Below are 72,089 nucleotides of genomic sequence, written 5' to 3' on the forward strand. Positions count from 1 at the left end.
TACTGATGCATAGGTGAAAGAGAAGGATCTACTTACTGACGTAAGGCATGATCCTGATCAGGTATGAAATATGGAGAAGAGGGCATGTTTGTGTTTTTTCTGCAGGATGCTGAAGGAGCATGGTGGCCGACAGAATAGCAGGTGAGACATGCTGATGCCAGGACAAAGAATGATGCTGACCTGTGAGCTTGCTGAGTGCCCTGACAATGGTGATATGTCCCCACCCACCATTGCTTACCTATACCCATGATGGGACAAGCTGCCTTGCCTCAAGTTTTTAGACATTAATGACTCTTGTATTGTTCTTAAATTCGACCAGTTATTCAGATTCAATCATGGACTGGTCTATAAGTCAATCCAATACTGGAAATAACTTCATTTGGAAATCTGGTTCTGGACATTTTCAGAGACATATTGGAAGTTAGCTGCAGTCTATGATGTTGTGTTAGCAAGAGATAAAGTTGGGGCAGGATCTGGATTTCAAACAAGTGTTAACACATGTGTTAAGGCTCTTTTAATTGTCAAGTTAAAATTACTTTTGTTTCTTCTACAGTATTTAATGTAAGTTGCACTGATTGTACACCTTCTAATTGTGTTTGTGTTTGGAAATCCCGCATGTCAGTTACAGAGGTGTATCAGCCAGCTTTTGTTTTAGTGCCCTGAGTATCACAGAACCTTGGTATTCTAAAAACAGCTTGCAAGACTGGAGAAATGAGTCAGGCTTTAAGCAGAAGCAAGAGGGTAGTGGGCTTGATTACTGTTGGTTTAACAGCTTTAATTACATTAATTGCTAACACCACCACTGCTTCTGCAACTGCTTTGACACAAGAAGTTAAGACAGCTACTTTTGTTAATCACTTAGCAAAAAATGCTACTAATGTGTTGAATATACAAGAGGATTTAGATAGGCATTTAGAACATCAGATTGATGCTATTCAAATTATTGGAAAGAAGTTCAAAATTTAAGAGTAAGGAGCCATCTCGAGTGTCATCCAAAATACCATTGGATTCATGTTAGTTCTAAGATTTACAGTGGTAGTCACTATAATTAGGAAGTTTAAAGACACTTGCAGTGTATTTGGCATACATCTAACACCTCTCTGAATGTTCTAACTTTAGATAGTGAGCTTATGAATTTCAAGAATGCTGCTCTGCTGCATTCTTTTATCAGATACTGCTGATAAAATTACCCATGGCCTGAGCTCAGTATTTCTATTTTGGTCAAGCTTCAACAATGGCATATATAGCTTGATCTTGCTAACCCTTATTGTCCTGGGAATACTTTTATTCCTGCCCATCATGTTAAAGCTTGTCTTTAACAACATCAGCATGTTAGCAGCCAAAGTACATGGCTTGAATCTGAAAATGGACCCCCAGACAGAGTTATTAAATTAACAGGCTGGCAAGCCAAGGATGGGTAAGATTCTGCACAGAGCCTTACCAACCTAAGACAGAAATGCATTGCTTTTGATAATGCATATTCCATGACAGTAAGGAAAACATTCTTGTAAGACAGGCTCAGTCTTGTTAATGAAATAAAAAGGGGGGAGAGGTGGAGAGTCTTTGTTGGCTGTTTGACAGGAATATGACATTGGCCAAGAAAAAAGAAATGGGCTTTAGGCAGGAATCTGACATTAGGCTAGAACAAAGAAGTAATTTCAGGTAGGAATCTAAATTTTAGGGTAGAACAAGAAAGTAGGCTTCAGACATGAAAATGACTTTGGGCTAGGACAGGGAAGTTGGCTTGAATATTTTGGTCATCCAAAATAAGCCTGATAAGCCCTTAGAAACAGTGATCACAAAAGTGTTCAAGGAATTTTGCTTATTGCCTTGCTTTTTCTTTGATTACTTGTGTTTATTGTATTGCTTGTTCCTTGACTATTTGCATCTATTGTATTGCTAGTCCCTCAACCTAGAACTGACATGAATACTTGCATGTAATTCAAATGGTATAAAAGCAAGATGGGGGATGGGATAGGAGTTTCTAGGGAGGGGAAATGGGGAAAGGGGGTGACATCTGAAATGTTAATCAATAAAATAACCAAAGAAAAAAAAAAAAAAAAAAAAAAAAAGAGTGGGTGCAGTGGCACACACCTTCAATCCCAGCACTTGGGAAGCAGAGGCAAGCAGATTTCTGTGAGTTCTAGGCCAGCCTGGTTTATAAAGCAATTTCCAGGCCAGTCAGAGCTATGTAGTGAGATCCTGTCTTAAAAACCAACAACAAAACCCTTCAACAAATCTGTAATAAAAAGACAAATGAGTCAATAGATAGAACACACAAATGTGAGTTATGACATAAATGAGGAGATGTGCATTCTTACCCAGTGTGAGGAGATAAAACAGCCTTCATTCTATTAATACAAGTGATAAAGACATGATACCAAATACTGCTCACACTATGAGATACTGTTTGCTGAGAACCATAAAAAAAAAAAAAAAAGCCCTAAAGTGGAAGTATCTCTGTAATTAAAAATTTTAATTGTTACATTTTATTTTCTGTGGCTATGTACAAGAATTGAAAACTGTTGTCAAAACCAAATCTGGTATTTTTATAAAATGTAGTCATATATGACTTTAAAAATCATGTGCTTTAAAATTCAAAAGTAAACTATGCAGAGACTGGTAACATTTTAAGAAAAATATGACAACAGGATCAACTTTGCACTTTTACTTGAAAAGAAAACTCAATTTATGATTACAGAAAAATAAGAAAAAATAGGAGTTGACAGCTCCTATCATTTTGCTTTAATTTTATAGTATTTATAAGTAGGAGATTATATCCACTCAGGTTTAAGCTACTGTCTATGAAAGTCAGAACTTAAGTCATTACTAACATGTGAGTCACTGTTATTGATAAATTAATATACAGTCAAATACAAAGTCAACAGAAAGGTAGGTTTCACTGCTTCTGTCATAACTGACAAATTCTATCTCACACTAGAAAATTAAAAATCACTTCCATAAATTTCTCATTGGTTCTTCTTTGTAAGTTTGCTTCTACATTTGAGTGTATGTATGTGTATATATAGGTATGTATAGGTTAGAGACAACTTAAAAGACTTAGTTCACTTTCCACCACATGGGTCCTGGGAATTGAACTCTGGACTCTAGGCTTAGTGGCAAGCTCCTTTAACCACTGGGCTACCTCACCAACCCTTTTTGTATGGACTGTTCTTTTCTGGAAAGAATCTGTAAAATTCTCTGAGCAAGAACACCTAGATACACTCAGGGAGTAGTTTTTAGAGCATGGAGCCCTAACAATTGCTTATTTTTTTCATTATTTTTATTAGACCCAGTCTCAGGCTAGCCTCTAGCTACAATTTTCAGCGTCTTTTTTGTCTTCTAGCCTTTACCTCTAGAGTACTGAACTTGCAGGTGTTATACCACCAAGCCTGGTTTATATGGGATTTGTGCTCTCTCCAGCTCAACATGTTTATTTTTCATTGCTGTGTTGCTAAAGCACTGGCCATTAAGAAAGATGACGACAAGTATAGCCAGCAGTTTCTTCCCAAATAAACCATCATCAGAAAAGGACAGCCCTAGCTGGAGCCTGGAATCTCCCTGTGCAGACACCTGCTTCACTTTTTCCTGCAGCTCCAGCCTAGAGCAAGTACCTCTCACATTTCCATCTAATGAAACCTTGACTAGAAAGGAGGCAACTGAGAAAGCTCTAGGCTCTGTGTTATAAAGCCAGGCACGCCACAAATCCCAGCCAACCTTTCTTTGACTCCTCTGTAACACAGGGGGCTGTATCAAAGGCACCCGACACAAAATACAGCTTCAAGAATCAACAATCTATTTCATCAAAAACCATCCAGAAAAAAAAAAAAAACCTCATTTTTCTAATACCATAAAAGCATATGATAGATCTGTTTAACACTGTCAATTTAATTCAATAAAACACACTAAATAGCACTGTCGTTTATACATAACATGAAAAAATACAAAATGACAGTAGTTAAAAAAGCCCTATGTATGTGACTCGTGTGACGAACTCAGGTGGTTTTACGTTCTCTTGGTGTGCAGAGCAGAAGGAAGGTACAATTTCACATCTACAAAGGCTTTTGCACTTAAAATACACTAGCTGGTCACTCCCACGCTGAAATGGGAGTGAAGACAAGTTAAACAGCACACTTCACACTTAGCTTTGATTTCTGTAATCACTTCAAGTTTATTTTTTACAACAAAGCACTTTTGATAAAATTTAAGACACACATGCTTTGATTGAAGAGTGACTGTAAGTGAGTCCAATCTTTTTCTACCTGTGACGACAGCTTCACCAGCTCCTTTAAAAGCACTGGCTCCGACGGAAGCATTCTGAGGTGTAACTGAGAAGGAGAGATGATGGTTAAGCTGGACATTTTACTTAAGAATACTAAAGTTTGATTTTTATTTCCTACCAAGGAACTTAAGAAGAGAGTATCTAAATATTTCTTTCTTCAGTGGTGGTTTATTGTTATCCGATTTCCCAGTGTCCCAAACCATTTCATATCAAGTTTTCTTTAAACTATGAGCTGAACCAGAACCGATGTAATCTTCATTCCTCCACACCACAGACCAGGCAGCACTGCTACCGTGCCTGCCTCCAGGTTCCCTTCTTCTCTAACCCACTGATGATGAACTGCAGTCATTTATTTTCTAAAGATTTATGTAAATTTGTTTGTAGGGACTAACATTTGGTAAACACATGAAAACCTATACAAACAATTTAGCATTTCTTAAAAAAAAAAAAAAAAGGAAAAGGAAAGAAAAAACCCCCAGCTTTTTAGAACTGCTTAAATACCCAGTTTTTAAGTAAGTTTAAAGACTACTTTAGACACCCGGGCTAGATGGAGAGCAGGCACTACTGAGACGAGCACTGTCTACTTCATCATGTCACACCATGCAGGGGACCTACAGAGAACATCTCCATTTGTTACTCAAAAGAGCAAGTTGTGCCAAGTTACTTGAAACTTGTTGAGGTGAACATTTTGATTTCAGCAGCAGACAAAAATGAACAAACAAAAGAACCCAACTTTCCCTTATGATTATAGAAAACTTAAAAAAAGAAAATGTAAGTCTAAAAAGTTAAGGTTCAGCACAGGTAACAAAGAGATGGCAAAAGGGATAAAGTCAAAACTATGCCACTGTGTGATAACAAAAATAAAGACTACAAAGCCTAAAAGGCCCAGCCATGTCAGGGTGGTAGACACCAGGCCAGGCTACTGCTCAGTTACAGTAAGCTGTATTTCAAGTATTCATCAGCCCATTCAATACTGTGGATACAGAACATGCCCATCTTTGCAGACTACTGTTTGATAACACTGCCATATAGAAAGAGAAGTATCGTATCTCACTCACCTTCAGAAACAATGCAAGGTAAGCCTGGGCTAACTCGAAATCTCGCTTTCTTTCCAACATCACCCTAATCATGTTCAAAAAGCTCCGCATGACGTCGACTGAGCCACCGTCATCGGGAGACAGGCTTCGCAGCTCTGTTTCAATCCCAGATGGGCCTAATTCTTTCAGAAGGTTAAGAGCAGCTTCATCTGCATTATTATAAAATGACTTTAGTTATTTCATACACATTATTTAAGAAGCTATGATCTTCCTTTATAGCCAAGCAGTATTTATGTAAATGGCATTAGATTTCCTTTACATGCATTATTTTTTCACATTACAGTGCAATGAATGCCAAAATAAATTAAGCAGTAAAAACTTCAATACCAGTAAAAGTACTGAATGTTCTTAAAGTTTTGCATTGTCAGGAATTTAAACTTCAATTAGAACAAAGAGATTGTACCATTAGGTCATCAAGGAACACACTGCACAATATATTGAATAAGATTACCAGGAATAAATAGGATGAGGTGGGGAATTAGCTTTCATTTTCCATTTTTATTGTTACAAAAAATAAAACTGTTGTGGTTAAGACACATCAACAATGTGTCCCCTACAGACGCATAGGGGAGCCTTCAGCCCCTCGTCTACCAATCCCAACTCTCCCCGAGAGCTCTGCAGCCCATGGAGACACACTAAACAAACCACACAGCTAATCAGTCCCTTGCCATTGCAGCGGCAATGGCTATGACTTTAGCTTTTGAGGCACTGACAAGACGCTCATCACTCTCATTTTCTGTCCTTTAGTATATTTTAAACTATGTGTTTACACTCCTTAATAAACAAAAAGTAAGCAGCACTGTCGTCTGACTTTGCCCCTGTGGACCAAGTGACACTGATAAGCACATTTCAATCATAAAACAAGGGCAGTCTAACTTCTCAACAGAGTAACAGTTTTTAAAAAATGCATGTATTTAGTATTTGCTCTACAGTAACCTGAAAAGTCTAAATGAAACTAAATTAAAAACTAATTTTTCTTTTCTTTTAAAATTACATTTCTACAAGATGATTTGGAAATATAAAAATTACCTAAATGTCTTTGATGTATTAAGAATCGTATAACTAACCAGATTTTCAAATGAAAACAAGAAGCTTGAGGCTCCCGGTGGACAAAGCTCTCACAATGAAGCAACTGACAAACCACATGGGACATGTTGTCATAAGTCCTCCATCTCCAAATATAATCCGAGTTTCCATCAGAAGACTGGGAAGTGTCTCAAGAGGTTTACCATTAACATATCTGAATGCACTGCTACTCAGTCAACGTAATTTATAAATGGAATTGGTGTATTTTTCGTTTTTATTATAGTCTTTTTCTCTACTATTGACTCTGCAATTTTTCTTTCAATAAACTAAACCAAAAATGAAGATACTTGTTCAAATATTTTATAATTTAACTTACACTGATTATTTAGCAATCCTTCTTCAAGTTTCAGGTAGAAATTTGATTTCTGAGCCAAAATCCCAAGATTTACCACCTTAGACTTAAATAGAAACAAATGAATATTACTTAATGAACATAAGTATCACCTAAAATATAGCATATAGCTTAAAACGAGCATTAATTTACTCAGTAACACTGGGAGAGACAAAAATGCCAGAACACAAGAGTCCCATAAACTTAAAAGAGCAATCTGGTTCTTACCTGCTGGGGGTCACTGCTGGGCTCAGGGACAGCAAACCTGGGGACAAGCCCAGGAACCGTTGGGATGAAAAATGGAGCTGACTGGGGAACTTTGGGTGGTTCTTTTGGTTTATTCTTTTTCTGATTGAGAGAGAACAAGGGGAAATGAGTGGTGAGTACTCACCCTATCAACACTTTCCAGATTTCATTACACATGAAACTGAAAACACCACCAAAACAGACTGTAGGAACAAATCCTTTCCCTATAGAATGCTGAGATAAAATGCACGTGAGCAATGCTGTAGCTGTCCTTCACCCAGGCTTCCCAATGTGACAGGCAGAGGAACAGCCTTAAGACAGGTTCATCTTGACAAAACGAGCCATTACGCTCAGTGTCTCGTAAACAAAACAAGATAAACAACTTAAAGTGGCTTGTCTCCAGAAGAAAGTTCAGATCTAGAAGTGCAGACTCCCCCATTAGAAATAATTTAATAGTTTGGAGAAGTATGACCCTACTTCTTTTTGTTTTTTTTTGGAATTTTAATTTTTCTTTAGTAATTAAAAAAAAAATACTTTTGCCAATTTATAAAATATTTCATGTCAGTAAAATTCCACTGGAATTTCTCCCCCCACCCCCCACAAGGTTTCTCTGTACAGCCCCCTGGCTGTCCTGGAACTCACTCTGTAGACCAGGCTGTCCTCGAACTCAGAAATCTGCCTGCCTCTGCCTCCCAAGTGCTGGGATTAAAGGCGTACACCACCACTGCCTGGCTCTTTTAAGTATTTTATACAAAATTTTATTTTCATTTTTCAAATTGTGTGTCTGTGGCTTTGTCCACTTGAGTATAGTGACCACAGAGGCCACAAGAGGCTGTGAGATCCCCTGGAGCTACTGGTGGTTTGAGTCACCCAACATTGGTGTTGAGGACCTAACTCAGGTCCTCTGCAAAGCAGTACCAGCTCTTAACCATGGAGCTATCTCTCCAGCTGGAACACTATTCTCAAAATTGTACTATCCCCAGGGAAAAATGGGCTCACTTTGTTTTCAACACTATAGCCTCATAATACATTACCTCAACCCTACATAGTGAACTCATTTGTTGACCCTGATATAGCAAGCTCTGAAAGTCTACTTAGCAACAGAAAAAAATGCAATAATAAAAGATTAATTGTGGCATTAAAAAAACTAGTAAAATGTTCTTAAACATAGAATCAAGACACAAATAGTTAAGATAGCAACTTTTCTTCCTTTTGCTTTGAAAGTAAGAGATACAACTTATTAGACTGGACACTGAAACAGCCCAGTCTGAAAGCTCTATAGTTACAGCGTTTCTGCCAAATCCAAACACCTGCAGTGTTCTTACAGTGGGTATAGAACTGGACCTCTGTGATAGTGCCACATCAAACACCACTCAATCAAACAGCAGCGTCTTGACTATCATTTTCCGAATACTCTCAAAGCAAGACATGCTTGTGGAGCACAGGCTAGGACGCAGCGTCAAGAACACTTAGAATGTTACCTTGATAACATCAAGATTCAGAAGGTTTTTCCAGCGTGACTCAGGGAGAAGTGAGAGAGTCACCAGTTGCTCACTCAACTGTTCTGGTGACTCATACTCTATCATTTCATCACTTGGCTCTTCCAATTTCATCTGTTCTTCCAATACTTGCATACCTTAAAACAGATGTTCAGGTATGACAGATGCAGGCAACAGAAGCTCTGTCATAGAAAGAAGCGGTCCCACCCCACATTCATCTGCCTCCCAGAATTCAGTCGGCACAGCTTTGGGACTCTTCTCACCCCTTTCCTTTGCCTTCCCCTTTCTCTTATTTCCTTATAATTCCCATCAGTATACTTCAAATACTTTCACACAGACTATTATTTTATGTATTAAAGATACTTATGGTATGTTCTATAAATTGAAGCAACTAAACATATTTTAAATCAGTTAAAAAATCTTTGACTTCATTTAACTCTAATTTTTTTCAGCAATAATCTAATAGATTTGTAATACACCATAAACCTTTTTTGTTATTTTGTAATTACCTTGGGTTTGACAAGTACCAGGAAGCATCACTACTGAAGGGACATAATCTGAAGGAAGTGGTCGCAGGGAGACAACTGAATAGAGGGAAATGTTCGACCTGTGCAAGCAAAAACCAAGTATTTTATAATGATACATTACTGAAGAAACAGCATTGGAGAAACTTTAATAGCGGGTAGTGGTCCTTATCTTGAATTTGGCCAGAGGCTACAATCATTAACTAGATGAGACTTCAAAGAGAGATTTTGGAAAATGCTAAAATAAAAAAGGCTATAAAAAAACATGGATGGGGGCTGGCACAGCAGTCAAGAGTACTGACTGTTCTTCAAGAGGACTAGGATCAATTCCTAGCACCAATATGGTTGTTTCACAACTGTCTCTAAATCTAGTTCCAGCAGATCCAATGCTTTTTGGCCTCTGCAGGCACTGCATACATGCAGGCCAAACACAAAGGCATAAAATAAATGAAGTTTCCAATTTTTTGGGACAGGGTATCACCATGCATCCTTGGCTAACTTGGAACCCATTATGTATAGAGCAGGCTGGTCTTGAACTTATTAAGATCCACCTGCCTCTATGGCTTCTACAAGCACGCAAGGCCTGAAATTGTTTTTAACATAGTACAAAAACTTGAAGAGAAACTAGTAGTAGATAATACTTTTATAAAATAATTTTCATAAAATGTTTGACAAATACCAATCTTTAATAAAGAAAATTTAAAAAAAGGAAAAGGTTGAGAAAGCAAGTTAAAGTGGACATCCTAATTATATTCTTGGGGGCAATAAGTAGTCAATCAATTGGCCTTTTCTGAAATGGGTAAGTAACCGGGCTTCTGCTACACATCTGCAAAGCAGCCATGGGTGATATTCAGGATATAAAGACCTGTTCAACGTAAGGACTGATTTTCCCTATATTCCTAATATGAATTTCCATGGAAAAGAACAGTTGGAAACTCAGGTCCCAAGTCATATGAACAGCAGCTCCCTACAGAGAAGCACCCCACTGCTCTACACAGGCCTACTAACGACTTACTTACTTACTGGCTAGTCATCCATTAAGGGCTAAAGCTTCACTGATTTCAGATGACAACACAGTTTGCTTTTCAAGATGGCCACAATCATAAATCAAATTTACTTTTTTCCCTTGAAATAAATTAGAAGATACTTTTTAATTAGATTAGAAAAGATGGGCTGGAGAGATGGCTCAGCGGTTCAGAGCACTGACTGCTCTGAAAGAGGTCCTGAGTTCAATTCCTAGCACCCACATGGTGGCTCACAACCATCTGTAATGAGATCTGATGCCCTCTTCTGGTGTGTGTCTGAAGACAGCAACATTGCACTCATATAGATAAAAAATAAATAAATAAATAAATCTTTTTTAAAAAAAGAATTAGAAATGGCTGGTGAGAAAGAACATCCATGTAGTCCCACCACTCATCAAACTAAGACAGGATGATTACAGGCTTAAGCCCAGCATTCAATAAACACAAAGATTTCAAGGCAGCTCAAAGAACTGGATGTACAAACTCAGGAAAGAGATATAATTTTTCTAGGCACAGGTTGTTCACCATTAACTACAGGGTCTCACGGGTTCAACCTGGCAGAGGTTGAAGAGCCACATGTTTTTAAATGGTTATGAAAGTCATGCAACTAGGATGCATCTTACCAAACATTTTCCTCAGGTGTGCCTTACTTATAACGAACACTGAAGTTCAGACGTGATGAGCAACAACCATACAGTTCTAGCTATAGAATATATACCTAGATATATAACTATGTTAAATAGCAGACAAAAATTATGTAATTTAGAACACGCACTTGAACAAAGCTATCTAAATGATCAAGTTATCAGTCCTAGATTCATGGTAGATGAATTAGGCTGTGTGATAGTTCCACTGTATAAAAACAAACTATGGTAATTTTAGCCATCACCAATCTTGGCCATTGTCATCGTTCTCCTCCTGCTCCAAATGCAAGAGATGTATGGAAGAACTCACCACAGATAAATTCCAAGGTGATCCACATGGGAAGTTGCTAGAAAGTCTCCAGTTGGGGACATAGTAACATTTAGAGGAGCTGAGTCCAACAAAAAGCAGTCGATAAGGCTACAAAAAGAAGTATAAATACTTAATCTTTATTCATCATAAAGGCACACTTTAAAAGGGGGGGGAGGGATACACATATCTTTTACTAAAAGGAATAAGCAATAAAAGGTTTTTACAAATTACAACCAGTTACCATTAACCACTGCTTTGTCAACTAAGCACTTGTGTGAAAACAATTACCTTAATGGGAAAGCCCAAAACATTAAACAGACTAATTAATTAGCTGGATTCAACAGTAAGGAGAGGAAACAATGTTTTTCTCACCCCAGTTTGGTATACTTATTGAGAACAATTTTAAAGACAGCACACACTTAGAGGAATAAGGGACCACTGCACAAAGTACACCAACAAAACCCACGCACATCTTGATGGTGAGCCACTGAATAGATAAAGGTAGAATCTTCTATTTAATAAAGAAATTTACCAACAGAATGCAGACTGTATTTGAACAGGGAGACCAATGGGATTATGGCAGTAATCGTTTAGCAGCAAAGAATCTCAATAGGGTAATTAGTAGCTGCAGGCAGTGAAAGCAGGCTAGGGGGCAAGAGAATGATGGGAGCACAGTTCCTCAGGCTGACAGGAGGAGGAACACCTTCAGAAAAAGTAGACTTGTTTGTTTTTGTTGTTGTTGTATTTTTATTTTACTTTATGCATATAAATGTTTACAAGCATGCATATGTGTACATCACATGTGTGCCTGCTAGATTCTTGGAACTGAGGTTATGGATGGTTGTGAGCTACTACTATGTGTGCTGGGAATCCAACCCTGGTCTTCTGCAAGAGCAACAAGTGCTCTGAACAGCTGAGCAACCTCTCCAGAGTAGACTAGTTAGTTTTAAACTCAGCTGTTAAAGTCACTATGTCAAAGACAATGCATTTTTTATGGGAACATATAACAAATATCTAAGTTCAGGCTCTATTCTCATACGAGTGACTTAATAAAGAAATAATAGCAGTTTTTAACTTGCCTCTGCTTCTGTATTTTAAGCTTAAGGTGTCTTGATCCAAGCACCTGAAATGACTAATGTAATTTTTATAAACCGTGACACAATCATCTTTATCATATAGATCAGAAAGACAAGTTTCAGTAAGACTTAAAAACTTGTTTAAGATAGAAATCAACTGAACCAGTCATCGCACCCAAGAAGACTATCTGTTTAACCATAACTGGAATTAAGGAGAGAGCAGGCAGTGTGTGGGACACACTATAAGCAATGTAACTGTCTCTGGCAGCTCTTCTTCTGGCAGACATTAAGTGACATGTTTACTAAAAGACCCGTTAACAACTTAAACAAACCTGAAGTGAAAAACCCAAAATGAGATAAAAATGATTACAATGAGGAGTTCTGGAAACTAACAAATGCCAGAGAGTGTTCAGGATAACCGCTGCTGGCCAGTTCTCAAATGTAAGAAAAGAGGAACAATAAGCAGTATTGTTTCTGCTTGTCTGTCTGCATAGGAAGCTCACAGGAAACACTGTGTTAGGGGACAGAGGAAAAGGAAGCAAAGTGCTCAACCACTCAAAAGCCAGTGACGATTAAACTGGTAAATTGTTTAATTTCCTTCGTCTAAACAACCCAGAGCAGACAGTATATTCCCAGTATATAAAACACAAATTTCCTCATTTTACTTCTTTGTCTTGATACAAAGCAGAGGTTTAAGAATGTAGGGTCAAACTTCCTACCATGTTCTGACCCATCTGTTCAGAGAATTAACTGCTTGAGCAAACTTGTTCTACTCAAGAATTCAATCTTGTCAATTTCATTGTGCAACTTCTTCTACACAGCTGTGCTGTGTGGGTAGGTGGACTTCCACTGCGTGAAAGCACCAAATTGAGGAAGGCAGTTTCCACATATACAGCGTATTTTCCACTGTCACCTAAACTCATACGGCTTCAATGTGCAAGCTTAATCCAGAGTGAAGCCAGGATAATCCTATAAGATTAAGAGTCCCTGGTATATTCTTCATTGCCAAGGTGATGGGATCACTTTCCACAGGAATCTTCACTAAGGAGAGCCAATGAAAGGTTCTAACTTATGAGAAATGTTAAGTGTTGTCTTTTCCAATTTTTCTCATGTTAAAGTTCCATAGACTGTAAAGCTGAGGAAGTAAGGAGATAAAACAAAACGCAAACTTCTGCTCTAAAACCATTTAATTTTGTGTATTTCTCACCCCCTATGAAGTTCAGCCTGAATTTCCAGTTAATTGGAAGCCAAAATAAAACAAGGTAGTCTGTATTAGCCGGCTGACACGACTTCAGGGATTATGAATTCTACTTACACTTGCAATTGGTAAGCCTGCAATGTGCTTTATAGAGGAACAATTTCAGATGGGTACAGCTGTGTGGAACTACATTCACACGCTTACTCACACATCTCCTCACTGTTAAGTTTACATAATAGACCTACTCATTTTAATTTTTAATTGAGGATACTTTACGTGTACAGATGTTTTGTCTGCTGAGGCCCCTGAAACTGGAGTTATGGACAAGTATAAATCACCACGTGGGTGCTAGAAATTGAAGCAAGATCCTCTACAAGAACAGAGGGTGCTTTTAACTGTTCTGATCCATCTCTCCAGCCTGAGGATATTCATTCTTCAAATACTGAGCATACTAAATAAATGATGAAAATGCTTAATGAAGGAACAGCAAGGGACCTCCAAAAGGTTGCTGTCATGGTACGATTTTTCAAAGGGGTAATCTAAATAATATAACAGTTCCTAAAGTTCTACAATGAAATACTTCCCCGTTACCTGTCTTCTAGAGTAGACACTGGCTCTGCCCTGACACAGCCCAGCATTAACTGAACAGGACTGACATGGAAGGTTCTTCCTCCTGTGCTTATGCTCAGTGTTTACATACAATCCATCTTGATTAAATTACTGAAATCTCCGTAGGGCTCGTTTTCCTAGCCTGTGCAACAAAACCACTAACAGAAGCATGGCTATTAGGATACCAAGGAAACACACAGTGAAACGTGTCCAGTAACAGTGCGGGCTGGAGGACAGCATCAGCTGCTTGATACTGCTTTTCAAGTTATTTATTCCACTCCAAATTTAAACAAAAGAATTACTTGTTTTTTTTTTCTTTAATAAAAATACTTTGTTCAACAGGTGATTTCACTTTCTTGTAACAACTTGACGTCTTAGTATGTCTTGCTTTCGCATTAACCTTAGTGTTTATTTAAAAAATACATACTTAAAAAAAGTTGAAAACCTACCACATTTAAATCTACTCAACTAGTTACTGAAATGAAAAGTTCAGCAAAAATGCTACTGCTGAATCAAAATTTCAAAGCTTTAAATGCTACTTTCAGATCCTGGTTTTCCATTCCAAAGATAAACTTGCTACCAAAAACGTCACTATTCTTATTTTAATTCCAATTCTACAAGTTTTTAGAAAACTGCAATAACAAAAGTCCAGGAGGTAATAAACTGCCAATATTTCTTTCTAAGTATCTTCAAACATCTGATTTTCAATTTTGAAACTGACTGCATTTTACTTCACTCATGTAAATGAAAGGTGACACACCTGTGACAAAAGTCCCTAGTGACTAGGGCTGGGCTCACTCCTGAGTTCTTCAGCCATGCTTACTCTACATCAGCTGCACATGTTGGAAGGTGGGTGTCTATCTATCTCTAGCAAAGTTACTGGGAAATGAGAAGTACGGGTTTTTCCTTTTTAAAGAAAAACTATACGTGCTTGTACACGTATAGTGAACCAATTCCTGAGAATATGCTGGATTAAGAGTGACTTTTACTCTTGAAAGACATACTTAGACGTCACATTTATGACACTGTCCTATTATTAAAGAAGAGAGAAAAGCAGTATTGAGGAAAGGCATGGCTTTTGACCTTATAATTAAATTCAACTATGTGAGTTATGAACTATAGCAAAAATCCTTAAAATAAAATGTGTCTGGGCTCTACTTAGAGTGTCAAGACCACATAATGGGTTTTCTTAAGATTTACACAAACCACCTCTGGGTCTCTATTTTGCAGGAATGAGTAAGAGAGATTTGCATTTTCCTGGCTAATGTTTGTCATGTTAGTGCCTGGTACTTAAGAAATCAACAACACTCCACAAACAAAACAGTGCCAACTTCATACCTATAAATAACAGGCGCAAGTCACATGTTCAGACAATGACTAAGAAATCACCTGTGGGACTTAAAAGTGAACTCACCACCCAGAAGGAAGGTCCCAAGTCCTAACAGAGCAATCCATGGCAGCACTTATCAACCAACGGCCATCAGGACTGAACGTCTTTAAAACAAAACAAAATATATTTAACATGTAATACACACACACACACACATACATGAACAAATAAAGCATACAAAACTTGAAAAGAATCTAGGCTTCATGAAATGATAAATGTGACTATGCAAAATATAGATATTATATAAATAAAAATATGTTTTCTGTATCACTTCTCTGGGACTTACATAAGTATTAGATTTTTATGTCAATTATAAGTTCATGAAATTAAGAACATTATGCCAACTTTTGCAGCACTGTATATTTACTTAAAGAAGAGGCTGTGACTACACATCATTATTAAAAGTAAATTTTAAAAAATATTCATATATACTAAGAATGTGTAGTTAAAGCTATCCTGCAGTCTAATTTAGCTGTAATTGACATAGATGAAGCTAACACCGTGTCTCTGAAAACCGTCTCTTCTACTACACTCACATTCTGGGAAATTATCTAAATCACTACAATCTAAAGATGGGGAATGAAAATTCTGTTTAAAAATGTTAATAAGGATATACTAATTTTACTTGTTGCTTTATTTAAAAGTAACCCTTTCTCCCTTAATGAAAATTTTATTTCCAAAATAGTTAAAAGCAACAATGATCAAAAATATTTTCAAACAATGAGGTAAGGGATTCCTGATGCTACTTTAAGTATCTGTTTCCAGCTATAAAAGGTTGGACAAGGGCCCCTCTTCCATGTAGTGCTGAGAACCTTAGCTTACATAAGACCCAAAACTGTAAGGCTATGGCGGCAGATAATCAGAGATTTATATATACCACGAAGATTATTTCTTATTAGCAAATGTTACTGCAGTAAATTCAATGCTAATTTTTCACAGGCTGCAGCAAGACTACTAAAATTCAAACTTCAGGGTCTAGACAGCTCAACTGGGGAGGTGGGACTGCAGACAGCACAGGATGGAAGAGACTGACTCTCAGAGACAGGCTTTGTATTACAAACACTACGCATTTGTTTTGCAATGTTAAACACAAGTGAACACCTCTGAGAGGAACACAGTGAAGACACCAGTGGAGAAGTAAAAGCTACAAAAGGAAGAAATGGGAAGAGCAAGCTGACTAGGACAGATGTTTTTAAAAATGCTACTTCAACGTAATATCCCACCCCCACCCTGGTTCCTCCAGATACCATCAAAACAAAATCTATCTAAGGCTAATTTTGCCAATCTCCAAGTTATACCCTGACCAATTTCTCCTACTTGTAAAGGAAGAAGTAAGGGACCGTCAATTTTGACATCTACATTTCCTTTGATAAGGGTCATGGTTGTCAACTACTGGCATCATCCAGTAGTTTTCTTATTTTTTTTTTTCTCTTTCCAAATAGTGGACTTGCAATTAATACTAAATGATACCATATACTTAACACAGTCCTCAGTTAACAATTTTAAGGTGTTTAGATTTATTTAAATAAAATATACTTTAGAACCAGCTTATGTGTTCGCTATTACACATCACATTCCAGAGAGACAGAATACAAACGTCATCACATTTCTATTAAACCTTTTGAGGTTTAGTTATATAAATTCTAGAGTAACAGTACCTGAACAAATATGGTGTCTCAGACTGTCATAAATTCATTACAAATAGAAAATCTTTCAGCTTAGTTTAAAAACCAAATGAAACATTCACTCTACAAAGTATATTTAATTTGATTTAAAGACAAAAAAATAAATTCTGGCATTTATACTTCAATCTGATAGTATCAGTTTCTTGAAAAGTAATAAACTATTTCCAAAATTTTTCTTAAAATCTGTGAAAATTAGCCTGCAAATAATCATTCATTCTGAAGACCTTCTTATGACGAGAATAAGAACATTAAAAATAACGGATTCAATTATTTAAACATCTTTATCCTAAAGAGGAGAGGAATGAGGTTATTTGAAAAGTGTTTCGTTTTACCATGTCATTTATTTGGCCTTGGTGTCCAGAAAACTCTCTGACAATCTTCCTAGTTTCTATGTCAAGGACAGTGATGGAGAAGTCATCCAAGGCAAGCCCCAGGATGCCACTGGGAAGACAAATGTACAAGTTTTAATAAACAAAGACAAAAAAACCCACCTTAATATATCTTTGAAGAAATTAAACTACACAGTTATTTACTAAAATGCTCTTGATTTCTTCCCACCTGGTAATGTGCTTTAGTTAGGATTCTCACTAAAACCATCACAATGGAAATCTGTTAGTACAAGAAGCAGTTTACCTGTCTCTATGTAGCAGCATCATACTTGGAGATGAATCAAGGCTCAGAGAGTGGATCAACACCTTGCTTTTAAAGTTCCAGAATTTGAGTAACCGCTCACTTCCAGCTGTAACTGCCAGTTGGTTCAATCCATCTACTACAACACCTCTAACAGAGCCAGTATGAGCTTTTTAAATACATGTTGAAAGAAAAAGAGAAGTCAGCATTGGCGGTATCCGGCCAAACAATATAGCAAGAAAGATTCTTTTATCTGAATACCTGATATCCCATTATTAATAAAACCTAAAATCTTGAAATTAAACTGAATTACAAAGCAGAAGACATCTCTGGTTATTAGGATGTTAAGGCAAAAGCAGTTGATGCCATGACAGAGAATTTAATAAAATAGTAAATATTTACCTAAAGCAAAGAAAAAAAAAATTTGTATCTACTTCCCCCTAATCTCTTTATGACTTTCCCCCCTTGAATATTTTAATAGTGTTTATATCATACGTAACTGTATGAGTCAGACAGAGAGTAGACAAACCCATCTAAACCTTATATTTAAAATAACAAAAAATTGAATACCTTTATCATCCCCAAAACTTCCTCGATGTATACCAGACTGCATGTTATACACATCTACAGCTCCTGAGGAGAGGCCAATTATTGCAAAGTTTCCACAGGAAGTTATATCTACTGCCTTTAGTCAAAAAAAAAAAAAAAAAAAAAAAAAAAGGGGGGGGGGAAGGGGATTAAGTTTAAAACCACACAGAAGATAATATTACTTTTATTATACATCATGGTTTCCAAAGCTTTTTCAATTTATTATTTGTCTCATCTTGATTTATTAGTTTTCTTAAATGTAATGTATTATATTACAGTATACAATTCTATTTCCATTTTAAGTAAGTATGAAAAAATTATCTAAGGAGGGCTGGGTGGTGGTGGCAGCACATGCCTTTATCCCAGCACTCAGAAGGCAGAAGGCAGGCAGATCTCTGAGTCTGAGGCCAGCCTGGTCTATAGAGTGAGTTCCAGGACAGCCAGGACTACACAGACAAACACTGTTACAAAAACCCGAAAAAAAAAAGAGAGAGAGAGAGAGAGAGAGAGAGAGAGAGAAAGGAGAAAAAATATCTGAAAGAAGCTAGAACATTTTTACTACTTATATGAGAATAGTTATTTAAAATTATACAGGTAAACTTCCTAAAGAAGCTCAAGATTTCTAAGGCTTAGAAATCTATAAAAAGCTTAAGATTTGCTTTTCATACAAGAAAATACTATATACATACTTATAAAGCAATTTGCACAAAATAGGGTGAAATGCTAAATTATACTGTAACAAGCATCTTCAAAAGCAGAGACATCCACTAGGGATCACTGAAAGGATTTATCAAGGTTGGAAGATGCAAGATGGATATGCAAATGTAAATTCTATCTTGATATATTAGTAATCAATACAATTTAAAAGCAATTCACTTATAATAGCACTAATTTTAAAAACAAAATCCCAGCTGTTGCTTCTGTAAAATTCCTAAGAACAAAAGAGCCAAACTAGTCTTCAGAGAAGAACAGACCTGGAGGAATCATACTTCCTAAAGAAAGTAGCTGGGGAAGACAAGGCAGGGCAGTAGCTGTTATGAATAAACATACAAATAGCTCAAGATCACATTAAAACATGACTGAGAACACCAGTCCTACAGCAAATGCAAACCAAAGCCATAGGGAGCCAGTACTTTATATCAACTCCCAAATTAAATAAAATCTCTACAAGTTAGAAAAGTTGATACTGTTAAGCTATTATATCTCCAAAGAATTAAACCCCGTTTTTTTCCATTAGTAGTATTAGTAAACTTAAAACAAAACTAGCTTAGGGTGTTTTTAAAGGAGAAAATACCATAATCAACAAGGTCACTTACTGTTGCAGTGATGTTGTTTGTCTTTAATCCTTTTGGCTTGAGAAAATAAGCGCCTATTGTCGATTTTTGGTAATTCCAGGTTGAACAGGATAGCCGACCTTGATGGCAAGCAATGATGCCATCCCAGTCACTTTGACGAGCTTCCTCTTAAACACAGTAAAATCAAAAATCAAAATGCTTGTTTGGGAGAAATGCTATGAGCTATGGTACCAAGACACAATAGTAAAACAAACAGGCTACCTAACAATAATCAGCTTCCCAATCTAATGAATTACCAACAAATAAAAATCATATCAGTTTATACTGCTTGATATAAGCAACATAAAATGGCTAAGTAAAGCTAATACACCTTACCATAAATTTTGGTGAGAAAAAATTAAAGTATGATGGCATGACAGTGTTTTCTAAGGGGACTCAAAAAGAGCTTTCAGAAAGCTTTGAATAAAAATAATAGCTCACTCAGAGTGGTAGTAAAACAGAAATTAGCAGGCAACATAGAGGCCCTAAGGTAGGGCCCAGGAGTGACTAAATAGGGGTTGGAACGATGGGGCAGTAGTGAAGAGGCCTGGCTGCCTTTCTAGAGGACCCAGGTTTGACTCCCAGCACCCACATGGTGATTCACAACCACCTGTAACTCTAGTTTCAAGGGATCCAAGGCCTTTTTCTGGCCTCCATGGGCCATTTGTGGTACACGTATACACATGCAGGTAAAATAACCATACCCATTAAATTAATTAAAATTTTAAACATTAAAAAAAAAGACTAAGAAAAACTGAGGAGAGCAAGTAGGTAAAGTATTTTCTTGAAAGAGGTGGAAGAAGAAAAATGAACTAGGGAAAATACAAGGATCTTGATAGTCATGTTTAGAAGATGTGGTGGTCTAAATAGGAATGGCCCTCATAGGCCCACGTGTTTGAATGCTTGGCACATAGGGACTGGCACTATTAGAAGGTGTGGCCTTGTTGGAGGAAGTGTGTCACTTTAGAGGTGGCTCTGAGGTGTCATATACTCAAGCTACACTCATCGCGTCTCCTGCTGCCTGTGGATCAAGGTGTAGAACTCTTAGCTCCTTCTCCAGCACCATGTGTGCCTGGATGTTGCCAGACTTCCCACCATGATAACAATGGACTGAAGTGTAAGCCAGCCCCAGTTAAATGTTTGCTTTTATAAGAGTTGCCGTGGTCATGGTGTCTCTTCACAGCAATAAAACCCCTAACTAAGACAGGGACTATGACACCAAATGTTACTAAAAAAGGAGATTAACACAAAACAATTCTTGCTAAAGGTAACTTTTGCAGTGTTCACACAAGACCAGCATTCACTTAAAGTCACCTTCTGAGCATTTAATATACAGAAAAGTTTATTAAAATAGAGGCTAGGAAGACATAAAAGCAAAGAGCGTGTAGGCACTCACCAGCAGCGAACTGTGTGATGGGTGGGAGCCGCACGGACATGGCGTTCTGAAGTCCCTTCCGCTTCACTGTCTTTCTGTTTACTAATCCTAGGGATGGGTGAAATGGACAACAGCAAAGTTCCTTAATAAAAAAGTAGGTTAAGAAACTTTTCTTGTTACAGTAAGTATATACAAGATATACAAGATATATACAAGATATTCCCAATTAAGTTAGAGGCAAGGCATAGCTGTTATTACCACTATCAGTAAATAATTTCTGAAGTCAGTCATGAAAATAAATTCTATAAAATAGCAGAATAAGATAAAACACTATTACTTTTCAAAGATACTACGGTCAGAGTCAAATGAACCAAAAGAACCAAATAGTGCCAGTATAGCTTCACTGGGATATTACAGAACCAATACAAGGGGAACCAACCAAGATCAGTGGCCAACACTAAAGCAGCAATCAGATAAAATACAGTTTAAAAAATATTTCATGCATATTAGCAAAAAAGCCCGTGACGTGCCTGAGAAACACTGAGTGTGGCAGCGCCACGAGAACTCACATCCTCTGCAGACTACACCTTCCTAGGTGAGAAGAGCCGAAAGAAGCCCTCCAACCTCACTTCAGGAATCCCCTTAGAGATGTGGCTACGAACACAGGCATGCGGGGCACTGTCTAAGAACGCCTCCTCTGTCCGCTTTCCACAGTATTATCCAAGAGAAGAGATGAACTAGTAGCACTTCCTTCAGAATCTTGAACTTAGTTTTCTCTTCAGTCTTTCTGTTTTCTGACTGGCAGCTTGTTTTCTATCTTGCAAATGACTTACCGTGCCCCAAGCTCTTGTTGAATTTTTCATGAACTGTAGAAAATGACTGTAGAGTCCCATCCTGACCTATTAATATAAACAGAAAACCTACAGTCAGATCATCAAAACAGCAAAGCATGCCTGTCTGAAAACAGGCCAAGACAAAGCCATGTGAGAATTGGGTGCTCCTGAGAAAACTCTATGAAAACAAGAGTCTTGTGAACTCAGTTTTTTCAAAACACAGAACTACTCTTGACATGTGTTTTCCTGTTCCTCCCAGGTGTAGCGGATAGGAATGAGTTTAGTTCAGCTGATGCTACTCATGGGCTTCTAGGGAAAATGTTTTTGTATGTATGTCTTGTTCTTGTGATTAAATACCTCACTCATGTGACTCTTTTTAACCCTCAGAGTATAAGTTGCATGATGGTCTGAGTGAATTTGTTGGTCTCATTTCAGGTTCATGCCACCAACCAGAGGGGTGAACAATGGCAAATCCAGGAAGTTGGAAAGCTAGGTCCTATGAAAAGCTACAATTTGAAACACTTCAAAGAGCCATTTCAAAAGAAGAAAAAGTTTGTAAATACCAAACCAACTGAATACTGAGTTCCTAGATCTTAATGTTGATGCAAAATAAATGGAAGAAAGCAGAAACTCACTTGCACTTAAAATCTGCTGTCCATTTTGTCCATAATATTTAATCCTGGTAAGAGACGCACTATGCCCCATTCTGAATCTCAACAGTCGTCCTTCACCTGTAGGGCCATCAAATATCCATATCTACAAGAAAATAGAGTGGTGAATTGTCTCAACCATGTGCCATCTGCAGGGACTTAAGTCACCCTTCTGAACACATCAGCCAACACTGGGCAGTGCTTGCACTGAGACTAGGCTGTAACTCTCACCCACTTCGCTGCAGTCATGTACCCTGCTATACTTTTGTACCCTCTATATCAATCTCATCCCACACCCCGTCAGTCATAAATCCAAGGCTGAGATAATACAACAAACTAGAATAACGCCGGGCACTTAGAAGAGGACAACAATAATCTTCATACCCGAAGAGCATTATCAGCGCCATTTGTAACAAGCAACGGCTCTCTATGGAGGAATGTCAGCCCAGATATTGCTGTAGAGTGTGCATTTCTCATTTGGTTAATTAATTTTTTGTCTTCCAGATCCCAGAGTCCAATATGGCCACACGGGCTTCCAGCTGCCATTATTGGATGACCATCTGTTAATAAAACAAAAACATTAACAAAACATCTCAAGACACTGCCCACATTTCTATGTCTTTTTCTTTAGTATTATAATTTCTATTAAAGTACAAAAAATGTTTTTAAAAAATACCCTTATCTTTCTAATGACTAATTAAGTATTGTTAACTCTAATGATTAAGTAAGTTAAATGTTACCTGTGCGAAATGAAATGGAAGTAATGGGTCCCCAGTCCTGATGGAACTTCATTAATGTTTCATCAAACTTAATGTTGTGAATGACAACTTGACCAGACACAAGACCAATGGCAACAACATCCACAGCTGGTGCCTGAAAATTAAATGACTCAGCCTCTTATTTTCCTAAACAATGTAACTTCTTAATGATGCATACTAGTATATGCTATCAAAAGAAATGAAATACCTTCTAAAAGAGAGAAGAAAAAACCCACTAATATTATCATTCTGGCATTACCAGTTATTAACATTCAAGTATTTAACAGTGTGTTTTCCAAATTACTTCCCAGCTAATTTCTGGGAATTCTGCTAATCAGCCTCTTCCCACCCCTTAAATAAAACTGCTTGGTTTAGAAAACAATTACACGGCCGGGCGGTGGTGGCGCACACCTTTAATCCCAGCACTTGGGAGGCAGAGGCAGGCGGATTTCTGAGTTCAAGGCCAGCCTGGTCTACAGAGTGAGTTCCAGGCCAGCCAGGGCTACACAGAGAAACCCTGTCTCAAAAACAAAACAAAACAAAACAAAACAAAACAACAACCCCCCCCCCCAAAAAAAAACCAAAGGGGGGGGAAAAAAAAAACCAAACAATTACACAGTAAAGAGGACTGTATGTGAATTCACTATAATTTCTGACTAGAAGAAATGGGGAGAAAGGCCAAATCTTAAAAACATGGAAAGCCTTGCCACAAACATGGAAACCTAAGTAGCCAGCTTTATCAAGACAATAGGAAGAGCCTAGAAAACATGCTAACATTTCATAATCAGTCTGTTCCAACATGAGTAGTCAATGATTATAATGGTCTTTGGTCTCAACAGAGATGAATATCCAGTATCATTATGCAGTAAGTCAGGCTATACATTTCATTAACAGGCTATTAGTACCTACTACATGCTAGACTCTAGAAGCTAAGGATAGCAAAACAATCAGGATCCTTGCCCTCCAGATCAATACTTACTGGAATCTTCAGGAATATCATCAAAACAGAACAAAGTGAATGCAAATAAACTGAGCTGGGACAAGCAGTGCATATTTAAAAAACGAAGGCTATACCAGCAGATATTCTGCAGATGCACACCATGCACACACACACTTGGCTGACTAAACATAAAAACAAAAGCACTTGTTTATGGACATCTACCATCTAATAAGCATCAGAATTTGGGTCCCAATTATTTCAAATAGAAAAGTTCAATATCCTGATGAACTCCTTTGTATGGCCCACAGTCTCACTTCTACCATAGTTACCTCATTTCTGTTCTTCATAAGGCACTAAATGACATGTTCATCAATAAAGTCACTAGGAAACTCCAAGTACCTAAGATTACACAAACCTTTATAGCAAAAGTATTTCTTTTTTTCAATTAAGTTTTTAGAACACTATTTCCTCATGGCAACAGTTTAAAGAGAAAGCTAAATATTAGTTTATTTAAGTCTAAAACCATGGTTATTCTAGGAAAGTAAGAGTGCCTCCTTCTATCATTAAGAAAACACTAACCTGCTGAAGAGCTGTCACTCCAACCTTCCACCCTGGAAATGTATATAAAAGTTTACTACAAGAAGAAAGAAAGAAAACATTATTTTTTAAAAAGGAAAACAAAATCATTTAATAAAAGCAACAGGTTTTGATCAAGGGATACTATCCTTTTTTTAAAGATTACTTTTCTTTTATGTATATAGGTGTTTTGCCTGCATGTTATATATGTATATATGTATACCCCGTGTTTGCAGTACCCTTATAGTCCAGAAGAGCACATTGTAGCTGGAGTTAGACTGTGAGCTGCCATGTGGGTGCTGGGAACCAAACCAACCCAGGTCCTCTGGAAAAGCAGCCAATGGTCTTAACCCCGGGGCCATCTCTCCAGCACCCAGCTGCTCTTCACTGAATTCTTGCTCAGAACATATGCTAATGTACTTAGTATTTAAAATGTAATTACATAAAGTAAATGCTATCAGCATTCACTATTTTCCAGAAAACAAAAGCAAAGTGAAATACTGAAGCTACGCTAACATAGCTAGTAACGGAGTCCAGAGGGCTCTCAGCCCCACAAGCTGTATAGCTTACTACTCTTAGAAACATAACACTAGGAGCAAGAGCCACTGTACAGCACAATAACAAAGACAGGAATTTCATTTTCATTATAATTTAATTATTTCTAGAAACAGTGTCACTGATGGGAGTAGTATTTATATATTACACGATTATAAAGGATAATTCTAATGCTGCCCTAGGTTTCAAAATCTAACCAACAATAACAATAAAATAAGGTTATGAAATAAAGATATCTGAAAACATAACGATCACCGAAGTATTAAATCATACATTCCAAAGTACAAATGGGCAGAGTTTAGATTATTCAATAATTATGCAATAGATACTTAAAAGTATAGCAAATAATGCAAAAGAAAAATCTAAGAAAATAACTTTATGGATGGAAGCAGATCTTGGTCAATAATCCTGAACCTAGCAGTCAATAATATTAAGCTGAACTGAATACTGATTAAAAACTATGAACTAGGAAAAAAATGTCAAACCTTCCCTTTGCAAATTTATAAAGGCTTCAGAAAGGACAACCGGGAAGGACTCAAGTATTTTATGTGTGCATGTGAGTGCCCCATGTATGTATGTGCACCACATTCACACTTGGTACCTGAGAAGAGAGTGTCGCATCCCCTGGAACTGTAGTTACAGGCAGCTGTGAGCCACCTGATGTGGGAGCTGGGAACCAGACCCAGGTTCTCTGCAAGAGCAGAAAACGCTCTTAACTACTGAGCCATCTCTCCAGTTCTTTGTTTGCTTTTTAAAAATACTACATAAGGTTGAGCTGCCTTCCCTCCACTTTGGATAAGTTTTCAAGTAACAGGTAAATATACACTTAAAATCATTTAGGCAGTCTTCCATCTCTACTAATAACAGGTAGTCATCAGAGTGGTAGTAAGTAATTTGTTTAAAAAGCATTTCTACTAGTCACTGTCCAATTACTTTATGAATACCTTCATATAACTATTGAGCCATTAGTAAATACTGTTCAATGGCCATTATGATGTCACCCATCATGTGCCAAGACAATATGTCAGCTCTCACACATGCTGTCAGGGGCCATATTTCAAAGGTAGGAGAAAGTTAACGGAATGAGCAGAGGCTTCGTAGCCTTTGAGGAAGTATTAGGTAAAAGACAACATGAGAATTAAGAGCATTTAGTAGAAGTGCTTACTTGGACTTTATATTCCATAACTGTAGGCTTCCCTGCTCACTGCCCAGTAGGATTTTATTCAAGTAGGTGCTTGGATGCAAAATTGTAGAGATTTTAAAAACTGACTTATCGAAAGTCAACTGAAGGTATTCTTCTACAAAAGTAAAAGTTATTAACAACATTATTTATGAAATAGTGTTATACATTTTCATATACTCACATCTACTACATGCAAGTAAATATAACACACCAGAGATTCAATATACATAAATCAAGGACTTACATATTAACCTATAAACACTTATTTTTAAAAACCATTTTGTGTATGTGATGGGCACACATGTACACAGTGTGCATGTGGAAGTCAGAAGACAGTCCACAGGAGTTGGTTCTCTCAATCCACCATGAAGGACTAATGCAGAACACTGGGTTTGGCAGCAAATGTCTTTATCTGTTGAGCCATCTCACCTGCTCTTTATCCAGTAAATATTTGTTTTTCTATTTATCCAAGAGATATTTCTAAAAATTGTGATAGGGCAACTTGAAAATGTCATTTAGAGTATCAAAAATGATCAACAAGTTCTAGTGTAAATACTACTACTCAAAATTACTGCCAAATCAATTTATAGAAAGGATTAAAAATGACCGTGGGGGTTGGGCACTGGGATTTCTGTAACCCCATAATGAAGCAGGAGAGAATTTTCCAAATGAAACAAAGTATCTGCTTTCTGAGCAGCTCTACCAGTCACTGGGACAAAATGCAAAGAGGCACACCTCATCAAGACCAACAGTAATGAGCACACACTTCCTCAGAGGCTTCCCATACAGAAGGCGGCAAGCTAACCCTGTGCAGCGGGGAGTGGCACATAGTCACTTGCTGTACAATAAAAGCCTCTTAGAAACTGTATGCTTACGAAACTTAAAATTCCTCTTTATTTTGGTTTTTATTTTAGTTTGTGATTAAAACAATGTTTCAACAAACTTCACAAAAATGTAGTATCAAAGAAGGCACAATAGAAGAGGAGAAATATAGGGATGTCTGTCCAAACTTTGGAGCGCTACTTTAAGAGATCCTTGCTTTTTTCCGTACCAGCAGGTTTACTTAGTCACTAAAAATAGCACCATGAAGAATCTATTTCACTGTGCTGTCATAATAGCAACATAAAATCTGGGCATCAGCATCCAGAAAAAGCCAGATTCTGAAACCTTAAGAGAACCTGTCTTAATAGGAAATACTTTCTCTTACATGAACAAGAGAAAAAAAAGGATTACTAACTCAGTGAGGACATAGTACACCTCTAAGGGGACTCTCTAAAGAAAGTTACTAAAAAAACACTCACTGTTCAATGGATCACAGAGAGGGAATAGTAACTTAGAAGGCAAACGGGTAACTCGACAGACCCAATTCAGGACGGAGCCACCATACCTTATTGAAGAAAGCTAGAGATATCCTGGTGGTATGGCAGGGAAGCTCCTAACCACTGAAAATCCCACACACTTTCACACACAGTGCTACTGCACAGGACTATCAGGTAAATGGCAGAGTCACATCCTTTAAAAAGGATGAATATTTTCTCTCAGATTACAGTATCTTCAAGCTTACAACCATAATTTCCTTTACTTAAAGATGAAGATATTACCCAAGAATGACTCAAGTGTGAATGTGTATTCAAAACACTTCAGAGAAAACCACATTATAACACATCACCAAGCTTGGAAAGTACAATGGAGAATGTATTAGCCGAGATAAGCACATTTAATGCATTGAAAGTAGTTCACAATCTAAGTAAAATTGCTTATTTAGAACCTTTTCCTTAAGTGCTAAATATTCTCAGTACACGTGAAAACTCTGGCATAGAGCTTATGGTTTTCATAAGATTTTTAGCTACATACGTAAGTACATATAATATCCCAAGGTAAAGAAATAAAGTCTTACCTTCTGAATAAATGTGCCAAATGATAAGAATGCTGTCAGTATCCACTGAGATAACGTGATCCCCAAAGGGTTGCAAAAGATGTATTTCTGCCTTATGGCCCTTAAAAGTATGTACTATCTACAATGTCAAAGTGTAAAAGAGACCCATGTTACTCAGTCCATCATATAATGCTATCAACGATCCAGAAAGCATGTAACAATTAAAATACTAATTGTTAAGAAATGTACTCCAACTCTTGACTGAGATGAAAATGATGAGATAATAAGGAACCAGGCCTGTTCAGCTGCTCACTCAGTCCACTCAATGTGGGAGTGTGGAGCAGGAAGACATCAGAAATGAGAGCTAGAGCCCTCCACTGCAGCACACAGGCCTCTTCCCCAGTGCCACCAGAGCAACACCATACACCCTAGAGAAACGGTATGCTGAGAAGGCTGGCCTCCACACTCCTCCATTAGGGACTTCCAGTTGATATGGGCAAAATAGGGTTAGACTATTTTGGGTCATACCTTTCTGCTTTGACAAAGAAATTCTTTACAGTAGCTGTCCTTCCACAACTAAATTCCTTTCTTCTTCAGGGCTGTAGTCCCCACTAGGATCCAATAACTCTAATTTTTGGCTTGGTCCTTTGGCTCAAGAGGCAGTTAGTTTCCCCACAGCTGACAACCCTCATGTCCCCTGACTCTGATTTGTTCTCCTAACCCCTGAACATACAGGGACTACAGTTATTTTATTAGGTTTTCTTCATCATCTGCAGACACACTGTCTCTCTCACATGAAGCCTGTCTTCCTCTAGAAACTGCCATGATAGGAAAGATAAAGAAAGTTAAGTAGTTCATAATACAAACCTCTTTATTACGGGCAAATGCAGAGAAAACGTTCCCATATGCAGCGAAGACTAGCCTTCCATCGGCTGCCATGCAGCAGATATCCTGTGGGACAGAGTTACCTAGAGAAAGATAGAAAAGAAATGTTGGTTGTTATGACTAGAAATCTTAAATATACATAAAATACTTTCATAACTATAACTCAAAAGTATATATTTAAGTAAAAATGAGAATCAGTATAAAATTTTGACTTCAATATTGTAAATATGTATCTTGTACAGACATAATAGAATTTGAAAGAAAGAAAAAGCTTTTTGAGAAATTGGGAAAAAAATCAGCACTTAATATATAAATTGGCATTTGGACATCTAGTAGATATCACTGTGAACATCTTACACAATGTAAAGTTTATTACTACAAGAAAAAATTTAAAAGCAAACTGTAACTTGGACTAGCCCTGAGACACTCCATACAGTATTCTATATGCTCGCCCCTACAATAATTACTTACAATACTGTTTCTACTCAAGTCTTTCCCAAAGTAAATATGCCTATTACCTCTAGCCACTCTCACGTGATCCAATTTCCTACCTAAGTCCTCTTTCACATATATGATCACACAGCCCTTTCTTTCTCATTCCTCTCGTAGGGCTAAAGAGTGTTCCGTTTTGGAATTTACATTCCACAACAGCAGTTTCGTAGAACTATCAATTCACTTTCTTACTCAACTTAGTTTACTCTCGTCTGCTTATTTACTTAAAACAAAACAAAACACACAGGATCTTTCAGACATACAGAGTGAATTCCTTAAGTCTTGCCTCTCACAAGGACTGCATTTGAACGCAAAGCCAGTCTCTCTGAGCTGCCAAGCCCTTTGGTCTATTAAACAGCTTTCAGAAAAGTAAATATACTTCTCACTGAAAACAACAAACTAAACAGACTCCTTTTCTTTTTCTATAGTAAAAGGAATAAACACAGTAGCTGGTCCTTCAACAACTAAATTCCTTTCTCTTCCAGGTCTTCGGTCCCCAACAGGATCCAACATCACTACTCTTTGCCTTGGTCCTCTGGCCCAAGGGGTGGTCAGTTTCCCCACAGCTCATATACCCTCAGGTCTCCTGACTCTAATTTGTTCCCCCTATCCTGATCATACAATGACTACCGTTCTTTAATTTTCTTTATTTGTGCAGGCACACTTAAATTACCATGCTATTAACCCATTTAGGCAAGTACCATGTAAATGCTAAAAGAGACATTCTGAAGGATAAAGGGACAATCAGTCTCTAAGTGCACATTACCACAGAATAGTAGCAACAAAGGGAAAGGTCATTTTAAGTGCTCCCACACAGCACTGAGAAGTCAGCATATGCCATTCACTGTTATTCCTGACAAAGTGCCTGAGTCCAGAACACTCAAACAAGCAAAAATAAATAAATAACTAAACTCATCATAAGCAGTGAAGATGAATTTTAGTTGTACAATATCTGCTTAGTATGTGCAAGGCCCAAGGGGCTTAATTCCCAGCAGAGAAAAAAAGAACCAGCCATTTAAAAAGTCATGTAGACCATAAAAACAAGTTCTGCTGGACTGCACCTGAGTGACATGACATCGGACAGAAAGCAGGACCTATCCTGCCCTTATCCTTATTTATGACAAAATAAAAACTATCAAATAGAGCAAACATGGACAAATTCACAAGAAAGTACACTTACTTACTGCAACCAGACTAAGTTTCTGAACCTGTTTTTATAAAAGAAAAAGAATAATTAAACACATTTTCATTAACAAAAACAATTACAATACCTAAGACCCCCAAATTAAGTCATTACCTCCTATATAAATTTGCTGCACCATCCTTTCCAAAGGAAGACACTCACTGGCCCTAACTCTTTTTATTATTCAAAATGCTTGGGAGTCAGCCCTAAGTAATAAATGTGCCTGGGTGGACTCCAATATTATGTGGGCATTAAAGTTTAATCTTTACATAGTCTTCATATCATAAAATATTTTGATCTTCCTCCAACTTTTATAAAAACATGACAACCACTTGAGATTCCTGGATCGTACAAAAACAGTGGGTGTGACTAGTTTGCACACTGTCACTCACAAATCTTAGTATATGGGTAGTAATCCATCCCTGTGACATCCAGAATTTACTTAACTACTGTATGGCCTCGAATTCGACCCTTCCAGGGGGGAAAAGGGGGTTGGGGACTAGAATGCATATGCACATTATAGGGTCACTCAAAGAGATTTTGAATAGACACATGTAAAACAGAATGGAGCCAATTATACAGTAAATGTTCAATAAATATTAGCCATCCAAAACATGTCCTATCCAAAAATCTGTCTTAAGTTTTTTATATAATAAGCTAATCTGGAGGAAGTCTGAGGGCATAGTAAAAGCTGGAGGAGACAGAAATGGTAGACCAAGTTAGCTTACAAATGTCCTAAGCATATCAGTGACGTGAACACAAAAGATTCATATTTTTACTCTTTAGCTATTTCCAGTTTCAGACAATGCACCAATTGGTTTGACCAGCACAGGGTCTTCAAATATGTAATGCTGTTGTGGTAAGAGTAAATATAAAAGTGCACCATAAGTTAGAACAAAAAGAGATCTTAACTGATTCTTTAAAAAAAAAAAAAAAAAAAGCAACCTCGAAACTTCAATACATAGACAAGCAAAAGGGTGTGTTACTTTTCTAACCACAGGGTGCATCTGGAAGCAGAGCAGGGGGAAATGTGTTTACGTGTAACAGAGTAGCAAGAGAGCACTTGACTAGAGACAATTTCAAGAACGTTTAACTGAGAAAAAGAAAAGTTGGACTTCAGGTAGAGAACTTCAACAAAGCCCAAAGTTTGCAAGCAAGAAGAAGCATCAAGACATGCTTCTACAGGGTGGAGAAGCTCATTATAACCCACTCTTCTCAACATTACTAAACCAGGCTTTCAGAAAGCCACACCTGACATTAATGCTTCTGCCTCCCAGCCTCCAGCTGTACTTCTTAAGGATTGCAAGGGCTGATAGGCTATTAAAAGCTACACACCATCTCTAAGAGGAAAGGCCTTGGCAAGTAACCTAATTCTTCTAAGATTCACTTCCTAGTTTACTCAAGGTTGTTACCAGATAATGAACTCAACCTTGAGTGTCTACAGTTCTACTTAAGACCGGTGCTATAATGCTCCAACACGTAGGAGAATTGGATAGCTATTAAATATGAAGGGGGTCCCTCATTTTTATCTCACCGTCTTCACTCCTTTTACTGTTTTAGTTTGAATCTCCAACCATTCTTTGTGGCCAATTATACAATAATAATATCTAAGAAGTAGTCTTCTTGTGGAAAAAAATTATGAATGAGGGATAGGGTCTTGCTTTACTTGTTCACATGCTTAGGGATATGTAAACAGATATACTGCCCCCAAACTGACATGTTCTCCAGTAGTTTTCTCCTGGGTCAGAAGATTCCTCCGAAACCCGCCCCCAGGTGAACTGCAAGGGCAGATGGATGCCATGAGGACAGCACAACAAGGACGGATTATGCAAGACAGGGCGGCAAAAAGGGAAAAGCTAGGTTGGTGGGAGGCGAAAGTGGGACTATACCGGGGCAGTTCTGGTTCCTGGGAAGCGGGTGGAGGAAATCACTTACGTCATATGTGTGGAAGCTCTTGCCCACGCAAGTCGTCACGTAGAAGCGGCGCTTGAGTGCGCTGTACCGCACCACGTGTGGAACTTCGTTGCTGAACAGTCCCAAGGCCCGGAACCCTGCGAACAGCACGCTGGCCGTGCGGCCTTCCACAGCGCTCTCCATCTCCGCGGTAGACCGGATTCCGCTCAGCTCGCGGCCGGGTGGAAAGCGCTCACCAAGCGCTCACGCATGCCTCACGAGGAGCCTGTGCGGGAGCAGGAGATTGAGGAGCGCTTCCGGGATCTGGTGCGGATCGTACAAGAACGGACCGCCTATGGTGTAACACAAAAGTAGCTCCGCTCGGAGCCCGCGGGCGAGTGGAACTTTGGTTCCGCAAGTGGCTTGTTTCTCAGTGCCGGAGGTTGGTAGTGTCATTGCAGTAGCGCTGCAAGTGAAGTAAAATACCCAACAGCGTGGAAAGGACTTTAATGACTTAAGTGGACGAGACAATATCTGGAATTATAAAGGGAGTAAAACCAAGAGATCACAGGATATTTGTTAAGAAATTGAAGTTAATGTCAGTTGTGGTAGTGAACGCCTTTAATCTCTAGGGAGGCAGTGGCAGGCAGATCTCCAAACTGCCTAGTCTACATAGTTCCAACACAGCCAAGGTTACATACACAGACCCCGTCTATAAACAAGCAAACAAATAATGGAAATTAATTTTAATTGATAGTAATATCGTGTTTTCCAAATTCTTTATGGGTTGAGCATACACACTGACGTATGTACACGCGAGTAATGTAGCAGCTGTGGTAACACAGTCCTGTAATCTCAGAAGCAGCAGGTAGGAGGAGGAGAAGGCTGGTATATTGAAGGCCAGCCTGGGCTGTAGAGTAGGTTCTACATCAGCTTGAACTAAATAGAGAGGCCTGGAAAAAAACATATGATGTGTAAGAATTTATTCTAGGGTAACTGGGAATGGAACTATGTTTGGTTGAAATAAGATCAGTAATTGTTGAAGCTATAAAATAATGTGAGAATTCATCATATTGACTGTTGTGGTGGCCCATACCTTTAATCGTAGCACTCAAGAGGCAGGGGCAGGCAAATCTCTGTGATTTCATGGCTAGCCTGCCCTACATAGTGTGTCCTAGGACAGCCAGGGCTACAAAGTGTGAGGTGTCTGTCTGTGTGGTCTCTCTCTCCAGTTCTCTGTCTTTATCCCTTTCTCCCCAGCCCCCATTTTCCTATATATCCATATGTGCTTTGGTATAAGACTGAAAATTTCCAAAAAATGTATTTTCTGGCAGGGCCAGATGACTCAGCATGTAGAGGCTTTAAGGGAAAGCCTGAATTTGATCCCTAGAATGCACATGGTGGAACGAGAGAACCCACTCCAGAAAACTGTTTTCTACCCGCCCCCCCACCCTCCCACTGAGGATATGTGCCTGCACTCAAATGTATATAATAATTCTTAAACTTTGAACTATTTAAACAAATATTTTCTGGGGCTGGAGAGGTGGTTCACTTGGTTAAAATGCCTGCATTCAAGCAGGAGTAACTGAATTCATTTGCCCTAAACCCATGTAAATCCAAGGATGACTGCATTCTCATGTAGCTCCAGCACTGAGTTTGGTGGAGGGAACACAGGGATACCTGAAGTTCATTGGCCAGGCAATCTAGCTGGATTCGTGAGCTTAAGATTCAGTAAGAGACCCTGACTCAAAGCAAAAACAAAAACAAAAACAAAAAACACCACCACACTTATATGGCCAATATGTTTCTATTTATTTTTACTGAGTTTGTTTATACTAGAAAGATCAGAATACAGATGCCTTACTTTTTAAATTTTCGCATTAACACTGAGAAAATTGAGGAGCCCCTCAAGGTTTTTAGTTTATTCAATCAAAGAAATTAAGAATGAATTCAGAAAGAAACTTGGTGACAATTTGAACAGAATTTATAAAGAAAACAAGGCAGATAAAGCTGTAATTGCTAGAACTGCTCTGAGGGAAAATATGGATGAGAGAGAACCATGCATTTATAAGCAGACACAAGGCAAGAGTAAGGGCTTCTGAGAAAGCATCAGGAGCAGTGTCCGGAAAGGCATGCCTAAGCTTTGGGGAGTATCTGGAGGAAAAGATAAAAAGAAAGGAAAGTTATACTTTTTCTGAGTAATTCTGCAGAGCTGCACCTCAGGCTCTATAAGTGACTGCAGAGAGGGCAGGAATTCCATCAAGGAAAAGTATATTATCTCATTAAGGGAAAAAAATCAACCCTACCATCTGTTTTGCAGAGCTTTTTGTGAATCAGCCTTCCTAAAGGGTGGTCTCTTGGTCAGATGATAGACAGGCCAAGATGGATTAACACTAATGTTTTTCAAAGCTTAGAATGTTAGGTCTCCACCCAAGGCCAGAGGTAGATCAGGAAGAAATAGTTTCCTTTAATGAGCCCCACATAATTCTAATCAAGGCTAGTGTAAGATTGTTCTTCTTACCACCACAAGAAAACCTACAGAATCAACTAACCTTGGCCCATAGGGGCTCACAGAGACCGAACCACCAACCACGGGGCTGACCTAGGCCCTCCACACTGTAATCATTGTGTAGCTTGGTCTTCTTGTGGGACTCCTAGCAGTGGGAGGGGGCTGTTTCTAAGTCTGTTCCCTGCTTTGGGGACCCTTTCCTCCTACTGGGATGCCTTGACAAGCCTCGGTAGGAAAGTATGTGCCTGGTCTAACTGTATCTTGATATGCCAGGGCTTGTTGATTTCCATGGGTGGTCTCCCCTTTTCTGAAGAGAAATGGAGGAGAAGGGTTGGGGTGTTGAGGGGGGGGACTGGGAGGAGAGAAGGGAGGGGAAACTGCTGTAGGGATGTAAATTAATATATTATTATTATTATTATCATCATCATCTCCCCTAAAGAGATAATTGAGTTAAAGATATAACCCATTTCCATCATGAAAATACAGAGATTTAGTTCCAAAGCTGTTCACTAGGAGGGTTTAGTATTTGGACTAGCGTTTAACTCATATGTAACCTCCAGACAATGCACTCACTTAGGAGATGATAAAGAACCTGAGTTCTCTTGTGGCATTCTAGCTGGAGAATCAAGGACATTCTTAGAACTGCTGTTTTGAGAGTCCCTGCCTAAGTTGTCTTTCTAGTTTATATCCTTGTTCTCCTCAGAGTTATGGAAATATGTGCAAATTACTTCACTTGTGACACATAATCTTTTATTATTAGAGAATGTCTCAGGTATAAAATGACATCATATCCACTCCCTCATATCCCTCCAAATCCTCTCCCAGTGTCTCTCTAACATGTCCCCCTCCTAACATCATTCTTTGGGTTCTTTAATAACACAGTAACAGCAGTTAGCTCTGCCGTGGTTAGGGGGTTGTGTACTAGCGTATGGGGGACCGACTAGTGGTCTCATCTTCAGAACACAGTGATTCTCCCTCCCACCTCTAACCATGATCCATTACCATAGCAACCCAGGAAGAACTGGGCCTGGAAGTTATCTAAACCCTCTGTGCCGGGCAGTGGTGGCACACGCCTTTAATCCCAGCACTTATGAGGAGGCAGGGGCAGGCGGATTTCTGAGTTCGAGGCCAGCCTGGTCTACAGAGTGAGCTCCAGGACAGCCTGGGCTATACAGAGAAATCCTGTCTCAAAAAACCAACCAACCAACCAACCAAACAAACAAACAAACAAAAAAACCCCAAACAAAACCACCATCGGTGTTGGGATTCTGGCTGGCTTGATCCTGTGCAGGTGACCATGGCTGCTGTGAGTCCATACGTCTAATATCTTGCTGTGTACAAAAAGACGGCATCCCACATCAACCGATCCCATTCTCTGCCTCTTACATCCTCCCCACATCCTCTATAAAGGTCCCTGAGCCATGGTGAGCCATAATTAGGGCTGAGTATTCAGTCTGTTATTCTTAGCAACTGCATTGTCTACTGCCGGCCAACAAAGCAAACAAACACTTCTCTGACCAAGGTTTAAAAGTGCACGTGCATAACCAGAAATATATGTGTATATTTTGTTTTTCTTTTTCTGTAATTCACTCTGTGTTTGTAGACCAGGCTGACCTAGAATTCAGAGATGCGCATGCCTCTGCCTCCCGAGAGCTGGGATTAAAGGTGTGCACCACCACTGCCTGGCAATATATATATATATATATATATATATATATATATATATATATATATATATATATATGTTTTAAAACATTTTCTGTTCAGATCTTGAATGGCTTTAGACAAAAATCCCAGCACTAAGAAGGAAACATGGGAACAAAGTCCCACCCATAACCAAGAAGCCTTTTGCAATTGATATCTGCTGGAAAAAAGAAAATCAATCAGGTTTGTACAGTGGAATGTTACTGTGTATATCAACCAGGCCCTGGTTGATTGATTACCCAGGAGTAATCAATCAATCAAAGTGGACTCCATGTTTTTTTAATGCATTTTGTTTTGTCTTGGTGTATATATTTTTTGTCTTATTGGTTTTTTGTTGTTGTTGTTTTACTTTGGTGTGTCTTTTGATTTTCATTTTTTTTTTGAGAGAAAGAACAAACATCCAAAAGCAAAACAAATGAAAAAAGTTTTGTAATCAGGTGTAAAAAAAAGATATTATTTTTTATTATCAGAAGCAAAACCGTTTTAATGCTTGACTAATCTTGTGGAAAGGTTTGAAATTTTTCTTATCCAGGACTGCATACTGCACAAAACCATTTGGCACCCGCTTTTTTTTTTTTTTTTTTTTGAGACAGGGTTTCTCTGTATAGTCTTGGCTGTCCTGTAACTCACTCCATAGACCAGACTGGCCTCGAACTCAGAAATCCACCTGCCTCTGCCTCCCAAGTGCTGGGATCAAAGGTGTGCACCACCACTGCCCGGCATGGCACCCGATTTTTAATGTCATCAAACCATGTCAGGAGGTGCTTAGACCAAAACTTGGATGGCTGTTTCATAAGGGAGAAAACTTGTTTAACGTGCTTAAGTGACTTGCTCAAATTTGCAAAATGGTTTCGTGCCAAAATCCAGACCAGCACAAAACTCCAGAAAGAGGAAGGAGAGGAGGCCGTGGAGGAAAGCCGGAGGCTGGAGATCAGCAATCAGCAATTATATTTTTGAGACCATGCACTTGGGTCATATGATGGGTTTAGATTCTTTAGATAAAGAACTCAAGATTCCCAGATGTTACCTAACTTCACCAGGATTATTTAAGTAATGCTGTTTTGTTTTTTTTGTTTGTTTGTTGTTTTTTGTTTTGTTTTTATATTATAATACTTTCCTCGGAGAAATAGGAACAGATGCCTAGTCTTCCTAGACAGAAAGACCAAACATTTCCACACGAATCCTCCTTGGTGAACCTGTACATATTTGGAGATTACTACATGGCTATCCATGGAAGCATGGGTAACTCACAGGCAACCGTATCACCAAAAGGCCTGCCCTAGCAACGGTGACAGCTCACAAAATGTGCATCTCCACTGCTTCTAAATTGTAGTAGCCACCATCACTGTATCCACTCCTCAGTGGTTATTACTGTTTAAAACTCTGTGAGAGAGAGAGTTACTGTGAAACTTATAATTTTCTAATCTTCCTGAGCCTGGTAATTTTCCTGATCGCTGACTAATGAAATACAGTTTAAAAATCAAAACGACTGTGAAAAATCTAGCGGTGTGGTTGCAGTAGATACGTGTGTTAACTGCTGTGCTATGACATTTGAAAGGAGTATTATGGACTGGATGGGAGTTGCATAGTTAGCCAGAGTTCACTTTGTCCTGGATCACTTGCTATTCAGGAGCCAGTATGATTTGTGACTATGTGATTAGAGGAAGGAAACTAGGTTCAACCTTTATTCCTTAGAGATACCATAAAGACAGTAGAATGAAGCTCAAACTACAAAGTAGAGTGTGAGATAATCCAAGTAGTACATTGCTGTGAAATGATAAATTTCAATTTGAGTCAATGAATTCAGGCTTCATAATATCCAGGAAAATATATGGCTATGTCACAGTGTGGACTAATAGTTTTCTTCTTGAGACAGAAGCCTTGTGACTCTTACATATGCCCCTCAATCTACCTTAGAGTTGGGATTGTAAGTACAGTCGCCACTCCAGCATGAACATTTTAAAGATTAAACATTACTTTTTCTTAGTACTTTATGCAATAAGACTATTTTTTTTTTTTTGTTTTTTACTTTGTCTATCATGGCATCAAGATCCCAAGATATTCTTTAACATTCCTGCTTCCTGGTATTTATCCCTCTCACATGTGTTTCCTGAAAAAATGTAAAGAAATGTCTGCTGATCCTATATAAGGAAGCAATGATGGGACCAAGTAATGACTCTAGTATATTCCAACTTTCACAGCCAATGCTTTTAATGGAGTTTAAAAAAATATGGCTAAGAAGTTGCTTAAGGGAACAAGGAAGATTTAAAGGTATCTACATTACCAAAATTTTAGCCTCACCCATTTCAAAAGCTATATAACACTACATCCTTGGAGGTCCCTTCTGGTTGGAGAGTTTTTACTGCTTCCCTAACTGTGGAGAGGAGCTGGTCAATCTGATAAGTTTCGGGAGCTTCCTGAGACTTTCCAGTTGTTTACTTTTTAACTCTTACCAGGCCTCCCCTCCCAGGTGGAATGTATTCAATTCAGAGGAAATTACTGCCCAAGTCTCTGTCTCACCCTCAAAGGTTGGCTCTGTGTTACATGGCTGGATCACATAAAATATTCCTGAATCATTAGTTCCTAGGTGAGTCAACTGCCATGTCATTTGATTCTCAGGCAGACCTACAGAGCACTCTACATAGCAAAGAACTGAAGGCCTCTTGTCAAGTAGCTGTTAGATTTGTGAGTTAACCACCTTAGAAGAAGCTGATCCATCAATCCCAGTTAAGATTGCTAATGACTGAAGTGACATCATTTGTTTGTTTGTTTGTTTGTATGTTTGTTTGTTTTATGAGACAAGGTTTTTCTGTGTAGCCCTAACTATCGTGGAAATCACTTTGTAGAGTAGGCTGGCTTTGAACTTACAGAGATCTGCCTGCTGAGGGCTGGCATTAAAGGCATGCACTGCCAGTGTTTGACTGTTATCTTAACTGAAGATATCTGAATCAGCACTGGGGGTCATGCCATTCCTAAGATTGAATCTGAAACTGGACAGTCTAATAAATACTTGTTGCTATTGTGGGCCACAGAATTTTAGGGAAGCTTGCTGTTCACTGGGTTACCTAATTTGTATGTGCTTGCTTCTTTTTGAGTGTACTAACTGAACAGGGTAGAAATGTAAAGTTTCTGGGTCCTTTTTATTTACTTCCTTATTTACTTCATGAGTGAACTACTGTGGACTGTGAATATGTAATTGAATAATTAGAAAGTAGGTATTACATATCAGTTCCTTTTATTTCTAGTCTAAGACTTTCTCTACCATGGGAATTTGTTCTTTCTTGTTGTCCCACTGTTTCTCTAGTGATGGAGGATGTGTGAGATCATGTATCTGTCATTAACTAAGTGGTACCACTATGAGAAAACATTATATTGGGGGAATTGTCAACTGGGGTGAAAGTAAGAGATTTTTCTAAGAAGTCAAGTCTCTATTTCCAACCCACGAGTGGTGCAAGAGCTAGTTTTCTGTAAGTAGTAAGAGGAAGGAGCTGATGGTGAAAGATGCACATTCTTCACATGTGTTGCAATGAGAACAGAGGCAGTGGTTGGAAGGAAGGCCAGTGGTTAAAATGGCACAGTCTGATACACCAAGAAAGATGTAAAATTAAAGCTTCTCGCTAGGTGTAAGATAACCAAGTTAATAAACAGGAATAGGGCAGGACTCAGGGCCATTGCTAAGAGCATGGCCATCTCCCTGAAAAGCTTTAGAAGAACAGAGGTCAGGTACCATTGCTCGTTTATATATCCCTGTTTCTCATGCAGCTTCTTGCAAATTATTGGTTACTTCATGTAACCAATCCATAGCTCAAGGTTTCCTTGTCTATAGGATGGTCTAGAATAGTCCCCTAGATGGAAGCTTCTTGCTAGAACCCATCCTTATTTGCAATTTAGTGGCTCATGGACAGATAGGCAAGGTCAGTACTTAACAGAAAAGTTAGAGGTGGATAAAAGACATTTAGACCATCCCAGTTAGGAAGATACACAGCACCTTGTCCTATCCTGCCTGGGAACATGTATGTAGTGTGCGGGTTCTTCCTGACATGCCTTAATACTACAGAGAACTAACCAATCTCAAAGAAATGATCTCAGCTGTTGTTCAGTCTCTGTTGTAACACTGCAAATACTCTAGTGATAAGGCCAGAAACAGTATATGCACAGTCAACAAAAGCAGACTCCACAAGTTTGTATTTATACATCTGTGCATATTTATAATAATCTAAGTAAAAGAGGCCATTAATGTGAGCATGGGGGAGACGTGAAAGAATTTGGGAAAAGGATTTGGCAGGATCTCAAGGGAGAAAGGGAACAAGAAAAGTAATAATGCAATTATACTTTAATCAAAAGTATTTTACAAAACTCTAGGCAAGGAAGTTCAGTATTTTCCTTCTCATGAGAACCACTCCTACTCTTGGGAGTTCCTCTCATTTTTCTCTAATTTTTCACTTTTCCTCAATCTCTCCTTTTTCTATAACCATCTATCGATAAAGTTTGCTTTCATTTTGCATAGCCCTACCATTGTCCATGTTTGCAGTCTTCACTGATGTGCCACTAGTAAAGTCAAATCCACTGGCCCAAGTCAGTCTTTAGTGACTAGAAATGTCAGGAACCCTAGGTTGTTGGGTTGCACACAAGTAAACCCTGAGAGGTCCTGTTACTCTCAAAAAAACAAAAAAAAACAAAAAAAAAACAAAAACAAAAACAAAAAAACCCTGTATCAGGAGCATGTATGTTTTAATAAAGTGTAAGAGCAATTTTCTGAAGTCAGGGAGCTATAGGACATGCTTCTTTTTTAGCAAATTTCCATGAGAAGCATCATTGTTATTGGATTTTAATCACAGACATTTTATTTCAACTCACATTTTTATAAGCTGTATGATGTATGTGTGTGAAAGATGAAATTCATCCCAGGCAAAGGCTGGACCATTTATATATGTCTTGGCTCTTGAGTTTGTTTTTGTTTGTTTGTTTTTTAAATCCATACTACAGTGAGTTGCTCTCCATCGTAGGGTCGCCTTCTCCAGTGTCTCATGGAAGAGTTAGTTTGCTTAGCTCTGCTACATAAACTTTTGCTTAAATCGTCTGTGTCCCTTTACTTGGTGCTTTCAAGAAGACAAGAACCAAGAGAGTTTCCAAACTCCATGTAAAATTATTCTTATTCAACCTTAATTTGATTTTTCTTGTTATTCATATAACATACCTACAAGCAACACTAAATGAACTAAGAAAGTTGCACTTACATATTTATGTGTGTCTTCACACACACATATTGGGCTCAATATTAACAAAAGAGAAGAGTTCACTAATTTAAAAGCGACAGGGGACAGCTATAAGAGGAGCTTGAGGGGGGACAGTGAAAGGGAAAATAATGGAAGTATATTTTAATTAAAAATTAAGGTAAAGATAAAGGCAATAGAATTGAAGATTAATTCTTTTAAGTGGCAGAATCAATGCAAGGATGATTCCAACTGCTCTCTATAACAGATGGAAGCCAGTAATTACTGTTACTCAGTGCTCACTTGTGCTTATGACGTACTGCCATGGAATGGATGGTGAGGAAAGCAGACTGCAGGGGGAAGATCAAAGAAGTAGAATTCAAGACTTTGAGAAAGAGTTTCAAGAAGGATAGTCTGAAGATATTTATAAATTTACTCACTGCTGTTAGTGTTTTCTAGGTTTAAGCAATTTGATGGTGTTGATCATCATAGTGGTTTGGCTTCCTGGACTCTGGTGAACTTCTTGGAATTGAAGAGTTTGAGACTCGTCGAGCTGGGAAATAGAACCAATGCCATCTGCTACAAGTTTTCCTGGACCTCTCCCTGAACTCATTGAGACATTCCTACTACGCTAGATTAAGCACTTCTGATGGTTCCATGGCTCACGGATGGTATTTTTGTATTTATCTTTATTTTCCATATGTGTCTTACTTAAAATAGTTTTCTTAACATGTCTAATTAATTCTAATGTTTTTATTTAAATTATTTATTTACATTCCAGTTTTTGCCCCCCCCCCCCAGTCTCCTGTCCCACAGTTTCTCATACCTTTCCTCCTTCCCTTTCCTCCAAGAGGTTGCTTCCACACACCACCAGGCCTCCCCCTTCCCTGAGGCCTCAAGGCTCTTGAAGATTAAGTGCATCGTCTCCCACTGAGACCAGACCAGGTAGACCAGGCTCATTCTCTGGGAGCTCCCTGGGGTCCTGGTTAGTTGAGACTGCTGGTCTTCCTATGGGGTCACTCTTTGTTTCAACTTCTTCAATCCTTCCCCTAATTAAATCATAGGGTACCCCAACTTCAGTCCAATGGTTGGGTGTAAGCATCTGCTTCTGTCTCAGTCAGACATGCTAGACTCCTGTCTGCAAACACATGATAGCATAGTAGTGTCAGGCCTTGAAGCCTCCCCATGAGGTGGATCCCAAGTTGGGTCAGTCTTTGGACCACCTTTTCTTTAGTGTCTTCTCCATTTTTGTCCCTGTAGTTCTTTTACACAGGAACAATTCTGGGTCAGGAATTTTGACTGTGGGTTAGTAACTCTGTCCTTCCACTTGAGGCCCTGTCTATGTACTAGAGGTAGACTCCTCGAGTTCCATTTCCCCAAAGTTGGGCATCTTGGCTAAGGTCACCCCCAATGAGTCCTGGGAGTGTCTCACCTCCCCAGGTCTCTGGTATTTTCTAGAGGGTCACACCACCTCCCACTCCCTGAGGCTGCTTATTTCCATTCCTTCTCTTGGCCCTCTGGGCTGCTCTCCTGTCACCTTTGCCCCATATTTTATCCTGTACCCCTTTTCTCCTTCCCCTCTCTTCACCCACTCAGGTCCCTCCCTCCATTTACCTCCCCTGATTATTTCCTTCCTCCTTCTAAGTGGGATTGAAGCCTCCTCACTTGAGCATTTCTGCTTTCCACACTTCTTATGGTCTGTAGGTTGTATCCTAGGTATTCTGTACTTTTTGGCTAATATCCACTAATCAGTGAGTTCATCCCATGCATGTCCTTTTGGTTAGGAGTTACCTCACTCAAGATAATATTTTCTAGTTCCAACCATTTGCCTGCAAAATTTATGATGTCTCATTTTTAATAGCTGAATAGTATTCTATTGTGTAAATGAACCACATTCTTTGGTTGAGGGACATCTGGTTGTTTCCAACTTCTGGCTATTACAAATAAGGCTGCTATGAACATGGTAGAGTATGTGTGCTTGTGGTATGGTGGGACATCTTTTGGATGTATGCCCGAGAGTGATATAGCTGAGTCTTCAGGTAGAACTATTTCCAGTTTTCTGAGTAGCCACCAGATTGATTTCCAGAGTGTCTGTACCGGTTTGCAATCCCTAGCAATGGAGGAGTGTTGCTTTTTCTCTACATCCTTGCCAGCATCTGCTGTCACTTAAGTTTTTGATGTTAGCCATTCTTGAGGTGGAATTTTAGGGCCATTTTGATTTGCACTTTTCTGATGACTAAGGACTTCGAACATTTCTTTAAGTGCTTCTTGGCCATTGGAGATTCTTCTGTTGTGAATTCTCTGTTTAGCTCTGTACCCCATTTTAAATTGCGTTATTAGGGTATTTGGAGGGTAACTTCTTGAGTTCTTTATATATTTTGGATATTAGCCATCTGTCAGATGTAAGGTTGGTGAAGATTTTTCTCCCCCAATCTGTAGGTTTCAGATTTGTCCTACTGACAGTGTCTTTTGCCTTACAGAAGCTTTTCAGTTTCATGAGGTCCCATTTATCAATTCTTGATCTTAGAACCTGAGCCATTGGTGTTCTGTTCAGGAAGTTTCCCTCTGTGCCAATGAATTTGAGGCTCTTTCCCACTTTCTCTTCTATGAGGTTCAGCCAATCTGGTTTTATGTTGAGGTCCTTAATCCACTTGGACCTGAGCTATGTGCAAGGTGACAAATATGAATCTCTTTTCATTCTCCTACATACAGACTGACAGTTAGACTAGCATCATTTATTGAAAATGCTTTGTTCTTTTCCACTGAATGGTTTTGGCTTTTTCGTCAAAGATCAAGTGTTCATAAGTGTATAGGTTTACTTCTGGGTATTCAATTCTATTCCATTGATCAACCCATCTGTCTCTGTGCCAATACCATGCTGGTTTTTGTGGTTTTGTTTTTGTTTTAAATCACTACTGCTTTCTAGTACAGCTTGAGGTCAGGGATGGTGATTCCCCCTAGAAGTTCTTTTATTGTTGAGAATTGTTTACACTATCTTGGGTTTTTGTTTTTCCATATGAAGTTGAGAGTTGCACTTTCCATATCTATGAAGAATTGTGTTGGAATTTTGATGGAGATTGCATTGAATCTGTAGATTGCTTTCTGTAAGATGGCCATTTTTACTATATTAATCCTACCAATCCATGAGTGTGTGAGATATTTCCATCTTCTGAGGTCTTCCTCCATGTCTTTTTTTCAGGGATTTGAAGTTCTTGTCATACAGACCTTTAACTTGCTTGGTAACAGTTGCACCCAGATATTTTATACTATTTGTAGCTATTTGTAATGGGTGTTGTTTTCCTGATTTCTTTCTCAGCCTTTGTATCACATATATAAAGGAAGGCTACTGATTTGCTAGAGTTAATTTTATAGCCTACCACTTTTCTGAAGTTGTTTATCAGCTGTAGTAGTTCTCTGGTGGAATTTTAGGGGTCACTTATATATTATATCATCTGCAAATAGTAATACTTTTACTTTTTCCTTTTCAATATGTATCCCCTTGATCTCCTTTTGTTGTCTAATTTCTTAAGCTAGAACTTTGAATACTACATTGAATAGATAGGGAGAGAGTGGACAGCCTTGTCCTCCCCAGATTGGATACTATCCCTGTGTCCTTCAGTTAGTTTGACTAAGGGTTTATCTATCTTGATTTTCTTAAAGAATAACCTCTTGGTTTTGTTGACTCTTTGTGTTGTTCTCCATGTTTCTAACTGGTTGATTTCATCTCTGAGTTTGTCTATTTCCCACCACCTTCTCCTCTTGGGTGTGTTTATTTCTTTCTGTTCTTGAGCTTTCCAGTGTGCTCTTAAGTTGCTTGTAATGGATCTCTCTAATTTTTTTATGGAGGCACTCAGTGCTATGAATTTTCCTCTTAGCACTGCTTTCACTGTGTCCCATAAGTTTGGGTATGATGTTTCTTCATTTTCATTGAATTATATAAAGTCATTCATTCATTCATTCATTTATTTTTTTCCCTGACCAAATTATCATTGAGCAGAGAGTTGTTCAGTTTCCATGAATATGTAGGCTTTCTGTTGTTTTTGCTGTTATTGGAGTCTAGCCTTCATCTGTGGTGATCTGATAGAATGTATGGGATTATTCCAATTTTCTTGCATCTGTTGAGGCTTGTTTTATGTCCAATTATATGGTCAATTTTAAAGAAGGTTCCATTAGATGCTGAGAAGAAGGTATATTCTGTAAATTGTTTGGGAGTGAAATGTTCCGTATATATCTGTTAAATACATTTGGTTCATAACTTCTTTTAGTTTCACTGTGTCTCTGTTTAGTTTCTGTTTCCATGATCTGTCCTTTGGTGAATGTGGGGTGTTGAAGTCTCCCTTTATTATTGTGTGAGGTTCAATGTGTGTTTTGAGCTTTATTAAAGTTTCTTTTATGAATGTGTATACTAGTCAGGGTTTCCTAGAGTCATGGAACTTATGGGTAGTCTCTATATAATAAGGGAATTTATTATGATGATTTATAGTCTGTAATCCAACTCCCCAACAATGATCAGCTGTGAACAGAAGTCCAAGGATCCAGTAGTTGTTCAGTCCCACAAGGCAAGCAGGTGAAAAAGAGCAACTCTTCCTTTTTCTAGTGACCTTATGTAGGCCTTCAGCAGAAGGTGAGGCTTAGATTAAAAGTGTGTATCACCACACCTGGATCTGGGACTTGCTTTGTCCCAGATGACCTTGAACTCAGAGATCTCCTTGCCTTAGTGTCCTGGGATTCATAGCCATTATGCCTCAAGATCTCCATGCCAAGATCCAAGTCAGAAACTTGTATCTCCCAGCCTCAAGATCTGGATCACAGGTGAACCCTCCAATTCTGGACTTCAGTCTATTCCAGATATGGACAAGTTGACAACCAGGAATATCCTTTACAATGTGGTACTATTGCATTTGGGGCATAGATGTTCAGGATTGAGACTTCCTCTTGGTGAATTTTTCCTTTGATGAATATGAAGTGTTTTTTCCCATCTTGTTTGATAACTTTTGGTTGAAAGTATATTTTATTGGATATTAGAATGGCAACTCCAGCTCATTTCTTGGAACCATTTGATTGAAAAACTTTTTTCCAGCCCTTTACTCTGAGGTAGTGTCTGTTTTATCACCAAGGTGTGTTTCTTATGTACATCAAAATGCTAGATCCTGTTTATGTATTCAGTCTGTTAGCCTGTGTCTTTTTATTGGGCAATTGAGTCCATTGATGTTGAGAGATATTAAAGGCAGATGATTGTTAGTTACTGTTATTTTTTGTTTCTGGAGGTGGTATTATGTGTGTCTGAATCTCTTCTTTTATGTTTGTTGAGAACTGTTTAGTTTCTTCTGTTTTCTAGGGTCTAGTTACCCTCCTTGTGTTGGAGGTTTCCTTCTAGTATCCTCAATAGGGCTGGATTTGTAAAAAGATATTGTTTAAATTTTATTTTGTCATGGAATATCTTGGTTTCTCCACCTATGATGATTGATAGTTTTGCTGGGTATAGTATCCTGGGCTGGCATTTGTGTTCTCTTAGGGTCTAGATGACATCTGTCCAGAATCTTCTGTTTTTTAGAGTCTTTGTTGAGAAATCTTGTGTAATTCTGATAGAGTTGCCTTTATATGTTACTTGGCTATTCTCCCTTACAGCTTTTAATATTCTTTCTTTTCTCTGCATTTAGTGTTTTGCTTACTGTGTGACTGGAGGATTTCCTTTTCTGGTCCAATCTATTGGTTGTGCTGTAGGCTTATTCTACATTTATGGTCTTTCTTTAGATCATGGAAGTTTTCTTCTATAATTTTGTTGAAGATGTTTTCTGACACTCTGAGCTGGGATTCTTCACCTTCTTCTATTCCTGTTATTCTTAGGTTTGATATTTTCATTGTGTCCTGAATTTTCTGGATGTTTTGGGTTAAGAACTTTTTACACTTTGTATTTTCTTTGACTGATTTGTCAATATTTTCTATGGTATCTTCTACTTTTGAGATTCTCTCTTCTATCTCTTTTATTCTGTTGCTGATTCTTGCATCTGTAGCTCTTGATCTCTTTCCTAAGTTGTCCATCTCCAGGGTTGCTTCCCTTTGTGTTTTTTTTTATTGTTTCTATTTTCATTTTTAGACTGTTTTGTTCATTTCTTTCACTTGCTTGATTGTATTTTTCTGTATTTCTTTAAGGGATTTATTTGTTTCTTCTTTAAGGGCTTCTACCTGTTTTCCTGTATATCTTTAATCCCTTAAGTATCCCTTTATATCCCCCTTATCCTCCTTAAAGGCCTCTATCATCTTCATGAGATGGGATTTTAGGTCATTATTTTGCTTTTCACATGTTTTAGGGTAGCTAGGGCTTGCTGTGGTAGCAGAACTGGGTTCTCATGTTGCCAAATTGTATTGGGTTCTGTCATTTATGATCTTGCACTTACCTCTGGCTATATGATTTTCTCTGGCATTAACTGGCTGGGTGTCTCTGACTGGAACTGGCCTCCTTGGAGGCAGGTAGAGCTCTGTGACCTGAGTTAGAGCTGGTCTCCTTGGAGGCAGGCAGTGTTATCTCTGGTTAGTGTAGGCCTCCTGTGTCCCTGGTTAGAGCAGCCCTCCTGTGTCTCTGGTTAGAGCAGGCCTCCTGTGTCTCTGGCTACTGCAGACCCCCTGTGCCCAGTTACTGTGGACCTCCTGGGAGGCTCTCAGGCTGCAGCGTTTGGGCAAGTATCAGCTAGGCCACTGATCTGGCCTGTGTGAGGAAGTGAGCTGGAAGGAAGGTGGAGCTCGGAGGGGTGGGGTGGGCAAGGTGGGTGGGATATAGGGGAGGGGGGTTAGAATATAGGTCCTGTGTCAGCTGGGCTGTGTAGGTGTTTCAGCTGGCATGGGTATTTGGGTGAAATTTTTCCCTGTGTCTTTGGTCACTAAGGACCTCCTGGGAAGCATGCAGGTTGCAGCATTTGGGTGAGTATCAGCCTAATTCTAATATTTTAATGCCCAGCCTCCAGTTAAAACTATTCACTGTGTATTTATTTTACACATTGTAATTTTCATATGTAGAATCTGAGCTTGGATCTTCTCTGTTTCTTAAATATCTTGAGTTATTGTTTTGGGGTCTGCTTAAATTCAACATAACTCAAACACCGTGCAGATGACAAAAATTTATTGTAATCAAGCATCTACTAGTTAGGGCCAAAGAACAGGCTTGGGACCAGAGCTGCAACTCTGAAGGGACACTGCAGCATATTTAAAGGATGAAATGAAACCGTGAGGCGAGGAGAAGTGGGGTGAACTATAGCATGGTCCAATCACATTTTGACAGAAGGAGTTGAGCAAGGGTGTTTCCATCAATCAGGATAGGAGTAGGCTCCTGGGCCTGGAAACCTGAGCTTGGTTTGATCCTACCAGCAAGATGGAGAAGCTGTCCCTGAGATGTCTGGACTTGGACAACTGTTTCCTTATAATAGAAACTGTTCAGCTTTTAGGAATTTCCCAGCTCCCCTAGGGCCTGGGATTTTGCATTTAGTTTCTCACTAAGATTAAATCGAGTCTGTGAAGGAAATGACAGTACTTAGAATAAGTTTCCTTTGCTTGTTCTCAATATCATAATAATTAATTTAATGTTCCACTTATTAATTCTACCTTCTATGTTAGTTTTGAGTTAGTGGTACTTTTTATTTTACAGGACCATATTTTCCTCCTTATTTTTGAGACATGCTCTTATTGTATAGCTTGGCTGGCCTGGAGCTCACTGTGTAGATGAAACTGGTCTTCATAAAGATTTGCCTGCCTTCCGTCTCCAGATAATGGGTGTGCCACCTTCCCTAACAGGACACACAATACTTCTTACAGGTCTTCTGTCCTCAAGATCCTCTCTTACTCTTCTCTCTCTCTCTCTCTCTCTCTCTCTCTCTCTCTCTCCCCCTCCCTCCCTCCCTCCCTCTCTCTCTCCTCTCTCTCTCCTTTTGTTTTCTTTTTCTTTCATCTTCTAAAGATTTATTTTAATGATGAATGTGTATCTTTGTGTATATTTATATACCTTTGAGCAGATACATTTGCGTGTGTATGAGCCATTCTTAATAAGCACCCTTGTGGTTTGGTGTAGAATACAGCTAAGTTACTTAGGAACAGATTCTTTTAAGAATTATTTTTTAATTCATTAGGTTAGATTGTTACAGCCATTAGTCTTGGGATAAATATACTTCCATGCAAAGGTAAGATGTTTTAAAGCACCTATCTTGGGGTTTCTATGGCTGGGATGAAACACCATGACCAAAAAGCAAGTTGGGGGTGAAAGGGTTTATTTGATTTACATTTTCACATCATTGTTCATCATCAAAGAAAGTAAGGACAGAAACTCAAGCAGAGCAGGAGCCTGAAGGTGGGAGCTAATATGAGGCCATGATGGGGTGCTGCTTGCTTCCCATGGCTTGCTCAGCCTGCTTTCTCAATCAGCCCAGGGATGGCTCCACCCACAGTGGGTTGACCCTTCCCATATTGATCACTAATTAAGAAGATGCCATATAGCTGAATATTATAGAGGTATTTTCTCAGCTGAGGTTCCCTCCTCTCTGATGACTCTAGCTTGTGTCAAGCTGACATCAAACTAGCCAGCACACTACCCTACCTATAACCTAATGGGTTACAAAATTTTCCATTCTGCCTGGTGAGGACAGGTCATTTCCCTGGCTTGCAGTGAGCAACTGTTCCCTCTCGTTACCCGGATGTTTCCTCCTCTCTGCAGGGTAGTTTTCTGAAGGCATGTGTTTGGCCGTGCTGTCCTCAGCAACGGGGAGTTATCTTCTAATGTTCTCCTCCCAGAGCGTCCCATCCTTTGGTACTCCGTCCTATGTACTCTACCAACTTAGTAGAAGTCACTTTGAGGGCAACTGGGTCTAAAGGGATTAAGAAATATGTTATAATACCTTTTATCGTGATTTAGTAAAAGGTAGAATGAATTTGTAGTAAGATAGAGTTAATGTATTTAAAATACCAGGCCTCCACAATTTCTATTCAGAGAATTAATGAACATTGCCTTTTCTAGACCCAGTGGAGTTTTCTTAGGGTGGCACTTAAAAGCTCTGGTTAAGGAATTTAGAGGAAGATTTTTGAAAGTGTGCTTGCCTTGATTTTTTACTCCAGCAAAAGAAAACTCACTGGCTCGCACCGGTCAGTTTGTTAAGAACTATTGACAACTGCTTATTCAGTACCACTCTGAGCTTCTCTGGCTATGAGCTCCATCTTACTTACTTTTGTAACTAAGTATTCAGCACAAACATCACCTCAGAAAACTTGGCCCACAGTATGCACTTTTAAAATATTTACTAGGTGCTTATTGTTAGCTCCTTGTTGACAAGTAAGAGAGGTTTGGGGACATTCGGCTTTTCTTTTCATTAATGGGTTAGTTCTAACCTTCAAAGAACAGTATTCAGGTGAACATCTCTTCTCAGGGTGTGTGTGAGTTGGGGTTAAGCTGTGTACACATACCGTACTTGGCCTCAGCTCTGCAGCGGAGGTGCCTTTGCTAGTACTGCTCAGAAGACTCTGAGGGATGCTGAGGGTGACAGGGAGGGCATTTTACAAGAGGTGTGCAGGAATGAATTTAACACCCATTGTTCACTTTTGCCTGTTTTATCTATTCTGAGACAAAAAAGATTCACAGGGGAAGGAGTGACTGGTGCAAATATTTGAAAAGAATATGCACTCTAGTCATTTGTCCAAGGGGCATGAAGACCTTTTCTCCTGCAGGGGGTGTTGGTACCAGATAAAAGGAATGGGATGCTGGCCTGAGTGGCAGTAAAGATGTAGACAACTGTGATTCATTTCCTTTAGAAAAGTACACAGGAGAATTGCTTAGCCAAATTTAAAACGCCATTCATAAGAAATGAACTTGGGAATTACTTTATTCAGAAATGTACTCGCTACAAAGCAGCATGTATATTTTCAAAAGTGCTCACAATATAAATTAGAAATTCATTATGTACAACTTTAAATACATATTTCGTAGCTGCACAAGGCCCTTGCAGATCTGCTCATGCATCCTGCTGTTGTGGGTCTGATCCCTTTTATAGCTGGATTTACAAGCTTCTTTCAGACCGCTTCATCATGGCAGTGACAGTCACTTTCCTTCACCATCATTTTCTTCTTTAGTAAAAATCTTAGCATAGCAATGTTAAAAGAATCATTACAGGTAGAAAAATTCTTGCCTTTTAAATGGATTTTAGAAGCTGTCATTGGTTTCAACATTTTTTCTACTTTCAATTCCCTTCCACAGGGGAGGTGAGAAAGACTGCTCCGAAGCCGGTCATTAACAGTACAGATATTTCCATTAAAGGGGTAATGCTCCTTTCCCATTTTAAAGCACCTACACTAAACAACAGCGATATGCCAAAAAAATAAGTTAAGAATCTCTTCTGTAATTAAAGAATAAACATTAGTGTTCTTTTTAGTGTCACACCCTTAGTATTATATGTACTAAAAACAAGATATATAGTTTCATAGTATAAACCGAAAGCTAATTTTGTCATGGAGATTGAATGAAGGAAAGCCACAATCCTAGAATTTGTGAGGTGTGATTCCGGCAGACGATTTTGACTTCTTGTGTCAGTTCCTGAGTATTGTTTCTCTGTGGAATAGGAGGAAATCGTCAACATTAGGGTTTTTTTTTTTTTTTTTCTATCTTTAACAACTGGCTGAGTGGCAGCTTATGTTTCTGCTCATTTCCATTTCCCAAGAAATTCCCCAAATACTTGGTCACTGTTTGATTGCATGTGCTTCTCCAGAGGAAAGCCCTGTCTCTCGAGCACCTCCTCCTTAAAGCCTCTGTTAAGGCTCAGTCAGACAGTTCCTTCTGAATCTCTGCAAGGACTTCGAGGTAGGTGTCATTTCACTTGGCTCTCACTGCTATTGCATCATGGGTATTTCCCCACAACACTGAGTACAGCGTTTTCTACATCAGAAACATTGGATGTCTATTGCATAATTAAATAAAAGAATAAAATTACAGTTTTATGATCTCGTTGACAAGATAAGTTCCCAGAGGCATAAGCTGTCTTTCTCACCTCAGTACGTATGTATCATATGTATCATTCAACAAACTCAGTCTGTTCTTTGAAACTAAAGTTTTCTGGCTCACACATTCACCCTACTACTCTGAAGAAGATTCTGGCACAGGTTTTCAAATGAACTGTCCTAGAGTCCTGACAGACTGAACCTCCCAGGGATAGAATTTCCCAAGTTAAACAGTAATCTTCCCGTCTCCTCCAACTTCATCTTTGGGCTGGGAAAGTGTAAGATAAATTCCTCCAGGTTCTCTGCTTTTCACACAAAGTCTACAAGTTAAATCAAGTCTGGCTCCTGGGCCCTGGTTATACTGATACGTTATAACGTGCCTATCTGCAGATTTGTTAGGGTCTCCATGAAAAGAAGGCAGAGAGTCCAGCCGGTTTCTCATATGGCTGCCTACTACTGCTTTTCTCCTGCAAGCTCAGCCCAAGTGACTTCCATTTACAGCCTGACTGAACTCTAGGAAGCCCCAAAACATGACAGCCGTATCTACATTTACATAGAAATCAGACAAAGTTAACTAAGTTAACACGTTTACACGTGTATCTACATATACTCATATGCATGCACACACAAACATATGTCTGTTTTCTTAAGCATGCCACAAGGAAGACAAATATTCTACTTCACTTGCCAAGTGAAATAAATGTTCAGGAAGTATTGGGTGCCAGGCACTGCTCCAAGTGCTTTCGTGTGTGGTGACTCATTTGACTCCCACAATAGCCCTGCATAGGATGCAACACTGTCGTTCTTATTTTTTTTACCCAAGCACTAAGTACTTTATCTAAATCTCTGCAGTTATAGGATTGATGCACAAAGCCAGGCACTCTGGAGTTAGTACTTTCAATTCTTCACTTATTCATGTCTGACTGTGTACACAGATGCCTTATGAAAAGAGATGGCAATTCCATCCACAAAAGCAATGAGGTGGAATAGGGGCGAGATGCAGGTGGAAGTGAAGGAAAAGCACCCTACTACAAAGTGACGTATACATAACCAATGAACAGCGAGCCTTTAAGGGGCATCAAACCCAGGAATTTTGGAGGTCTGGTTTATGTGCCTTGGAATTTAGTCTTTTGAACTGCCGTGTTTCAGGAGCTAGGAGGACAATCTGCTAACATAGGAGGCTCACTGATCGCACTTTGAAACATTGACTCAGATTTACAATCAAAACTCAGACCAAAGAAAAACAAAAGTGTAGAACTCTGAAGGTAGATTGTGTTTGGCCGTCATAGGCAAGTTTAGCTCGGCTGACAACCACAGCCTGGCTCATTTGCTCTTAAATGGATAAGATCAAAACAAAACAAAAACAACACTGCACTTAAAGCCCCAGTTTTATTCAGGGCTTCTTTCTCCGCACTCATTCATTGCAAAGGCAGGCATTTGATGCTTTGGGCTTACCTCAGTTTCAGAGTAGCCTGGGCAGTGGTTAATGAGGGCCTCTTTCGTTTTCAAGGCGAATGCTTTCTCGGAGAGTGATGAGCAGCCGGGGATAGGATTGAGAGTATGGTACTCGATTTTCAAAAGACAATCTGGCTGCTCACAAGCGGCAGAGTTCAGGGAGAAAAGAAAAAGAAAAAAACAAAAAACAAAAAAACAAAAAAACGCCAGAAATTAAAAATTGAATGAAACGGGCAGGGAGGGGATGGGGATAGGAGGGAAGGACGCCAGGAAGGTGTCTGAAGGAATCCAGAGTCTGGTTGAGAAGAGGAATCAACCCACAGGAGGGAGGTGTCTGGCAAGAGTAGCCGAGAGCGAGAGCGCCTACTGGAAGGGCTTCCACCCATGCTAGCTCCGCCCATCCTTTGAGGTGGTTGTAAAGAACCAGTGCTGACAGCAGATGCCCGGGACCCAGGGAGGTGGTGTTTCGACTTCTTTCCTCCAGGTTTCTCATTGGCCTTTCTTCCCCGGGCAGAAGGGGATGCCTACTGCAAGTTGCTCAGCAGAGACTTTCTCCTAAACTGTAGAAGTGGCCGTCCTAGACTGAACAGCCCAGATGTCTCCTATCAGCTTCGCAGCCAGCATCTTTTGGAGTTTAGCTGTTGCCTGGGGCTCTTCCCCAGCTCCCTTCCTGGACGCGGACCACCCCGGGGAAAACTAGCGCTGCTGCTGAGCTTTTTACTCACCCTGGAGTCACAGTCCTCGATTTGGTCAAACGTGGTCACGATCTGGAAGAAAGCAAATTAGGATAAAGATTTGAGTCCGAGGGAAAATGATCCCCCAGCCCTTTGCTTCCAGGGTTTTCTGAGTAGTTTAGGTTCCGCTGAGTGATGTGATCCTATATGATGGACAAGGTGGTGAAACATTCAGTTTTCTGCTTTTTCTAGGTTCTCAGAGAGCAGCCTAGCCCCACTCAAGCAGGGATCCTTGCGCCTGGAACTTAAAACCCACTTGCAGCAAAGAACTATTCTTTGAATGTCTATATCTGCTCTGGAGTCATTCATACCTGCCGCTCTCACACTGTACCTAAGAATGTGCATTTTCAAAGAAATAGTTACTATTATATATGTTTTAAAATTAAAGTCTGCCATGTCTCATAACAGTATTCTAAAATATCTAGAACACTAGAAAGCTATGAAACACAGCTCTATGCCTTAACTGCCCTGCTCCTGAGTTCTTATTTTACAAGGTTTCCCATTCTGTAGCAAGGAGCAGACTAATATTCATATCCATTACCACTCTCCTTTTGCTTTATAAAAAGCCACGTGGATACACATTTTACATGCCAAGGTATTTAAAATGCCACTTCTAAGAAAGTTTAGGAATAGTTTTTTTCCAAATTATTTTCCTTTCTTACAGAGTTGAATTGGGGTTTGTATAATATTTGTCCCTACTTTTTTTCACGAGAATATATATATATATATATATATATATATATATATATATGTCAAACTGTCTTTTCACTTACCCCATTCAAATCTCCAAGCAGGTCAGGAAAAATCGTTGCACGATATATTTCCAAAATCTTCTCGAAGTTACAGTTAGAAAAGTTGTAAGTTAGCACCAGTTGCACCAGTTGCAAGATGAAGAGGTTCCTGAAAAGAACTGGAAAGACACACAGTAAGAAAATGTTCACTGAAATACAATCCCCACTCTGTTTTGTGTAGAACGGTCCCTCCAAGCATGGAGAGCCTCCAGACCTGCAAGGACTGTGCTCAGGTATCAGCCCTCAGCTCCCTTCCCAGTCCCTCCCTGCACAGCCCATATTCACCCATGCTGTTGCCTGAACTTGGAGTCTCCCTGATGCTCCAGTGTTCTCTGCCTCCATATATATAACACCTAAACGCCTACGGGCTCTTTTCTTCTAGGCCAATGATTTTCTTTGATGTCATTCTTTCTTTATAGAAATCTAAATTGATGATATAAAAGAAAAGAAATAAGGCTAGCCAAATCTATGGAATTTTAACATTAGCAATATCATCAGGAATTTCCCTCACACCTTTCTCTCTCTCTCTCTCTCTCTCTCTCTCTCTCTCTCTCTCTCTCTCTCTCTCACTACATGTTTAGATATGCTTTTAGAGATAGATATCCTGTCATCATTTTGACATCTTTCTCCTACTGGCCAGTTTCTATGACTGATCTTTTCTGCTTGGGAAAAACACCTTCTAACACCTGCGGTTGCTCTAGGGGTTTGTTACTGATGCTGACCATCTCCTTTGTCCAGTTTGAACTGGCACTTTTCCTCTTCATGGCTACTGAGAAACTCAGTGTTTCTGTATGACAGATTTTGGAGAATGAGTGCAGCCGTGAGATAAAGTAACTTTTATTGAAGGCATTGCACTGGGATGGGGCAGTTGTAGCCAGGATATTGGGAACAGGAACAATGAAAAATTGAAATATATGAGACAAGGTCCAATTAGTCTCATCTTCAAAAACTCAGAATCAGAATGAGTGCCTAAGTTTGATAAAGAAAAGTGGTGGTGGTGGTGATGGTGGTGGAGGTGGTGATGGTGGAGGTGGTAGTGGAGGTGGTGGTGGAGGTGGTGATCGTGGTGGTGATGGTGGTGGTGATGATGGTAGTGGTGATGGTAGTGGTGATGGTGATGGTGGTGGTGGGTGTATGGAGGGGCACTTCATGGACTCAAGACTCTATCCAATTCTAAACGTTATTAAGATTTTTAAAACCATGAAGTCAAGCATCCAGCCTCCCTCAAAACTCATTATCTAGGTCTTGGTGGAGTGAAGATGCCCTACCAGGAGTAGTGGGGGCTGGTAAGGTGCATGGTGCGATAGTGCTGTTGCAGGTTTAAGCTACTGGAGACCTGTCCAGCATGCTCTCCTCCTGGAGGAGGAACAGCTTCTGACCTGTTGAGCTGCGTCAGCTCAGACTCTCAGCCAGGAAAACTTTGGGTGGCCCCAGGTGTGCGTCCCAGCCACACCAATGTCAGAGATGGAGGAAGGAGCTAGATGACGGGTCCAGATTTGTACTTCAAACCCTTGTAGATCCAGGAAAGGGAGTACAGACAAGAGCAGCCAAGTGAGTCGGGGAGAGTGCCTGAGAGGATGTCTCACAGCTTTCTGACTGGAGCAGCGCCAGTCAGAGAGCAGGGAAGAAAGGCCAACATCGACCCAGCTGTTTCGATGAACCCCTACTCTCCTGGAGCTCAGCCGGCTGCCCCAGGCCCTCCTGATACCCAGTTCACTCCCCCCCTCTTTTGCGTGTCAGATCCTGCATCAGTCTGGCCCTTGGGAAGTTCCTAGGAGTCATCGCTCAGAGCGATGATGTTGGGTGCTCCACGTGAGTCCCTGAAAATGTCACAGACCATGCTGAGCCAGGGAAGGAGCACAGGGGTTGGTAAACGATTTCATTCGGGAAACACACAGACTGAAGTCAGAGGTGAACTTTTCCCAGAAGGCTGAAGCAGCTTCAACAGCTGAAGCAGTACAGCTGGACCCAGTACTTTGGCATTTGGGTGAGGAATAAAAGATTGTAGTGGCGGCGGCAGGGGGCTCAGAAAGCTTATGCTTCGCTGATGACTTTAAAGACGGACTTTTCTGGAGCCCTGCAAGTTTTAAATTTAAGTTATGATACCATGTCTGGGTCTTGGCATCTTCCCATCGCTACTTCTTACAGTGATATGGGAAGATGCCAAAGCCTGATTCATCTGGTGTGACATCAGACACGATTCTGATCAGCACCTAGATATTGCACAGGCAGAAGCAATCTAGAGATCCAGATGTGGTCACTGAGTTGGGATAATTCCAAGGGACAAAGAAAAGGAAATGGCGGCTGATTTTGCCATCTTCACTCGCTTGCCTTCACCTGTAGGGAACCTACTTCTTTACTGGCAAGCAAGTAGTCTTTAAGGTCACTTCAAATATATTGCTTCTCGCCGGGCAGTGGTGGCTCTGCCCGGAACTTTTGGGTAGATTCGTTTGCTGCAGTGTCCAGGAATAATTGCTGATGGGGGCAAGAATGTCAGACAGCAACCTGTTTTTCCTGGTAAGGTTTGGCTTGATACCCATGAGGGTGCACCCAGCCTACCTTACATTTTTGGTTTCTCCTTTAAAGCATACATATATAATCTATGTATGTGTAGGTAGATCTGAGGCAGGCATGGAGCCTCCTTCAGGGATTTTTTTTAGAAGGCATCTCTTTGCTAAGCACATCACCTATGTATCCCCATGGCATCCAGCTTCCTTACTGGTAAGGATGTGACATCTTAGGACATTTCAATTATATTGACTTTCCTCCCTGAAAACATTTTGGTAGACTCGGTTACTTTAAGATTTTCACTCATCACTCCCATGTTGACGTCAAGCCTTCTTTCTAACCTTGTCTCCTTTATTTACCCAGGCTTCCCTCCAACAGTATTCTAAGGTAATTCTCTCTGAAATTTTCCTGAACTGGCCTCTTCCAAACCTTGTTATGGGATTCTGATCACAGAGATGTAGAAACCAAGGCTTCTTTAGGAAAGACAACTTTTAAATGTGCTAGCACAGACTGGGGTCCAAATGAATTGAATCCTGAGCCCAGTAAGACAGAACCCTCTCAGGATTTTTGCATCTTCGTCTCCCCTATGTGGAACCTTCTTATGTCACTGGTTACACTAACCCAAGTGTGGGATTCTAATGTGAAGGGAGGAGAAGGAAGAGTCTTTAGGAGAGCTGTGGTGGAGTGTCATGCATACTCCAGGGTAGGGGGAACTGCAGGAGAGATGTCACATTCCCTCAAGGGATCAGCCTGTGTAGCTGTTCATTTTTTTCCTTTGATTTGCAGGACTCCTACCACACTTCCACCTGCTCAGATATTGGTTTGAGTTGTGCAGTGCTCGTCCCATTTGTACAATGCTCACTCTACCTGTACAGTGCTCACTCTGTCTGTACAGTGCTCACTCTGTCTGTACAGTGCTCGCTCTCTCTGTACAGTGCCCACTCTCTCTGTACACTGCTCACTCTCTCTGTGCAGTACTCACTATCTCTGTGCAGTGCTCACTCTATCTGTACAGTGCTCACTCTGTACAGTGCTCACTCTATCTGTACAGTGCTCACTCTGTACAGTGCTCACTCTGTACAGTGCTCACTCTATCTGTACAGTGCTCACTCTGTCTATATAGTGCTCACTCTATCTATGCAGTGTTCACTCTGTACAGTGCTCACTCTCCCTGCACAGTGCTCACTCTGTCTATACAGTGTTCACTCTGTCTGTACAGTGCTCACTCTGTCTATACAGTGCTCACTCTGTCTATACAGTGCTCACTCTGTCTATACAGTGTTCACTCTATCTATACAGTGCTCACTCTGTCTGTACAGTGCTCACTCTGTCTATACAGTGCTCACTCTGTCTATACAGTGCTCACTCTGTCTGTAGAGTGCTCACTCTATCTGTACAGTGCTCACTCTGTCTATACAGTGCTCACTCTGTCTGTACAGTGCTCACTCTATCTGTACAGTGCTCACCCTATCTGTACAGTGCTCACTCTCTGTACAGTGCTCACTCTCTCTGTACAGTGCTCACCCTATCTGTACAGTGCTCATTCTCTGTACAGTGCTCACTCTCTCTGTACAGTGCTCACTCTCTCTGTACAGTGCTCACCCTATCTGTACAGTGCTCACTCTCTGTACAGTGCTCACCCTATCTGTACAGTGCTCACCCTATGTGTACAGTGCTCACCCCATTTTATATTTCTACCACTTCTGTTTCATCCCACTACCTTTGAAGCTGTATTTATTTTGGGTTTCTCTTTAATGGTGCTCAATTACATCATAGTTACTTCTTTCTCTCCTCTGTTCTCTCCTCTCTCTGTCTGTCTCTGTCTCTCTCTTTCCTTCTCTGTGCATGTTCTGTAATAATTGATTTGTTTAGTATTCATTTACTCTGCTCTGAAGCATTTATGTGAATATAACAATGCCAGAACGAAAACCCAAAAACAAAACAAGAAAGCAAGCAGGCAAACAAAAACTTCCGAAGACAAGAACGGAATCAAGGGATGAGGAGGCATGAGCAGGTATAAGGAGGGCATAGAGAAATCATTATTAGAACTGGAGAAAAAGACAGCTGAGACAACGGGGTGATTCAGGTTTCAAAGCACCGAGGGACAGGGCAGACTGCAGTGGGTTCTACACCTTACTCACACACGAAGGGGGAACTGAGCTTCCTTAGACCCGTGGCTATCCCCATGCCACTGCAGGAATGTCTCCCATTGAAACAAGCTTGCTACACAGATTTCCTTTGGTAGCTCATTTCTACCACCTTCTTGGAATCTACTTAGGCTTGCCTGGGGCAACCACCAGGCCAAGACATCTTTTTGGAAATTCCTGTGGGCTGAGGAGCTTCCATATATTTAAATATATGGAGTCTTTTTTTTTTTTTTTACTCCATATATTTAAATGCTGAAGGCATGAACAGTATCTACATGTGTAGTTTGGGAAATCCTAGTTTGGATTAAGACTGGGACACCTTCTTTCTGGTAGGAAATAGAAGTGATGTCATTGGAACTGTGTGACCACTCAGGGAGTTTGGCAATAATTCTTATCCAGCGGGGAGGCCAGAAGATGACCCATGTTGTAACCATCCTTTCTCCCACATTCACTAGAAAAACATTCACTGCTTTCTTAATTTTTATTTCTTATGTTAATAATAGTTCTCATTCTTGGTGCTTTGTTTATTCATTCTTTCTCTTCCTCCTTTTCAAAATGATATACTTAACACAGTGTCTCCCTCTTTATCCCAGGCTGACCTCGAGGTTGTGGGGATTCTCCGACTACAGCCTAGTAAGAACTGGGATGACCCGAGTGAACTACTATGCCTGTTTTTCTTCCTCTTTCTAAATTTACTTCTTTACCTTGCTTCTTCAATTTGTCCTGAATTTTATTTTTCTTTTCTCTCTTCTTTCTCCTTTCTCTTTTTCAAATGTCTCTTTTCTTTAATTTTTCAAGTGGTTCTTTCCCAGGCTAGCCTCAATCTGCTGAGCTTTCTGAGCTAAATGTCACCATACTTAGCTGGTCCAGCATGTTTAAAGTAATCAGTCCGTTCTTCACACAAAACTCAGTTTAAGTTTGGAATAGCCAAATTTCTATGGAAACTCTGCTTTATTTTGAAACCATATTAAAGTATAGAAATCATAAACTTTGCCAGGCAGTGGTGGCACATGCCTTTATTCCCAGCACTTGGGGGGCAGAGGCAGGCGGATTTCTGAGTTCAAGGCCAGTCTAGTCTACAGAGTGAGTTCCAGGACAGCCAAGGCTATACAGAGAAACCCTGTTTCAAAAAACAAACAAACAAAAAGAACAACAACAAAAAAAAATTCACAAACTTCAAAATGGGAGTGATAGCAGACAGATTTTTATTGAAGAAACTGTTGGAGATTCCCTTCTTTGTAGTAAGAAATGTAGATGACTGACACCAACCTTAGTTTGATAGTATTTTATGTTTAACAGTGAACCTTTCCTGGAATAATGGTTCCATTTGTGTCCTGGTAGAGAGGTAAGGGGTGTGTGTGTGTGTGTGTGTGTGTGTGTGTGTGTGTGTGTGTGTGTATGATACTCAATTGCTAGTTACATAATTATAATCACTTTGCCTCCTGGTGTTCATTCATTCATGCAAAATGAAAGGATGTGCTTTCTGAAGTGAGCATTCTTTTTTTAAAAACTTATTTTTATTTTATGTCTGTAGATGTTTTGCCTGCATGTACGTATGTGCACCCTGTATGTTACTTGTGCCACAGAAATTAGAAGAGGATGTTGGGTCCCCTGGAACTGATGTGAATGACTGTTGTGAGCTGTCATGTGTATGTTGGGAGCTAAACCCAAGTTCTCTGCAAGTGGGTGCTCTTAATTAAGTGCCTGGGTGCTCTTAGTTGCTGAACCCTTGCTCCAAACCCTTGTTTTGTTGTTTGTACTCTTCTTTGATTGGTCCCACTTTTGCATAGTAACCAAGCAATATGCTATAGGCTGTATGGTTTGTGATGATTGTGCACATTGTTCACTTGTTTGTGTTATACATGATGTTCAAATAGCTTTATTGGCCTGAGCCATTGAATTCACAAAGCCCCTCTACACTCATTGGGATATGGAAGACTAGAAAGTGAAATGAGAAACTTTTATGGCTAATGTGACAAAAATCCTTTCATTTTACTTTTACACTAAGACTGCTGATAAAGTTCATAATCAGCCCAAAGCTGAGAAATGTTGGAAGATGTTTTGACTCAGAGCATGGAGACACGACACATGCATGACAACGTAACACTTGTAAACATGTGACACTTGTGAAACTCTGTATAGTTTCACTTTTAGCTAACAGGGGAAATAAGGCCTTGCCTTACTTCACTGTTGTTTTTACACCGTAGAAGAGGTCATTAACAGAGGTTTAAGAAGACTGTTGGATCGACCTACTTAAAGTGATCGAGAAGAGTTATAGATGAATGTAGATACTTTGCAAATATAGTTATGATGTAGAGCTTGCATTTTTCCTCTGTGTAAATCCCCTCTGCCCTTTGCCATCCTGTTGTACACCATGGGAACAAGACCAACAGGCTCTCTTGACCTCCCACTTCTGACTGAATGTGGCCAAAGTGAAGTATTAGAAGGACATCAAAGAGAAGAATGAGAACAAACTGGGAAGTTGTACTCGTTCCCTTCCTCTGTTGGGCAGCCATAGATGTGATGCTTTCATCCACTGAGGCACAGGTTCTTCACTGAGCCTTTTCATCTTGGGGACTGACAAGATCTATAAATAGTCTATCCTTTTGTCTTTTTTGATCTAGGGTTGATAACCACTCCATATTATTTCTCATGGTATTCTGTACTATCCCAATTGTTACAGTTTGGCTGGGCGAGACACATTGACCTGCAGTAATTTATAAATAAATCTTCTCTTTACTTTCAAGAATGAAACAATTTCGATAATAAATTAAGTGGCTATGTAATGGCTATTCCCAGTTGTCAACTTGACTATATCTGGAATAGACTACAGTCCAGAATTGGAAGGCTCACCTGTGATCCAGATCTTGAGGCTGGGAGATACAAGTTTCTGACTTGGATCTTGGCATGGAGATCTTGAGGCATAATGGCTATGAATCCCAGGAGACTAAGGCAAGGAGATCTCTGAGTTCAAGGTCATCTGGGACAAAGCAAGTCCCAGATACAGGTGTGGTGATACACACCTTTAATCTAAGCCTCACCTTCTGCTGAAGGCCTACATAAGGTCACTAGAAGAAGGAAGATTTGCTCTTTTTCACCTGCTTGCCTTGTGGGACTGAACAACTACTGGATCCTTGGACTTCTGTTCACAGCTGATCATTGTTGGGGAGTTGGATTACAGACTGTAAATCATCATAATAAATTCCCTTATTATAGAGAGACTACCCATAAGTTCTGTGACCCTAGAAAACCCTGACTAATACAGGTTATTACTGATTTCTTTTCTTATACCCTTTGTAGATGGTCAATTTATCAAAGCATACCACAGTTACAAATGTAGAGTTTGCTCTGTTTCCCATGGGATCCTGATTTACTCAGTTAACTACCATAGTGACAAGTGTGTCATTATATGAAGTCAATTTCTAATAATGTATTTTTCCACTATTTGAACTACTATAGTTCTATAACCTTGCAAAGGAGACAGTGGCTACTAACCTAGTAGTCTAATATGTAGATCTCGACTCCCATGAAGAATGAGTTATGAGAAATTCTGCAACTTTCCATTTTCAACTGATCTTTCCTCATATTTGGCAACACATGTCAGGATTTTCAAGAAAATTGTGAAGCTCCTTAGACTCTGTTGTGTAATCTCCTCATAGTTTAGTCCTATTTTTATGCTCAACGATCTTAAGAGCAGTGACTATTATGAGACTCACATGGCTGCTGGTGGCTTCTTTCCCATGTAGTGTGTCTGAATCTCCAAGACTCTTTCCTGCACTGAATTCTAACATTTCCAGGAGTGGCCTGTGTTCTTAGTTAAGCAATCACTTTAAGAATTTCTTCTCTCAATGGAAATTGGTGGTGGTGATATAGGCATATTTTGGTCAGTCTGGAGACCTGGGACAGGGAAGGCTCCCAGGAGTCTATGGAGGTGATCCTAGCTGAGACTCCTAGCAACTGGGGACATGGAGACTAAAGTAGCCACCTCCTGTAACCAGGCAAGACTTCCAGTGGAGGGAGGGAGGGGGACACTAACCTACCCACAAAACCTTTGACCCCATTTTTTTTTCTTCCTACAAGATGTACATAGATAAAGAAGGAGCAGAGATAGAAGGAATGGCTAATCAATGTCTGGCTCAACTTGGGAACCATCCCAAGGGAGAGGGCCAACCCCTGACACTATTAATAATACTCTGCTATGCTTGCAGACAGGAGCCCAACATTACTGTCTTCTGAGAGGCTTCACCCAGCAGCCGATAGAAACAGATGCAGAGACCCACAGTCAAACATTAGGTAGAGCCTGGGGAGTCTTGTGAAAGTGTGGGGGGATAGGATTGGAGGAGCCGGAGGGATCAAGGACACTGCAAGAAGACCCACTTAGTCAACTAACTTGGGACCATGGGGGCTTACAGAGACTGGGCCACCAACTAAAGAACATGCAGGAGTTGGATCTAGATCCCCTACACATTTGTGGCAGATATGCAGCTTGGACTTCATGTGGGGTTCTTAACAATTGGAATGAAGCCATCTATGACTCTGTTGCCTGCCTTTGGATCCCCTTTCCCTAGCTGGGCTGCCTGGTTGGGCTTCAGTGGGAAACGATGTACTTAGTCCTGGTGTGACTCCATATACCATGGTGAGGGCTTCCCCTTCTCTGAGGAGAAAGGGAGAGTGTAGTGGAGGGAGAGTTTGTGAGAGTGGGGCTTAGAGGGGAGGAGGATGGGATAGTAGAGAAGGATGTTATCAAAATTGTTGTTTTGTTCCTTTGTTTTCTAAAAGTAGAGAGGAGAGCTACAATTGGAATGTAAAGTGAATAAAGAAATTAATTAATGGAATCAAAGAAAATATTACAAATGAAACAGAAAAAAGTCTTCTATCAAGTAGAATAATAATCCTTAATAAACCTGTGTGTGTGTGTGTGTGTGTGTGTGTATGTCCGTCCGTCTGTCCATCTGTCCTTAAAGTTGACTCTATTTTCTTAGATCCCAGGCAGAGCTTCTGAGAAAGTTATCTGAATTTGATGTAAAAAATTTGCTGGCATGTATAAACATTAATATGTATAAGTACATATGTGTACATAATATCTTTACAAAGAAGCATAAAAGCATTTTAAGCTATATTTTATGAACAGTTACTTAGTTTTTAAAAGATTTATTATTTTATATATATGAGCACACTGTCACAGTTAGATCCCATTACAGATGGTTGTGAGCCACTGTGTGGTTTCTGGGAATTGAACTCAGGACCTCTGGAAGAGCAGTCAGTCCTCTTAACCGCTAAGCCATCTCTCCATCCCCAATTACTTATTTTTATTAATTTTTGAAAGTGTACAAAATAGTGAGTTTCATTTTGTCATTTTTGCTATATACTTTATAATATTTTGGATATCTAAAAATTTACATATATGAATGGAGATAATAAGGATCAAGCTCAATGCTGTACTAAAATTTGACTTCATTCAGATGTAATGCTTTAAGAAATAAAATGGATCATTGCCAAAGATACAATGTTAACTTAATGTGTAACCTAGATAGTATATAACAATGTTCCCTCTGATATGGCCTAAGTGTGAAATATCCACCATAGCTTCTTTTATTTGAACACTGGATCCCCTCTCTGTGTTGCTGCGTGTTTTTGTTTGTTTGTGGTTTCTTTGCAGATTTAGGTTTTGATTTGTTTTTCGAGGAAGGGCTTGTCTGTATAGCTCTGGCTGTCATGGAACTCACTTTGTAGACCAGGCTGGCCTTGAACTCACAGAGGTCCACTTGCCTTTGCCTCCCAAGTGCTGGGACTAAAGGTGTGTATCACATCTGCTTGGCATGCTGTTTTATTTTTTAAGATTTATTTTATTTTTAATTATGTGTACTTGTGTCTATCCACGCATATGTGCAATGAGTGCTGGCACCCAATGATGTCACAGAGAGAGCTAGATTCCCCTGGGGCTGGAGTCACCCATGTGGGTGGTGCTGGAGCCTGAACTCAGGTCCTATGCAAGACCAATATGTACTTTTTTTTTTTTTTTTTTTTTTTTTTTTTTTTGATAAAAGTCTCACTATGCTTGGCTGGCCTGCAATTCACTATGTAGACAGGATTGGACTTGGACTCAGGGATCTGCCTGCCTCTGTCTCTGCTTCTCAAGTGATGGGATTAAAGGTGAGTACCACCATCCCCAGGCAGAGTATGTACTCTTTTAAAAAATTAATTACTTTATTTACATCCCAAATGTTGCCCCCTGCTAGTGCCCCCTCCTAGAGTTTTTCACTCCATCCCCTCCTTCAAATCTGAGAGGGTGCTCAACCCCCTGACATCTGCCTTCCTTATGGCATCAAGTCTCTATAGGATTAGGTACATCTTCTCCCACTGAGGCCAGGCAAAGCAGTCTTCATATGCTGGGGGGGGGGGTGTGGTGGTGGTGGGAGGGGCAGACCAGGCTGTGTATGCTCTTTGGTTGGTGGCTTAGTCTCTGGGAGCTCCAAGGGGTTCTGGGTTAGTTAAAATTGTTGGTCTTCCTATAGTGTTTCCATCCCCTACAGTTCCTTCAGTCCTCCACCCTAACTCTTCCTTAGGGGGCCCCAACCTCAGTCCAATGGTTGGATATCTAGGGAGTGGGGTAGGAGTGGGGACCTCTAGAAAGTCCCAGAGACCTGGCATGTGGGAAGCTCCCAGGACTCAATGGGCATGGCCTTAGTCGAAATGCCTAACAGTGGGGGGATGAAACATGAAAAGACCACCCACAGTAGCTGGACAGAGTCCCCGGTGAAGGGATGAGTACACCAACCCACCTTCAAAATTTATGACCCAGAATGGCTCCTGTCTAAAAGAAATGCAGGGACAAAAATGGAGTAGATACTGAAGGACTTTCTGACCAGTGACCGGCCCAACTTGGGATCCATCCTATGGATGGGCACCAAACCCTGACACTATTACTGATGCTATGTTGTGCTTGCAGACAGGAGCCTAGTATGGCTATCCTGAGAGGCTCTACCAGCAGCTGACTGAGACAAATGCAGATACTTACAGCCAAACATTGGTCTGCGTATGTACTCCTAATCTCCAAGCTGTTTCTCCAGCTCTTCTGAGGTGGTGCTTTAACATGTTGAGGAACCTTGGGAGGCAGACCTGCCTGGAGGAAGTGGTTCTGGGAATACGACATGAGGTGTATACTCAGCCCCTGTTTCAAGCCCATTTCCTGCTTTCAGATCATGCCACAAATTCCCACCAATAGAACAGAGCCCCCAGCTCTGTCTCCTTGGTCAGGAAACTGTGAACTAGAGTAAATTTCTCCCCCAAATTGCTTAACAGCTATTTGGATGTAGCAAGGCAAGCAATAACCTCACATACCACATGCCTGAACATAGTATCTAAATGGGTCAGACACAATTAGGTCATATGTACATCCACACACATGCACATGATAACTTGAGAAGGATGAAGAATAGAAGGCAGACACTGTAATCCCAGCATTTGAGATTGGACTCTGAGGTATAATGGAGAATGCAGCCTCAGCAACTTAGTAAGACCCTGTCCAATAAAGACACAACAGAAGAACAATAGAAAATACAGTCAACTGTATTAAAGTTTCCTGCCGGGGCGGGCAGTGGTGGCGCACGCCTTTAATCCCAGCACTTGGGAGGCAGAGGCAGGTGGATTTCTGAGTTCGAGGCCAGCCTGGTCTACAGAGTGAGTTCCAGAACAGCCAGGGCTACACAGAGAAACCCTGTCTCAAAAAACCGAAAGAAAGAAAGAAAGAAAGAAAGAAAGAAAGAAAGAAAGAAAGAAAGAAAGAAAGAAAGTTTCCTGCCTTAGGGGATGGCAACTAACAACTATTTTAATATTTGCTATTTGAAATGATGCTCAGTAAACAATCTTCTGAATTATCATCTAGCATGCTTTTTTCATGTATATATTATCTATAAGATAATGTCTAGGTTGTTGATATATCCATTTGTAATTCAGAAAGACTCTATCTATCTATCTATCTATCTATCTATCTATCTATCTATCTATCTATCTGCCACGCATAGGTATACTAGTAAAAGAGTCTTATATAATTCCCTATCAATAAAGGATCTTGTCAAAATTATGTTTTTTTTTCTTACTAAATTAGTAGATAAAATTAGTGAACTATTTCAGGGTTGCTTAAATTTCATTTCATTTTTATTACAAATTGTCTATTTTTAGTTGAATTTTTTTCTTTTGCTTTAGAGTTTATAGTACATGTCTTGAGTTTACATATGCCTAAGTGCTGTTTGTATTTCCTGTTCTGTGAGTGTCTGCTTAAGTATTTTGCTAGCGTTTAGTCTAAAAAAATTGTTGACAATTTTCTTATTAACTTGAAAGTCATTACAAATTAGGGAAATTAGCTCTTTTAGTCAGGTGACTTACAAATATTATCATAAATTTGTGATGGTTTTTTTTTATGTTGCTTATTGCAAATTTTACCAAAACATTTTTAAAACTTCTAATAAACCTCATCAGTGTTTTTCTCTTCTTTTAAGGGCATCTTTGTGTATCTCTAGACAGCCTGACTGGAAGAAGTAGCAGTATTATCTTTAAAGGTATCAGGATACAGTTTTCTTTATGTTTTTGTTTAGCCATAACACCCTTTGAAAAGAATTTTCTTTGTATTTACTATATTTTCCTGACCAAATATTGAAAACACTGCAAAATTTAGGTCAACAAGATGGCACAGTGGGTAGAAGAGCTGGCCTCGCGAAGTCTTGATGGTCTGAATTTGATCCTGATAACCTACAATGGAAGGAGAAAACAATTTGAAAGTTATCTGTTACCTGTCACACATATGTAACACACACACACACACACACACACACACACACACACACACACACACACATGAAATTAAGAATATTTGATAAAGCTGGGTGTGGAGACACTCAAGAATCTCTGTGAGTTCAAGGCCAGCCTGGTCTACACAGTGTGCTTCAGGAAAGTCAGGGCTATATGGAGACTCTGTTTCAAAAACAAAACAAACAAACAAACAACAACAACAACAACAACAAAAAGTTGGTAAGAACCTGACAAATTTGATCTCATTTTTTTTGTACTGCCTTGTTTAATTTGATTTTTAAAATCTCTTTTTTCAGACCCATTTTCACCTGAGCAGTGAGTAGTGAGACACCACTTATGTTTTCTCTCAAGCATTGGTTTAATTTACTTTATTTCAAACATTTGCTGATGGTTACTTTCACCCACAGGCAGACCTGACTTCCCTGCTCTGTAGCTGACAGCAGGAGTAGCATTGGTTGGGACTGAGTATCACCCTCTGTCATCTTCACACTCCAGCTTCCCAAGTGCTAGGATTACAGGTGTACGCCACAATGCCAGCTCACTGGATAGGCAGTGCTCTCACGGATGTGGTTTTTATCATTTTTCTCCATCTCTCATCTCAACTCACTTATCGCTCTCCCTCATGGTTATCTGATTAGTCACTCTTTATTTACTCTGCCTCTCATTTCCTTTCCTGGGATTCTAAGCATTGTCTCCTGCCAGAAAGACAAGGGTGAACAGTGAGAGGCGTTAAGGCAAGTTATTACCAAAACTGGTGATCTACTCAAGTCCGTGCCATGTTTATGTACAATTTATTCATTTTAAAATTAAATTTCTCAACATTGCGTTTGCACTGTACAAAGCTCATGCAATATCAAGCCATTCTGCATCTCCACTTTGAATTGCTACTCTCCTAGACCAACTCTTGCTTTGCCATCCTGATGCTGGCCCTCATTTGATTTTTCATTCCTATTTTGTAATAGGCAAACACACAGCATTAGCAGCAAATTTTTAATGTTGTAGCTATTGGGATGTTAGTAACTCTTACATCTTGGCCATGGTAGATAGGTTCTGGCTCATATGCTTTGGCTTCATTCAAATCAGCAAGTTTTCATGAAGTAGCTAAGACTGTGATGTTCTGAGTAGTACTAATAGAGTATCTTTAAGTTTACATTGTTAAATTACATTGTTAATTTCTTCGTCCATTGTTCTGATAAAATACCTCCATGAAAAGCAACTCAAATAAGAAGTTTATTTCATTCTATACTTTAAAATACAATTCATTATGTCAGGGAAGTCAAGGCAACAGGAGCTTGCAGCAGCAGCCTGTCACATAACATCCATAATTAGGGACCAGAAATTGATGAATGACTCTTCCCTTTTTATACAGTCCCTGACTCGTGCCTAGGAAAAGGTGTTGCTCACTTTTAGTGTGGATTTTCCTATCTCAGTTCACCTGATCAAGCTAACATCCCACAGAAATGCCCAGAGGGTAAATAATTGGAGGATTATTTTCTAGGTGATCCCAGCTTCTGACAGTTTGATAATTTGGGTTTACAGTTTTTTTTTTTTTAGAAGTACACACAGAACGTCGACATATTATGAAGTGCTGGAGACATCGATGTCAATATATATTGAAGGATACGGAAGACAGGAACAACCATGAAGTTTTAAATGATTCATTAAAATGATTTTGATGGTGGTGGCACGGTAGGATTAGAGGAATTAGTTTATAGGTTGCATGGCCATTACTCTGAGATCCGGCACAAAGCAAGCTTACAAAAACTTTAGAAGATGTCGACTTTAAGAGATATTTATTTTTTTATGATTTTTAATTTTCAGTATTACTCACTTAAGTATTATCTCGTTATATTTTTGTTTTTGTAAGTATGTTGGAGATAGCTAGCTATCATCCAAAATTTGTTTCTTCTTGGATTAACAGAATTGTAACTACAGTCATTCTTCAGCTGTGCCTACCTTAAGAAACCATGACATCTTATCCACACAAGGCTAGCAGGGTAAACCTTCTAGCCCCAAACCACGTAAGACTGTAAACTATGTCCATGATACCTTGTAGGGTATGCTCTATTTAGAAAACCACGAGCTCTAGCCTTACCTGTTTTAGGTCTTATGAACTTGAATCATGGATGCTGCCATTTAGAAGTCAGTTAATTAAAGATATCTTTATCTCTATAGGGAGCCAGCAGCTGAATAATTTCCCTTCTTGGCTTTAAATGTTGCTTTCTGTCAATAGTGCTTTCTTTACTTTTCTCTGAACTGTTCTGTTGATTACAAAATGTTTAATAACACTAAACACTAGCTCTGAGCAATGTTTTAAATGGAGCTTAGGCTGGATGACTACCCATGTCTAAACCTGTGTACAGGTGTCCTGAGGTCCCAGAGTGGTGTTATATGACACCAAAACTATTTTTTAAATTCTTGAGCATAAATTCAATGGAAAACTAAAATACAAGTACAGGAAGTGTACCTCATAAACTCCAACTGGTTTAAATTGTTGGTTCC

The 72,089-nt window shown here is 39.5% G+C and overlaps 2 protein-coding genes across 3 annotated transcripts; both read right to left on the bottom strand.

Moving 5' to 3' along the window:
• Window positions 1-4,146: 4,146 nt before the first annotated feature.
• On the bottom strand, window positions 4,147-33,110 carry Wdr36 (WD repeat domain 36). 2 transcript variants are annotated; one of them, XM_034518433.1, is made up of 23 exons: window positions 32,796-33,110; window positions 30,858-30,885; window positions 29,168-29,268; window positions 28,322-28,439; window positions 26,407-26,539; window positions 24,690-24,744; window positions 23,153-23,285; window positions 22,797-22,972; window positions 22,398-22,518; window positions 21,763-21,828; window positions 20,951-21,037; window positions 19,537-19,682; window positions 18,203-18,317; window positions 17,636-17,801; window positions 17,335-17,443; window positions 15,342-15,421; window positions 11,045-11,152; window positions 9,051-9,148; window positions 8,524-8,678; window positions 7,025-7,144; window positions 6,782-6,863; window positions 5,341-5,528; window positions 4,147-4,328 (listed from the first exon to the last, which is right to left on the bottom strand). In XM_034518433.1, the coding sequence occupies exons 1-23, from the start codon at window positions 32,955-32,957 to the stop codon at window positions 4,179-4,181; spliced, it is 2,697 nt and encodes an 898-aa protein (XP_034374324.1). In that variant the 5' UTR covers window positions 32,958-33,110; the 3' UTR covers window positions 4,147-4,178. The 2 variants fall into 2 exon arrangements, with proteins under 2 accessions (XP_034374324.1, XP_076768976.1); XM_076912861.1 differs by having other exon boundaries at window positions 30,862-30,885; window positions 32,796-32,906.
• Window positions 33,111-51,360: 18,250 nt separating this feature from the next.
• Window positions 51,361-58,948, bottom strand: Tslp (thymic stromal lymphopoietin). The gene is made up of 6 exons (XM_076913013.1): window positions 58,922-58,948; window positions 58,271-58,337; window positions 56,107-56,243; window positions 55,325-55,366; window positions 54,600-54,734; window positions 51,361-52,758 (listed from the first exon to the last, which is right to left on the bottom strand). Exons 1-6 carry the CDS (start codon window positions 58,946-58,948, stop codon window positions 52,657-52,659), a joined length of 510 nt encoding a protein of 169 aa, XP_076769128.1. The 3' UTR covers window positions 51,361-52,656.
• Window positions 58,949-72,089: the final 13,141 nt, after the last annotated feature.

This window comes from Arvicanthis niloticus, chromosome 14 (genome assembly GCF_011762505.2).
Source record: "Arvicanthis niloticus isolate mArvNil1 chromosome 14, mArvNil1.pat.X, whole genome shotgun sequence".
Lineage (NCBI taxonomy): Eukaryota > Metazoa > Chordata > Mammalia > Rodentia > Muridae > Arvicanthis > Arvicanthis niloticus.

What these genes read in the sequence shown, in the direction of transcription:
- Wdr36 (XM_034518433.1), bottom strand. Translation starts at nt 32,957, where the DNA reads ATGGAGAGCGCTGTGGAAGGCCGCACGGCCAGCGTGCTGTTCGCAGGG. An exon ending in CATCACACAGTTCGCTGCTG is followed by an intron (nt 19,683 to 20,950) that starts GTGAGTGCCTAC and finishes ACTGTGTTTAAG; the next exon opens with AGGAAGCTCGTCAAAGTGAC. An exon ending in CACCTTGGAATTTATCTGTG is followed by an intron (nt 9,149 to 11,044) that starts GTGAGTTCTTCC and finishes TTGCTTGCACAG; the next exon opens with GTCGAACATTTCCCTCTATT.
- Tslp (XM_076913013.1), bottom strand. Translation starts at nt 58,948, where the DNA reads ATGGGAGTGATGAGTGAAAATCTTAAA. An exon ending in TGCTTGGAGATTTGAATGGG is followed by an intron (nt 55,367 to 56,106) that starts GTAAGTGAAAAG and finishes GCTTTCTTCCAG; the next exon opens with ATCGTGACCACGTTTGACCA. An exon ending in TCGAGGACTGTGACTCCAGG is followed by an intron (nt 54,735 to 55,324) that starts GTGAGTAAAAAG and finishes GCTTGTGAGCAG; the next exon opens with CCAGATTGTCTTTTGAAAAT.